At 58.2% G+C, this 62,974-nt stretch overlaps 4 protein-coding genes across 6 annotated transcripts in view; 3 read left to right on the forward strand and 1 right to left on the reverse strand.

Moving 5' to 3' along the window:
* Positions 1 to 7,905, forward strand: part of LOC119113948 (cysteine-rich motor neuron 1 protein) — a 10,147-nt gene extending 2,242 nt beyond the window's left edge. The window contains exons 2-4 of the mRNA XM_037238181.1: positions 3,930 to 4,033; positions 6,376 to 6,523; positions 7,006 to 7,905. Of these exons, the coding sequence (XP_037094076.1) occupies positions 3,930 to 4,033; positions 6,376 to 6,523; positions 7,006 to 7,037 (284 nt within the window). The 3' untranslated portion in view covers positions 7,038 to 7,905. The remainder of the gene's footprint in view (positions 1 to 3,929; positions 4,034 to 6,375; positions 6,524 to 7,005) is intronic.
* Positions 7,906 to 17,989: 10,084 nt separating this feature from the next.
* LOC119113864 (uridine 5'-monophosphate synthase) lies at positions 17,990 to 29,745 on the forward strand. Of its 3 annotated transcripts, none has more exons than XM_037238095.1 (10): positions 17,990 to 18,125; positions 18,331 to 18,486; positions 19,967 to 20,080; positions 23,861 to 24,004; positions 24,630 to 24,752; positions 25,867 to 25,975; positions 27,111 to 27,283; positions 27,685 to 27,806; positions 28,662 to 28,876; positions 29,437 to 29,745. In XM_037238095.1, the coding sequence occupies exons 2-10, from the start codon at positions 18,337 to 18,339 to the stop codon at positions 29,721 to 29,723; spliced, it is 1,437 nt and encodes a 478-aa protein (XP_037093990.1). In that variant the 5' UTR covers positions 17,990 to 18,125; positions 18,331 to 18,336; the 3' UTR covers positions 29,724 to 29,745. The 3 variants fall into 3 exon arrangements, with proteins under 3 accessions (XP_037093990.1, XP_037093991.1, XP_037093992.1); XM_037238096.1 differs by having other exon boundaries at positions 17,993 to 18,071; XM_037238097.1 differs by having other exon boundaries at positions 18,004 to 18,024.
* Positions 29,746 to 33,868: 4,123 nt separating this feature from the next.
* Positions 33,869 to 53,872, reverse strand: LOC119114100 (uncharacterized). The gene is made up of 10 exons (XM_037238319.1): positions 53,852 to 53,872; positions 53,342 to 53,457; positions 40,018 to 40,117; positions 39,454 to 39,622; positions 38,021 to 38,179; positions 37,419 to 37,561; positions 36,316 to 36,363; positions 35,299 to 35,409; positions 34,709 to 34,834; positions 33,869 to 34,212 (listed from the first exon to the last, which is right to left on the reverse strand). The coding sequence occupies exons 1-10, from the start codon at positions 53,870 to 53,872 to the stop codon at positions 34,060 to 34,062; spliced, it is 1,146 nt and encodes a 381-aa protein (XP_037094214.1). The 3' UTR covers positions 33,869 to 34,059.
* LOC119114101 (centrosomal protein of 95 kDa-like) lies at positions 53,764 to 58,329 on the forward strand. Its single transcript, XM_037238320.1, has 5 exons — positions 53,764 to 53,810; positions 54,720 to 54,789; positions 55,154 to 55,285; positions 57,618 to 57,752; positions 58,151 to 58,329. The coding sequence occupies exons 2-5, from the start codon at positions 54,762 to 54,764 to the stop codon at positions 58,327 to 58,329; spliced, it is 474 nt and encodes a 157-aa protein (XP_037094215.1). The 5' UTR covers positions 53,764 to 53,810; positions 54,720 to 54,761.
* The last annotated feature ends 4,645 nt before the right edge of the window (positions 58,330 to 62,974 follow it).

The following is a 62,974-nucleotide window of genomic DNA, read 5'->3' on the forward strand; positions in this document are numbered from 1 at the left end:
CCCCCCTCCGAGTACTCCTCCGGGCCTGCGATGTCTCGGCTTGCCCCGCTTGCCCGGAAAACTCAGAGCATCAGCATACGGGAGAGCCGTTACCGGTGGCAGGTGGCTGAGTAACGTTAGGCAAGGCAGGGCAGCGGGTATGCTGTTCATACGGGATAAAGACATATTCCAACGCTGAATATCATTGGCATTGATGGTGTGATATTGCAATGAACAAAGAAACGCAGAATATATATATATATATATATATATATATATATATATATATATAGATATAGATATAGATATATATATATATATATATATATATATATATATATATATATATAATTGTAGGACAATACCGTCCGCGGAATTCCGAGATTTTGAATCTTCGTTTTGAAATAACTGTGGCAGCAATTGTCTCTCTCAATGTTGGCGCTACGACCCGTGTAGATGTTGTTTACCTTTGACCAAACTTTGTTCGTATGCAACCCACGAGTGCAAGTGCAGTGCAGTGCAGCAGTGCAACCCGAGAGAGCAAGCTAACTATAATGAACATTATCGTCATGCCGTGGGTTTCGCTTGCATTAAATGGGCAGGCCGAGCGCCCCCTCCCCCGAGTTCTCCGAACCTCATGGACCAGTTTGACGACTAGATTTTAAGCGAAAATTGGCGGCCCGACTTAGTTTTTCTTGTTGCAATTCATATGGCAGCTTTTGTCCTCCCCATCCCATGATGGATTTTTTTTCTAGAAATACTCCAACTCACTGGCAAATGTAGGGAGCAAGAAGCTGGTTAAGAAATTATGTCTTCACCATAGCATTGAAATATGTATAAACCATAACAACTGCCCCTCTTGCCTTTTATCCCTGCAACCGACGTCGGCTATGTGACTTATGCATCCGCCTCTGCGGCATTCGAACCCTGCTGGAGCTTCGTTACCACTTGGTTATCAATTAATGACACGTTTGAAATAGTCCAGGTTAATATTTAAACATCGCCTGCTTAGCAGTACTCAGTTCCGTCTTTCTAACCCCTATCTGTGTCTTTAATATTTCTGCTTGTGTTTCTGCAAAAAGCAACGGCAGTTTAAGCAGTCTTCAGACCCTTCAAATCTAGAACATTTCAAATATTGCCGTTTTGCGCTTTGTCTTCGGCCGCAACATTGTGGACTAAAACAATGCCACAATTCAAGTACTAGCACGTGCTACTCGTCCCTTCCCAGGCATTGTGTCTAAGTGAAGGCAAAAGCTTTCCACAATTATTATCATGTAAAGAGTAACGCCAAAAGAAGTCCTGCAGAAAAAACAACAATAACACGGTAACGCATATGTAATTTGTCTGGCGATTTCCTGATCAGCCCGATGTCTCCAGATTAAAAGCCGGTTTGCTTCCACTTTTGCCATATGCCGGCGCCCCGACACCGGGCCGTGCCAGGAAGAGCGCGTCCCGTGGCCTGTGCCTCCCCTCCCGACGGCCCGCTGCTGGCGCGCGTTACCCACGCTAAGGCACGACAGTCACCTGAACGACCTGTAACCTCTGACCCGCGCACGTGTTGTGGCGACCCGTGACCGAGCCCGTAACCGCGAGCGTGCTTGAGGTCAGCGTTCCTTTTGCATTTTCCGGATTCCACCGGCACTTTATTCGTCTTCACTTTTTATAGGACACAACATTCACTTGGAAGTGAAATACCACTCATTTCTTCACACGCATGGCGCGGCCGGCGGTGCATTTACATACAATACATGGGTAGATCTGGCAGATAAACGCATTTGAACAGGCTAGTATCCTTTGACAACTTGTTACGCATTATACGTATTCAAGGGGTGTAAATGCACCATGAAACACAGTGAGCACAATCTTCCCCAATCGGGTCCAAAAATGGTTTGTATGCGCATCATACCAACGAAGATGCGCTTGTATCGTCCCGCGAAAAGCTGAGCTACCTACCGCCATCCTTGCACGCGACTTGTGCACACCGTTCAACAGTATCAGGTCCTGCGCAGATCGGTTATCTATGCGTGGCTGTAGATTAAACGTCAGCTTCGACGTTGGAGCTGACTAGTTGCCGCATTTGAACATTGTTCTTCCTCATCTGTCTGCTGGTCGAAAAGACAGTCAGGGGTATCTTAATATGTGGTGTGCCGCGAACCCATTTCACTCAACATTTAACTTCGCACGTGCACTCAACATTTTAAACATGCCGTCGGTATTTTTATACACTACTTGGGCCTACCCGCAATTTCCAGACGACACTTTTCGGCCAGCTCGGCAGCGCGGTCAATGAAGCGTCGGAGGCGTTCCAGGGTCTGGGTGTGCTCCACGTGTCTCTGACCTGATGGAGGGGTGGAGTGGAGAAAACGCGCCGCTTTTAACATCCGATAATCTGGAGCCGTAGTGTCCAGACCGGGCGAAGCGTATCAACTTTCCCTCAATACCCCATATTCCTGATTTCTACCTTTATCTTTTCCTCCTCCCCCCTTTATCTCGCGCCACTTTTCACTAACTGACCGGCTGGCTTCTCACTCGCCCATTTCCACCCTTACTCGCCCACTCCCACCTTTCTTCGCACTCACTGACTCACTCTCGCTCACTTCTGCCGTGCGAAGCTCACTTACTTGCTGTAGACCAAAGCAATGACGAATCAGCCACATGGCCAGCCTTCGGCGTGGGGGGGGGGATGAATGCCCTGATTCGACTCGAGGTCGGATCGAGGTCGCCGGCCCAGGACGACACCACCTACCAACACCCCTCCAGCCCCTTCCCCCCCGCACCCCCAGAACCCAGTCAACGCCTCATCACCTATCCACTTTTTTGTCTGCACTATAGCGAACTTTTCCTTGGGCGGTTTTTCGACAGATCGGGTGAAAACCGTACTGTATTGTATCACGTGCCGGTACATCCACCCAAACTGGTGGTTATCCACACGCCCGCCACAATGATATAAATTAGACTATGATTAGGAAGGGTAGGGAGAGGCAAGACCGGATGGTGGACGACGGGACGCGCTGCAGCACACGGTTTGAGCAGACGTGGACGGCAGCCAGACTACACCGATTACAAGACGCCGAGCAAATTGCATGTCGCCTTTGGTACGCTGTTTTATGGTCCCATCTCGGTGGCGTCATGCACGCACTGTACTCGGGCGTGATGTTTGATGACCTGTCTGACTTGGAGTCATGTATGGAACTGTTCCCGAGTCGCTGCGGCACTTTTCACCGAGTTCCTCTCGCTATTTGGGGATTTGGCGAACCATTTTGCCCAGGTGGGCTGCTAAAACCCACTGTCCATGTTGGAGGCCTGGTGTAGCTTACCTCAAAATGCGGCCACTGGTGAATCATTTGCTAGTAGGCTCATAACTTGTCCATCAAGCTGTACGGTAAGCTGCCCAGAAATGCTGCTAAGCTGTCTGGTAAGCACACCAGGAAGTTATACAGTGAACTGCACGGTTGACTGCCCAGCTCGCCGACCTGTCCAGTGTGTTTTCCGTCAACTGTGCACCGACTGTTCTTACGCCCTCGGGTCAACTGTCCGGTCACCTCCCCAGTGAAGCGTGTGGTTGTATCACCGGTGAACTGAACACTTGCCCTCCCGGTGAACTATCTGGTCATCACCTGTTGAACCGTCCGTCTTACCGTGGACGTTCTGTTCATCTCCCGGCAAATCTCTTCGATGAGCTTTCCGTTAATCTTTCCGGTGAATTATCACCTGCCCTGTCTGTCTGGTGATATCCCCAGTGAACTGTCTGGTTGCCGTCCGACAAGCCTGCCACCGCTCTCGCTGCTCTGTCTCGTGACGGCCCGCTGCCGGCGCCCCCGCGTGGCGGCGGTGTGCCGGCCGTTCGGACCACGCGCTCGGCCGGGCGCCGCGCAGCCGGCCACCGCCCGGCCGGAACCACCACATGGTGGAGGCGGCGGCAGTCACTGACCGCGGCCCGCTGTCCGCAGACGGTGCTGCCGCCGGGCGTCGCCTCCAGCGCTCGCCGGAGGCTCCGGCTCAGGTCCCGCCCACCTGCCAGCTGAGCCGCATCAGCTACAACTCCGGCGAGATGGTGAGCCGGTTACCATGGCGACGACAGACGCGGGCAGTGCTCTGGTGGAAGGCTTACGAGATCATGGTGGGGGTGGAAAACTCAGCCGTGAATACTGCTATTGTTTAGTGCAGGTTGACATCGCTGGAGATTACAAGGGTGTGTGCATGCTTCATAATGCTTCCAGTACGGAGAATGCATACCGAGCTGAGAATTCAGAAATATTATTGCTTTCGAGCCGGTGTGCATTACTTACTAGACAACTGTCACATCCATGCCATTACCATTATACCATACCATACCATTGTACCATTATTGGAAATTCCTTTAGACGACACTAATGTTCCACAGTTACCAGCGTTAAAAGCTGAAGCCCCTACGGCCCGCCCACTTCATGCTGCACTTAAAGTGCACTATAGCCAGCTGTTAATTCGTGAAGACAGTGCGAAAATGAACAGCCTAAAAATCTTGCACATAAACAATAAACAAATGACGAGGCACAATCAACGGTCACCAGCGTCGCTAGCTCTACGTACGATACCGCGCTGTGCCAGTACCTCGCACCATGAAGAATGCTGATGATTCTGCAGCGCGAATGATGCCCCCCCCCCCCCCCTGAGCTATGCCACTCCGTGCTGTTCCCGTGGGACGGCTGGTGGAAAGCCGCGTGCCCTGGGCGCCACTTGGGACGGCGAACTCAGTGCAATCCGAGAAATTACCGGACGCGGTCGCGGATTGTGGCAACAGCCCACGTGCAGAATTTCGCACGTCCTCGGTCCGAAAGTCGGCATGCCTCCCACGAATTCCACAGTGGGTGGTCTTTCCACGCTTTTCCACACTTTCGGCGCCTCGCGTGGAGGCATCCGCCTTTGTCCCACGTGGTCGCGGTTTCCGTTTACCAGGCTGACCGAGCTGGAGCGGATGTGGTCCGAACCATAAATCTCGCCGCTTTGTTTCCATCGCCTCTTTTTACTTCCCGTGTCAGGTCAACCACCTGGCGCCTGCTGCCTTCGTGGCCGCCGATTTTATAATTAGGCACGGACCCAGCCAGGTCCCGCAAATTGCTCGCGTCCCGGGCGAAACAGGAAATCTCAGAGCAGTGGGCACTTGGGCGAGAAATCTACAGCCCCTCTCTGCCAACCTGGCCATGTGGACAGGCATCGATTTTGGAGAGGAATCTGTTGCCCCTTCCTGCTGACCTGGCCATGTGGACAGGGGCAGGCATCGATTTTGGAGAGGAATCTACTGTCCCTTCCTGCTGACCTGGCCTCGTGGACATGGGGCAGGCATCGACACTATTTTTTATACAAACCGATGCCGACAACAGACGATTGGCCGGGCAGCGGACGCCCCCTTGTACGGTACCGCCCCCCCCCCCCCTCCCCTGTGCGACAACAGACGTCCTCCCCGCCGCGCGGCAGCAAACGGCGGGATGGGCTGGCGGTCAAGCGCTTTGCGTTGCGCATTGCAGCCTGACAGCAGCAATGTAATCGCCGCAGTCAGGTGGTAAATTAATTGCTAAATGCTTGCAGCTCGTAAACTCAGCTTAGCTTCTCTTACGATTGTCAGGTAATGGTTATCCCACGTTATGCCTGGGTGTCCTGTAATGAGCTGCCTCAGCTTCTGTCTCACCGCCAAAGACGACTCAGCCCTCGTAATGCAAGCTCATCAAACTGATGCTTCCTATTTACCATCATGACTTGTTATCGCTTATGGTTTCGAGCTGTTATTTTTGGTATATCGCTTCTGGTATATCTTCCCTATTCGGCATAGATCATGACGATGCCCCTTTGGTCAAAAATATTGAGCGTTACCGACCGTTAATTCAATTTTATCTTGATGGTCGAAACCTAATTGGGTCACGTCCAATCTAAAGTCCGACTTGCCACTGCCTGACCTTCGCGACCGCCGCTCAACGCTGTCCCACTGCGCTCTTCTGGATGACAAACCTCAGTAACCCCTGTATGGCCCGAACCAGCCCCGTGTGACCCGCGTGACCTCTAGGTGACCTTGTCCCAGGCACATGTCGAGAGCACGGATCCCTGTTCCTTAACTCTGGTGGCTCCTGCCCGACCACTGTAACCTGCCTGACCGTTACGACATTTGTTTAGCCGTTTTAACAGCTGACTACTCCACGTGACCTCTGTCTGACCTGTATGATCCCTCATCGACCCATGTGATCTCTTACCGACCCATGCGAGCCCTTCCGATCCGTGCCTTTGCATGACCCGCGTGACCACTGGTTGAGTCGTTTGACCTCGGGTTGACATGCTTGACCCTTGGTTGACTTGCTTGGCCTTTGCTCGACCCCTTTGACCTGTCCGATTCGTGTGAAGCCTAGCTGATCTCGCTCCCCGGCACAGATCGAGCGGAAGAACCCGTGCGACTTCTGCTTCTGCTACAAGGGCGAGGTGCTGTGCTGGAAGAAGCAGTGCCCGCCGCCGCCCCAGAAGGGCGACAAGTGCTCGCCCAAATACGTGGAGCGCGAGTGTTGCCCGCGCTACATGTGCGGTGAGTCCTCGTCCCAGAGTCACGTCATAGCTGCTGCAGCAGAGCTGCTCTGTGAGAGGGGAACCGGGGCGCCTGGTGGGTCGAGTTTGTTTATATGAGTGCACCTTGAAGCGCCGAGTTCTGTCAAAATAACGTTTACTTTCTGCTAACGTCGTTTAAGCAGTATATCCTGTTATACTTACCTTGTTAATTGAAAGTCGACTTGTGATAATTAGCACTCACGACTCACGTGCTAACAATCAGGAGGGCAAGGACTTTCTTGCTGATATCAAGGCGTTTGTTGTCTGGATCCATGATCATTTCTTAGAAGACATTGCTAAGACTGCAGCCCATCGTGAGTGCAATTTGGAAGCAGAAATTTCAACTGATTGGATATTATTTTTCTTTGGAATGTTTTGCACCCATCAGTAAACACCTCAGATCTGTGACACCGCGAAAAGGTGGCGGCATTCCGTGACACTGACGTCATTTCTGTGTTCCAGAGGGCATGGGTGAGAGGTTCAACCTCATTTAGTTGGCGAGCCTTCGTGACGCCCAAAGGGCCGCCAGCTGTAACAACAGTTGGCTGCACCGTGGCGCGGCGGCGTTATTATTGTTATTATTATTTCCGTTTTTTTTTTTGCTTCTTGCTTGAAGGTTGTGAGAGTGACCGAAAGCGATGCCGCTGTGACGAACAACGGCGACGGCACGTGATACGATGAGGTCCCGTGACCTTGGTGATCTGAGATTTGGTCTCTGTGGAGATCGGACTAGCAGGAGTGTGACGTGGGGGTGCGAGTTGACCCTGGCGGCCGCGCGGACGGCGGCCAGCCCGGGGCGGAGGAGCGACATTCCGTAGCGAGCGGTGTCATAGCGGCGCGCGGTGTCATGGCGCGCGTGGTGTCATGCGGTGTGTGGCTTTACAGGGCGGTCGACGTCGAAATCGTCATGCAGCCTGTGATAAAAATTGAGCAATGCAAGGCGGAAGGTTGGGCTAGATTGCTCTCACAAGTTTGCAGTTCTGTCTCGGGTAATGGCGTCCCACACATCTCAACGTTAACCGATCGAAGTTATTCAGTTTTTTTGTGAGGAGAGTCACGCACGACAGAGTCGAGCACCTATCCGAAGCAGCGTGCACCCCTCCTTTGGCATCTCTGTGGCCGCAGATTTGGTAGCGGAAAGCGGTTGCCAGGTGCTAAAACAAGCCTTCCGCCAATTGTGTGCTGCAAGTTGGGTATGCTTCGTAGTATTTAATCAAACAGAATCATTGAACGTGGCGCAGGCATACACTGATGTCAAAAATGGATGCGCATTCCGTTTTAGACGAATACGTGTTTTGAACCTACTGGCTGCATGTCGTGTAAGATGCTGGGCAATTTTCAAAATAAATGCGGATGACAGTGTGATTTCTATGCCCAGCGCACAGACCGCGCTCCAACTGGGACAATGCAGAGAAGAAAGCTGCGTGGCTGGCGAAACGTCTGAACAAGTCAACCGAGTCAACGCAGTCTTCGGCGTCGTCGCAGGGTCATCTCCAAACATCATCAACGAGTCAACGCAGCTGATGGTCACGAAACATCCACCGTTTGGTTCAGCAAACCAATACCCGCCTCACGCGACGCGGCGGGGACACGAAGCCACCAAGAAGGGTAGATGGTCGGCAGAACAGCCCAAGCCGTAGCGGCAGGTATACGGACGGGTCCTTGATCTGCGCAGATGGCATGGGTCGTTCCGAAACGAGGGCATCGTCCCGAAACCAAAACAAACATTGGAGGTATCATCGATAGTTCACTCACGCGAGTGCACGTATGTCTAGGCTTCTCTGAGGCCCCGCAGATGATAAGTATATCCACATCATTACAAGTAACGTCAAACCTCCAGACTCATAGAACGGTAAAGACACAAAGACGCCGGCAACTACATGTCCTAACGGGTGAGACTTAGATGTGACTTTCACCTAATTCAGAGCCGGTCCTGTCTGCACTCGCCGAGTGTCGTTGGTGCCGATTGTCCAGAGTCCAGCGGCCGGCGCCGGACCAGGCCCTGGGGTCTGGGGCGGAGTGGCTAGGAGGGGTCCATGCGTGCAGACCAGGCGTTAAACATTGACATCAAGTGAGGACCACGGCCGGTAGTTAAGGTTGGAAGAGTAAGCGGCAGTGGATAAAGATGAGAATATCGACAGTCTCCTCGCCACTCGCATTACATTTGCTTGTGCAGAGCCGAGCTCCGAATGTTTACCGTCAGTAAACTAAACTGAACTGAGTTGAGCTAATAAGCACACAACTCGCAAACTGGTCTGTCGTTTGCCGGAGCCGGGGTAGGTTTCATCGTCATCCAAAGTTGGTCCTGATTGGCCATTCAAAGGCGACGCGGATGCACCAAGTCACCGCGCAACGCCCGGAGAAATTTGGATAACGGGCGAAATCAGCTAACCGGCTCCTCAGCGTGAGTCTTGAGCTGTCAGAACAAGAGGCTGACAGGATGTCACGAGCGCCATGGTCAGAGGCATACTTTCTATTCAGTTCTGGGACTAAAGCCTCCTAAAGCCTCATTCGAACTTAGTCCTGATGACCTGATCGGCCCTAGGCCTCCAGAGCACAACTCGAGTCTGACGCATAGGTCACAGACTGCTCCCCCCCCCCCCCCACAGTGACAGCTTGCTGGTGCTGAATGTGCGACCTGCGGCCAAGGGTAGGCGACTATTACAAACCATTGGAGCGGTCTCACATGGACGTCATCATGTTAGCGAACAAGGCCCGTGCTCAGAATGAAAGCCATTTTGGGAGAGCATCTACCCTTCATCGTGGCGGTGAGGGCTAAACCCATGCCGCGACCTGACCCATACTCGAGTGGTGACCTGACCTACAGTGACCTCGTGACCCGACCGATCCGGCCAGTCGGACGGCATGGGCCAGCCGGCGCCCCGCTGATCCTCGCGCGAAGCGGGGCCCAGCGACGCGAAGCCCGGCTGCTCCGGCACGCCCGGTCGCCGAGCTAGGCCGGGTCTGGCGGCCCATGTCCCAGATCACGCCGGAGCCGGCGATCCGCGCTCCTGCCGAGGACCAGAGCCGGGCTGGCAGCCGGCGCCGGCCCCGGGAAAGTCCGCACTCGCATGTAGGGCGCCGCCGCACCACCGAGCGAGAGCAGATCGTTCTGCGCGAGGCGCTGCACCGGATCGGGGCCAGCAAGGCGCGGAGACAATACGGAGGCCGGCGCCGACGGCCGGCGCGCGCGGCCGGTGGCCGCAGATGAGGCCGTGATAGCCCTGCCGTCGGAGCGATCCATCACGCCTGGATGGATCACAACACCCGGCGCTATTGTGGGCCTCACCCGACTGGCCGTGTCGGACATCGGTCACGCCTGATTGGTGGGTCCGGCGAGCGGCGCGTGCTCGATGTTGCCGCTCCAGCGAACGGGTCATTATGCGACGGTGCTCAGTCGGAAGCTCGCGCGCGCCGGCCGAAGCGCGTCCGATGCCAACCGTTCCCCGAACGCAGCCGCCGGCCGTCCCGTTACTGCGACCAGTTGTGCGGCGAGCATCGGGCGCTTTCGGCTGGGCGAGCCGCTGGAGCGCTGTCGCTTGGTCGTGACGTAAGCCTCCGGCGCGGATGCCGGCCGCGCAGCGTCCCGACCCGCCGCCGGTAAAAGCGGCTTGCAAGTACCGTTGTTCGTAAGTGAGCCCATTCTCGTCTACGCTCGCGTGCTGGCTCGCTCATTTGGGTGCACACAAATCAGTTACACGCTGGTGGGCCCGACAGCTGTGCACGTCATGATCGCGCTCGGCCACGCTCCACGAGCCGAGCGCCGGACTTGGCGCGGGGCTCGAGATGGCCGGCGCGCCCGCAAGCAGCTGTCTATGTAAGACCCGCTGCCGCAGTGCAGGAATCGTGCCGTAAGAGGACGAGTAATTCTGAGGCACCGCGCGTGCTTTTAATGACGGCCGCTTCGAGTCCCGTACCCCGGTTTCATCCTCGAAATGCATCCACTTATCGCTGCCGTGCTTGATGTGGAGCCACAAGCTGCCACCCTGCCCGCTCCCACGGCGCGAGCGAACGGCGTGTACACCTGCCGGCGAATCTGGCACTCGGTCCGTCGGCCCCCGCCGCGGGCGCTCCGAGGGGTCAGAGGTCAGGCGAGCAGCAGAAGTAGACCGCGCGGCGCCGCCGCCCGCCGCCGGCGACCTCTCTCATCTCGGCCGGCGGCAGGCGCGCGTCGAGCGGACCGCCGGGTGAGGATTGCGCGTGCGGGACGGTGCGGTGTCAGGAAGCAGTGTCAAGCGGTGTCAAGAAGTGGGAAAGTGTCAGTCACGACTGCGTGACATCCCTTGTGACGTGGAACTGCAGTACTGAATTTTCCAGCAATGCATCTTTTCACCGCCGAGGGGCAATTGTGCTCTGGTTTCATGCGGCGTCTCCGCGCCAGACAGAACTCTGGGCTCGCCATTGACGCGAGTCCGTGAACGCAGCGGTCAGGGCTGTACCTCGGGCGCATGTGCCGCCTGCTGGTGGGAGGGCGCCGCAGGAAGACCGGACGTTTGCCGCCTCGGTGCGCGCTGATTTGGCCGCGTCGGCTAAGGCTGCTGCCCGGCGGCGCCACATCACAAGAACGCGTCGTGCACGTGACGTGACGTCAGTAACGTGCACCGCTAAATATAGCCGGCTGCGTTTGCTATTCAGTTCGAGGGACGGCAATGGGCGCAGCCAGACCCATGGCAAAGGGAGGGGGGGGGGGGGGCACAGTTAGCAAAAGACCTTGACAGTGAGACTGCTCCCCCAGGAAGAAGAAAAAGACATCGCCGGATATGTCTCATTCATTGATGAGACCATGTTTTCTTCCGTTACTTCTATTTTTTGTTTTTATAGCATGGACAGCAGCCAGAAGCGGCCGCGAGATCAATTTTGTCTGAAATTCGAAGTTAATGCACTGAAGAAGTCAAGCGTCAAACGACGGTATAAAATGGATCACCGGCGCTCTTCATTTTATAGTGGCCCAGTCGGCTCTTCCCGAACCGATAAAACTCGAAGCCTTGCCGGAATCTAATCTAGGTTCTACAGACGTTCGAACCCCGGGAATGTTGATCGCGTATCGAGATAGGTTGGCAATTTGCATCAACATGGGCAAGCCGAGTTTGCCTGGAATTGATCAACATTCAGTCAGAGTCGATAAGTGTTACAAATTATGTAACGTAGCTTTCAACAAGCGCGCATGCAGATATTTGCAACAAAACCTCGACACCAGGCGTTGCAGTCTCCGTAGGCCGCACAGCGCGGGCCCCGCAGCTAGCTCTTGGTTGTGGCCAATGGGTGAACGAAAATGACAACGTATCTAAAAAAGTACATTTGAAAGCGTTAGAACATCAGATCGTACATTTAGGAGGTAGTGCGGACGTATATTTCACATGTGCGATTTTTAGATTGATGATAGGAGCGAATTGGCCTTCACAACAAAGAGCCCCACCATTGTTTCAGGGGCCCAGCCCAATACAAATCGTGGCCACGGCTTTGGGAAACGGCTGCTTGGGAAGTCCCCCCCCCCCGGGGGTTCAGATTGAGGGGGAGCCAACCGCTCGGTGTTGGTGGTCTATGGCCGACTGAGGGCACCCGCGTTGACTTAAGGGGGTCCTCAAGAGTTCAGGAGTCCTGAGGTATCAGGCGGAGGGCCTCTTCCAAAGGCCCTCTGGCTGATATTACAGGTCACGACCCTACGGACCGCAAATATTCATGTGGCCTGAAGCTAGACCTTCGGGCTCTTATGCCCTCCAACCGGGCTTTTGATTGTCGTTTCCGGTGGGCCGCCCGGACCTTCTTCGGGCCTCATCAAATGTTGCCCGTTGTCGGCTTCGGGCTCCTTGCGAAACCGGAACCCCTTGCTAGGCGATATGGGCCCCTGACAGATACAGGGGCCTTACCAGTGTGAATCGCTAGCCCCGGCCCTGCATCTGATTGGGAAGTGGGCCCTCAGGACCATACCGACACGGAGCCGACTGAGCGGTAATGGTGGTGCTTGACCGACGTATAGGCCCATATCGACTCAGGGCTCCGCGATCGGCCTAAAAGGCCCTCTTACTGTGATTTGAGGGCTCGTTCCCGCAGGCCGGGACCCCTGAATAAGACTACGACCAGCCCTTCGTGGCCTTAGGCCATCCCATCGGGTCCTGGATCGTCGGTCGCGGTGGGCCCTCTAGGCTCTTCGGGCCTCCTCGATTTCTGCCCCTGGTTGACTCTGGGTCCCTTGCCAGCACAGAGCCCTCTGTTAGGTGCTATGGGGGTCTGACAGACGCTGGATCCGCGACCAGTCTAAACCGTTGACTCCGGCTTCCTGTGAAATGAGCCATCAGGGCTCAGGCCCATGCTAACGCGGAGTTGGCTGTGCGTTACTGGTCGTGTCTGACCGACATATAGGCCCTTATCGACTCACGGGGCCGCCGATCAGTGCGCAGGGCCCTCTGGCTGGCATTGGAGTGCCCGACCCTGCGGGCCGGGTCCCCGAATACGACCTCCAACCGGCCCTTCGGGCCCTTCGTGTCATTAAATCGGGCCCTTAGTCGCAGGTTCCGAGAGGCCCTTTGGGTCCCTCGGAACCTAGGTGGAGGGGGGGGGGGTTGGCATGGCCCCCCTGTGCCCCCTGACTGTGCCACTGTGGAAGGGGAGGGCTAGCCCCCCCCCACTTTGAGAAGAAAGCGGGCCAGATCCGTGGAGAAAACAGTTTGCTGACATATTTTGAGACAAGTTTCGTCATTTCTTACTGCTCAGCCCCCAACTCATTTTGCGAAACTACGACCATGAATGTAGCAAAGCATAGCAATTATTTTAAAGTCTGACTTAGCCAGGCTCGTTACCAGCCTGGAACACGGGGTACTAGTGGTGGTCTTTGGTGGTCAGTGTGAACTGGTGGCCGATATGAACTGGTGGCCGGTGGTGACCGTTCTGGTGATCAGTGTGAACTGGTGGCCGGTGTGAACTGGTGACCGGTATGAAGTGGTGGCCGGTGGTGACCCTCCTGGTGGCGGGTGTGACCTGGTGGCCGGTGCGAACTAGTGACCGGTGGTGGTCGTCCTGGTAGCCGGTGTGAACTGGTGGCCGGTGTGAACTGGTGGCCGGCGTGAACTGGTGGCCGGCGTGAACTGGTGGCCGGCGTGAGCTGGTGGCCGGCGGTGAACCACACGTCCTGGTGGCCGGTGTGAATTGGTGACCGGTGATGACCCCCCTGGTGGCCGGTGTGAGCGGACAAGTGTCCGGGGATGGACGGGCGGCGATGCGTCACTTGTGCCCGCCATCGGTGCCCGTCCCTGAATCATGGGCTGAAGGCCCCTCCGCCAGGGCAGACAGCCGTGCACGCGGCTCAATGCGCTGAAAATGGCTCCGTCGTGATGGGACCATTTCAACACTGAGTCACTGCAAATAAAGCGGACTCGTAAAAGGAGATGTTCCAGAACCATTTCAACAGTGAATCACTGCAAACAGAGCGAACTCGTGAAAGGAGATGTTCCTTTCTCGTGTCAAGTTGGACGAAGCCATGAGTGCCAAACCCAGCCAGCAAGTAAAGAACGGTGGGTTTGACCATATGAGCCAATCACTACCAACATTGTTCTCAAACGTTCTCAGTGACGGACATATTCAGCCAAACAAGCAAAGCCATTATCATTCATACTGGAGAACGCTGCCACTCATCCGAGACATCGAGAGTTGACCAGAGCTGCGGAGCCCGGCCTGCGCTGCGGGACGGGCGCGGGAGGGGCGGCGGTGGCTGTGGTCTGGGCGCCGCCGACGGAGCCCGGCCTGCGCTGCGAGTCGCGCGGGGAAGTGGAAGACGCCCCTGGTGTGGGCGCCATCGGCGGGGCTCGCTGCAGCGGGCCGGCTACGGCGGCCGGCGCTGACCCACGGCATATTGCGTCCAGACATGCCCGTCCCACGACCACCGTCGGCTGGCCCCAATCTTGCACGTTCCGGGCACCGACAACCAGACAACACGCTGTTATAAGCTGCAAGAAAACGGTGCTCGGTGGTCCCGCTCGTTATTTAGGGTCTGCAAATGGTAAAGCTGTCAGAGGTGGCTTCACCCTGGCTGAGACCTGTCCGGCTGATTAGGCTAAGCCAGAGGTCAAGAAACGCGCAACAGGCCGGCTGGTGGCGAGCTTCCTGTTGAGATCTCCATTTAGAAGAGTCGGAATGGCAAGGGTGGATCCGGGGGAGAGACCCAGGAGGGCCATGGCTTCTCCCATGGGAGGACCTACTAATAGACTGCGTGCGTGAAGGTCCCCCCTTAGAAGACACGGGCCTGGTGCGCAAAATTGCTGGAGTTGGTTCTTGACTCTGGGAACAGAAAGAACACTGTGACTACTTTGAAATGAAGGCAGAGGTCCAGCAAACAGAGGGATCCAAGAGGAAGACCCATCTCGGGGCTGTGCCGGGACTCTACAAGAACTAACATTCGGTGTCAAGTACAGGGAACCAGCGAGGACCAGGCGATGCTTGGCATTCCTAGCAGGGACCAGTGCGCATGTAAAAAATGTCAATACATATGCACATACATATGTGTATATACAACACGTTTAACTGTAAGCACTGACAAATGTAGCCCGACCTGACGTTCATAAATGAACCAATGTGAGCCAGAAACTGGTCTTCAATAGGAGACAAAAACCAAACCTTGTTTCTACATAACAACTAATGGGAACCAGGAACCTGGATTTAGTTTATGTCAAAATACCATAAAGTATCTGGCCAGATGCCAGAGTCTAACGCTGGTAAAACTTGGAAAGAACCCGTGTTAACCAAAATGCGATAGAAGCATTGGGCAGCTACTTTTGCACGTGCGCAAATGCCGACCGTTTCCACGTGCCCTGCGCATAATAACTATATTACCGAGCCTTTTATGTGTTGTTTCGTAGCCTTGCCAAGTCTAAGGTCTCCATAATGCCTTATCTTCCTTGGATTATAAATTTCGGCGGATTATTTGCGCTGTAACGTTGCAGTTGATGCTTGGTTTGACCAATCCTGTCGCAACTCAACTACGTACTTTTCTATACGATCCCATTCCTTCCATTCGTTGGCCGCACTCAATCTTAGTGCGATTGATGAATATTTATAAACATCTGTTAAAAGCGCCCTGTTGTTGTATTAAACTTCTCATTTTACAGCCCAAAATGTCATTATCCAATTCAATCATTTCTCCATAGACTGTTTTCTTCGGAATATCTTTATCTTGCACGTTTTTTTAACCTGTACGTTTAACCTCCATCCAACGCGACATTCGTGCTGTTTTATCACTATCCCGCACGGTCTCAATCTGGCGCTTTATCTCCCCAGCGCGAACTTTGTCTCACAGGTTCTTCATCAGCTTGGTATAAGTAACTTGAACTGTTTGTATCGTTTTCTCTCTATTCTATCGGCTCTTTACATGGTTTATGTTGTACCATGTTACATTTAGTATTTGTCTCGCGTGATCTTTATGCGTGCGATCTTTACCTTGGGTGATGTTAAATCCGCTTTGCCATGCGGTTTTTACGGTGCCTTTATCTTTGCAGCACAACTCGTTTTAGAACTAATGCAATCTTTAACCCAAGTCATCTACTGGAAAGTCGCAATCAGGGTGGCCAAAACTGACTTTCCTTGCTAGAGGAAAGCCTTACAGCGCTCATGGGAAATACCAAAGGCCAAATTTTGCACAAATGCATGAAAGTGTGCTGTTTATTTTCACCATGTAACCCTCTTTTGGTGATTTGCTATGTACGTTGTAGAGGGAGAGCAGGCGTAGTATAACCGTACCGAAGTTACGAATTTCAGTTCGTTATGCTCAGACTTGTGCGTGACTCTGGGGGAAGTTGTGCAGACCCCTGGAATCAACCACATATTTGTGAATTCAGGAAGGAATCGTGGCTTTGAAAAAATTGCATGAGTCGGATGTCGAAGATGACTTAACCGTTTCTCCTGTAATTTTGGATGACGTTTCACACACATAGAAATGTGGGTAGGTCAACAGCTCATTGTTGTTCAGCTGGCAACTCGTAGACATACGAACAGACGTGATGCATGGCCACTAGATGTTCCGCAGTTTCACAAAAGCACACATGAACAGCAGGCTTTTGTGTCCCAAAGAACGGTATGGCTTCTGAACTGTAATGATCTGAATCGACTTCATCGGTCAAGGAACTATTCACCGGAGTCAGATTACGGGTGATGCCGCCGGGCAGGCGAAGAAAGGCCGCTGTGGACCTCGCAGTCGACCGTGCTGCCGTCGGGCAGGGCGGGCGAACGCGTCTGCTTGCCCACCATTCAGGTTCGCGAGGTCTCCCGAAAGCCGTATAGCTCTAGCATAGACTCATATTCAGCAGCCCGAGCCCAAAGGTCGTAACCTAGGAACATCAAAAGTTTGACGCATGTCAGTCCAGTCAGTCCAGGCCAACATACTCCGTGAATTCGGTGTCTCTAGCTTTCATAACTTTCTGAGATCTCAGGGGGTCAAGCTGACCTTACCCGAGCGAGAGGCATTCGCCGGCTACCACGGTGTGGTGTTAAAAAGTAACATTCGGCGTAAAAAACTCTATAACTAAATCACATAGCGCCCAGAAAGGCTCGTACAGAAGGGTTCGTACAAACGCAGGCGTACACCTATCCACATTTGCATGCTCATTTTCGCTCAGCACAACTTAAATCATACCCTTAAAAAGTCACCGACCTCATGTTTAAAGCGCCTATGTGGCGCCACTCCGGTGGCGGCGGGTGTAAAGCTACGCGGCTCTGTATAGGGGGCGCCGCTTACCGGCATGAACTGTCGGAGATCCAGATCAATGTCCTTGTGATTATTTCAAGAGCGGAGATCGTAGAAGTCGAGGGCAAAGCGAGAGCCTGTGCTTCTCCAGCACTGCAAATGTAAAGGCCTGTACAACTGGTGGGCAGCGTACCAGCCCTGTTTATGTCACTGGCGGCGTCACGTCCGATCCCGCTGGTGTCAATGTCCGTCCTGTCCTGTTAGATCTTATCCGGTCACCTCCGGTCCTGATCTAGCTGATATGTCCTGTCCAATGGCGTACCTAAGGGGAAAGCTTATCGGACCTTGGGCCCCTCTGTAGGTGGTGGGGCCTCCGAGGCCAAGGGTTCCAATGCCCTTAAGCTGTTTAAGACGCCTGTAGATATTGTTCAACACAAAGCAGTGTCACGGAGGAAAAAATAGGTTGCCGAGCCTGAACAGGTCCCCTTAATCCAAAAAGAGGGTTCCTTTGACGACGAAGTGTGGGCTCCTTAGCTGAATGGGTACCTTTTCACCCGCTTAACACCCCCCTTCTCCTGAAGGAAAAAATGACTGCGCCAGTTGCCACAGACTCTGCCTCAAAGCTCCTTTTGATAATCATTCTTTCGACATAACCGCCAGTGACGTAAAGCAGTTGTCGCTGGGTGGGAGTAACCTTGAACCCTATCGGCTGTCAATCTGGCAGCCTTGAATCGACCAATGAGATCACATCACTCGCCGGGAGAGAGCGGAGGACACGTGGGTCCGGACGTGGTGCCGGGCGTCAGGCAGCTGTGAGAGTCCACGGGCTGAGGAGCGCGCGGCGTGCTGTCTGAAAGAGGTTGTTGTGGAGTGCGGAGTTCACGTCGAAACCATACGTCACAACAACATTGGGGTGGGAAGATGAGCATGTTCTTGTTTCGAGGATGCTTGTTTTTGGTGTCTAATGCGCGAGGTGAATGTTTGTTTTTGAGGTTGCCGCGTCAGGGTCTCACAGTATTGATGCTTAGGACCTGGTGAGACGTCTATACTTTAAAGCCTATGACCTGTGTATCGCCAGAAATGACTGGCGTTCACTACAAATGAGATGTTTGTTGCAGGCTGACATGATGTCATTTGAGGAGAGGGTTGAAGATGTGGTACTGCGCCTCTTTGCTGTGGAGGGAGTCAAGTTTGGCCAGTTCACACTAAAGAGTGGACTTCTGTCTCCAATTTATTTTGACCTAAGGGTAGTTGTCAGCTACCCTGAACTTATGGTAAGCATGCAGAGTATAAATGGGAGTTTGATGCAATTTTGTCACTGTCATATCTGTCATGGTGGCTCATTCTGCAGGTGTTTTGGTGATGTGACTTAAAGACAGTTGTCCTGGTACTTTGTGGTGTACATCAAACACTTGTCCTGTATGAATGGAGTTGACTGTGCCATGGTGTGATACATTTGCAAGTTCTCTGTATTTGACATACATAAATTTTATCATTTTTAGGTTAGCACCTTCCCGAGCTATAAATGTCGTGTACTCCTACTGGCTTCAACCTTAAGGCAGCCCTACTGCCTATAGACCAATTTTTGAATGGTTAAAATAAATTGATTTATATTTTGAACATAAACTAGCTTTCAACTTACTCCTGGTCTGTTCATTCTTTTTGAACTGCACAATATTAAGGGATTAGTTCCCCTATTCAGCCTATAAAGCCTCCATGCTGCTTCTGCTGGCAGCAGCCCCATGCTGATTACCATCCCCTGCATTGAATGGCACCCCTGCGTTGTTCCTGACAGTAACACTGTGCAGAGCAGTCCTCTGGTGAATGGTGTCCTCGGTGTTGTCTCCAAGCACTAGCTTGTGTTTAAACCTGATCAGTGAAGCACTAGCTTATGTTTAAACCCTGCAGATGACTTTTTCCTCAGCTGGAGTGCATGCTAGCCTGGCCATGACAGTGTGCTGACAGGAGTGATGACCTGACCTGACCTGACCCTGCCTCCAAACTAGGACTCTGGCTGACCTAACTAAAATCTTGATCATTCATAGCACCCTGTTCTGTCTTGATCCTCAAATTGTCCCCCTCAGGATTCTGTGACTAAGCTGGCTTCAGCAGTGTCCTGCCATGGATGGTCTTCCCAGACCTGACCTCACCTCCCTAGCAAACATCTTGGACTGAGCACACCATGCAATCATTCCCAGCAACATGCCCTGACTTGGTGTCATCATGTGGGTACTGCAGGAGTCAGCAGCAGACCTGTGGCAGAGGTGGTGGTGCAGGCATGGTGGCCCCATCTTCCCATCACATCCTGGCTGAACCATATTCTCTCACATCAACCAACTGACCTGACCCTATGCCCCCAAGAGGGTCTGAAGCTGACCTGTTGTGGGAGTGCTAGGGCAAGGCTGTGACCCCTATGCAGTACCCATGCTAATCTAACCTCATAACCCCCATAGTACCCTGACCTGACCTGACACCATGTCACTAACAGATATCAGTGGTGTATTCCACCATGGGAGCACCAGCCTGACCCTGCACAGCTCCCCAGCCTGACCTGACCCCGTGCCCGCCGGCAGGAGTCGGTGGCTGACCTGCTGTGGGAGCACTGACCTGGGTTCTGACCTCACACAGCTCTCCAGCCTGACCTGACCCTGTGCCCGCCGGCAGGAGTCGGTGGCCGACCTGGTGTAGGAGTGCCAGCCTGAGTTCTGACTCCACACAGCTCCCAGTCTGACCTGACTCCGTGCCCGCCGGCAGGAGTCGGTGGCCGACCTGCTGTGGGAGCGCCGGCCCGAGGGCGTGCAGTTCGCCTCCGTCTGTGGCGTGCCGTACACCGCCCTGCCCATGGCCACCATCATCGCCACCAAGCAGGTGGGTGATGACGGCTGCTGCTCGGGACCGGGTCGCGGCGCTGACGAACGCGGCAGGCCGCCGCTGCTGCCTCTGACGCAACGGACATGACTGGAAATGGGATCAGCAGTCCGCGGAGATCAGTCCCGGACCCCGAGCTTGATGGTGGTGATGATTCGGACTCACGTACGCATCTTCTGCTCAGTCATATTCCGCCAATTCTGACTCAAAGCAACGCTCAGTTTTCAGCAAACGTCTCCTGTGTTCTCGATACTTTTGGCCGAGGGTCCGAGGGCATTGGGCCGCACCAGGGTACGGCCCAGTTCCTTGGTCCATTGCATTAGGCCTGCTTTATTTACAGCGGGGTGGAATGTAACCATGTATGCTGACTACGTGCAAGCAGCCCCATACAAGGCCTATGTGCGGTAATTTCAACCTCTCGATAACTTGCCCATTTGCCGCGTGTGTGGTCGGACAGAACAGAGCTGGGGTCGTGATCCGTGGACGCGGGTGCAGGCGTGCCGGCCGGTTGTCTTCGGACCGGCCTCTGGACAGCGCTGCCGACACAGGCCGCGTCAGCTGTCTCGGTCCGCCCGGCCTCGGTGGCCGATGTTGGGTGCGCGGTGGGCGGTGCGCCGGGGCCGTGGCGCGGTCTCCCGCGCCGGCGTCTGGCGCTGCCGTCAGGCCCGGCCGCGTGTGACGGGAGCAGCGGACGCCACAGCGGCCCGCGCCGGGCTCGGCGCCAGCGGCGGCGACTCCGGCCGACTCCTGGATTACCGGGGGCTGACTATGTCCCACGGCCAGAGACAGCGCGAGCCTTGGGCAGGCGCGTCGGTTCGGAGTCGACTCTGATTCTGACTCCGGAGATGCTGACCAGGCCGTGATTCATTTACGGCGAAGTCGGGTCCATAGTACTGCAGCGCGGCTCGTGATGCACTGCGGTGCAATGGTCCATGCGGGGCAGTTGTTTATACTTTCAGACGGGATCTCACAACTCCGCTCCGTCAAGCACGAGTCTGGAAGCCGGGCGTCGGGCTGTTGAGTGTGCTGGTTTGTCGTCCCCGGTGCCCGGGGGGTCGGGGTATGCAAATGCCGTGATCGGCGCCGTCACCCGACACTGACCGGCCTGCCGGCCGTCAACCCAGCTGCTGATGCGGCGTCTGGAGAGGCCGGACGTGTCCACCATATCTGTTGGGATGTGGGGGGCACGACAGGCAAGCCGGTGATGGGGTGTGGGGGACACGACGGGCAGGCCGGTGATGGGGGGGGGGGGGGGAGGGGGACACGACAGGCAGGCTCGGTGATGAAGTGTAGTGGCACCACAGGCAGACCCAGTGATGGGGTGTGGGGGACACGACAGGCAGGCTCGGTGGTGGGGTGCGGGGGACACCACAAGCAAGCCGGTGATGGGGTGTGGGGGACACGACAGGCAGACCCAGTGATGGGGGTGTGGGGGACACGACAGGCAGGCTCGGTGATGAGGTGTGGGGGCACCACAGGCAGGCCGGTGGTGGAGTGTGGGGGACACGACAGGCATGCTCGGTGATAAAGTGTGGGGGACACTACAGGCCGACCCGGAGACGCTGCGCGCCGACCCGACCTGGCCTCGTGCCGTCCTGTGGTACGGCAGAACAGCCTGCTTTGGGTCCCTCCCTACACAGAATGGAGCGATACGCTGTTTCGCAGTACCGCGGGACCCTGGACCTCTCCCATACCTGGTCCATGCCTCGCGGTCGCAATCCCTGGCCAGCAGGCTCACGTTCACGTTACGCTCAGGGGGTGCGTGGTGATATGGACATCTCCCCCAATCATAAGATGGTATCTATCTATATCATCTCCCCCAATCATAAGACGCTCTCGGCAGCGTTTGAATACCCTGGTGCCTTTGAATACCCTGGTTTGAATGCATTTAGCGGTAGGCATGGGGTACATTTGCGGTGGTCTCCTGCTGCCGGAAAATCCTGTTAACTCCGGTTGGAACAGCGGGAGGTTCGCTGATTGTGACTTAGTTCATTGATGGGATGTTTCCGGATGATTGGCACGACATAAACTGACCACTTCCTTCATTCATAACTCCGGATAGCCAACAGTACTGCTACGTCACCTGTTAACGCTTCGGAGCTTAACCCGCCCTATCTGACTCTCTTCCTTTTCTATCTCTTCCTTTCCCTCACTCCTTGTACATCTCCCTCCCTCCCAGCACATCCCCCTCTCCCTCCCTGTATACCTCCCTCTTCCTTCCTGTACATATCTCTGTCGTTCCCTGTACATCTCTCCCTCCTCTCCCTCTCTCTCTCTTTATCTCTTTATCTCTTTCACTTTCCCTCCCTCTCTTTTTCTTTCTTTTGGTCCTCGTGTCCGGTTTTGCAGACGTACACAGTGCGCACGCAGCCAACGCGTCGCGTGCCCTTGACGGAGGTCATTGCATACTGCGTCTCCTCGGTGTTACACGCTAGCGTTACTGGGCTCTGTAGTGGTCTGCAGCTGGCAACGCGATGCACCTCACCCCGTAGTGAGGGCTGAAATCTGGCTAGAGCTGTTTTTATTCATCATATTTTTGCCAGTCTTTTTGTGTAAGCGCAGGACAATTGCGCTCGATTTGACCCCATCTGTGACGTGATTGACGTTGCGCAAATCATTAGTCTCGGAGTCAACCATGATCATTAGATAAACGCGCATGCGTAGAGGCGTCAGCGCTCTTAAACAGAGCGACAGCCACGTGCCGATCCTTGCAGGAAAATCATTGACTCGCAGTCGTTGAAAATCGCATGTATTGATGATTGCAAATCGGAAAACGGAAAATCGTGGAAAACCGCAATATACTGATGACTTATATCGAAATGCTCGTAGTCAGCCCATCTTTTTGCATGCAACATTCGCGACAATGGGTGAACGGAACAAGGGTCACATCAGGCCGGTACAACTGCCAGATTTCCGTGATCGCAAGGCATTGAATTTGCGTAAGCCGCGGGAGGAATTTGACCTTGCGCTGCCTATTCTAACAGATCGCACACGCCGTGCACAGTTCGTGAGGGGCTTACTGCTACCAAATGTCACCAAAACTGAGATCTTGCGCCAGAGGTCACGTGTCCGTGGCTGAAAGGGCTCACTCAGCGTAAGCTGCACGGCGTCCTACCAAAGACGGAGCATTGTTAATCTCTTACGAGCCCATTAATCTCCTACCTGTATCTGGCCAATCGCATGCAGTTTCCTGTTCACGTGTTAGGGTCCCAGGCTGTCAGGCTCCCTAGGGTGTGTGGAAGCGGGGGGGGGGGGGGGGGGCACGAGATTGTTAAGGTTGGCTCAGCAGCCCGTGACAAACAGAGGTCGGATTAATGCGGCCGGCACCGGTGCCGCCGTGCCGTCCGGACCGGAGGTCGTCGACCCGGCGTCCGGCTGTTCCAGCTGCAGACCAAGGTGACCTTGGGGACGGGTTCGCTGGGAGCGGGCGGGCCGGCGACTGGGGTGGGTCAGTTCCGTTGCTGCGGACTCCACGGGAGGGGGGGGGGGGTGAGTAGGTCAGTTCTGTGGCCGCCTCCTCTCCTCCCCTCCTGGCGGGGTCAAGGTCGAATTTGCTGCGGACAGGAAATCGCATGATTTTATGAGTTTGCATGGCAAAATACCTCGGCGGCAGACCGTGCCTCGCGGTGCGCCCCGTGACGTCGCGACAGAGACGCCCACCGCCACACGGCGCCACTGAGGCCTCCACCCCCGCCTACAGAAGCTGCCGATGCTAATACGGCGGGAGAAGAAGTCGTACGCCACCAAACGGCTCACTAACGGCTCCACTCCCGCCTGCAGAAGCTGCCGATGCTGATCCGGCGGAAGGAGGAGAAGTCGTACGGCACCAAGCGGCTCATCGAAGGCCACTTCAAGCCGGGCGACAACTGCTTCATCATCGAGGACGTCATCGTCAGCGGCTCCAGCGTCTATGAGACGGCCGTGGTGAGCGCCCCGTCCAGAGCATGGCTGTTGCGGACGTTGGAGCGTGTTCGGAGCAGCGATAATCTTCTGCTGGGCGTGGCACGGAGTCCGAAACGCGGATAAGTGTACTGTCGAGATATGTGTAACACTCGGGTTGCGTCTCACTGCTGTGCTAGCTTTCGGTGTGTGATGTTGGGGTGTGGTTCACACCGAGCGTCGGGAGGTGCGTGAATTCCGCGTGGCCCATCCGATTGACCCCTGGAATTAGATCGGAGTGGAATTAACTAATCTCCGTCATTGTAATCCTTGACTTTGTCAATGCAGCTCAATCCTAGTTACGAAAAACGTCGTTCCGACTCAATATCCCCATATGAGCGTTCACCAGCTGATTGAATGGCGTGCTTTCAGCTCGCCCGTTCGTGCTTCCGTTTTTTGAGTTATTTCCGTTATAACCTGAGGATGTCACCGGAACAACAGAATCTCTCATGGGCAGATTTCAGACGAATCTCGTGCTCGGATACCGTGTTCGGCATCAGTTCGCGTCTATAACTCACCTGTGTATCCAGTGCGTCTCCGCGCGCGCCTGTTCCGTCCACCCCGACCGGCTGACGTGTTGACCCCGGCTGACGGGCGGCGCCGCCGGCAGTCGCTGCGCTCCTGCGGCTTGGAGGTGACGGACGCCGTGGTGTTCGTGGACCGGCAGCAGGGCGCGACGGCCAACCTGCGCAAGCTCGGCGTCGCCATCCGCTCCGTGTGCGACATGCAGCAGGTGGGGCGTGCCCGAGGCCGCGCCAGGGTGCCAGGCCGGGTATGAGGGGCGTGTACACGGTAGGAGCGGGGCAGCGTCCAGCCCCGGGGGGTCACGGTCTCTTGGGCGTGCCCGGGGCCGCGCCGGGGCGCCCGGCCGGATATGAGTGGCGTGTTCACGGTAGGAGCGGGGCAGCGTCCAGCCCCGGGGGGTCGTGGTCTCTGGGACGCGCCCGGGGCCGCGCCAGGGTGCCAGGCCAGGTATGAGGGGCTTGTTCACGGTAGGAGCGGGGCAGCGTCCAGTCCCGCGGGTCATGGGCTCGGGGAAGGGTCGCCGCCGGCCGGCCGGTCCTCGCCGGTCGTTCCTGGCCGGGCCTGCGTGTTCCGGGGTCGCTCCCTGTCGTTGTCTACGGTAACGAGACACGTAACCAACATTTGCTTCAGTGGGGTAGGGCGGGCGTATGCCAAAGTTTCTCCAAAATCGTGCGAATTTGGACCAAAGTCCTGCAAAATTACCCAGATATCATGTAAACTGCTTGCTTAGGATGGGAGGGGCCAAGGAACATGCTCCCTTGGTCCTCCCCTTACCCACGTCCCTGGTTATGACACATGAAGGGTGCCGCCAGTCAGTGCGCGCAGTTAACAGCTGGCTGCTGGACATGTTTAAATGGACTCAGCTGGTCATAAGTAACCGATCAGGTGTTGTTCCGCCGCTGTGGTGACGCTAGGTGCGCTCGATCCTGTGAGCGAGACATCAGCTGACCTGTCGGTACCGGCCACGCTTGTCTATTATCATCGCTCCGCGGCGCGGTAGCAGTGGAGGCCCCTGTGTCCTGATCCAGGCCGCGGTGGAGACCCTGTGCGCTGGTCCAGGCCGCGGTGGAGACCCTGTGCGCTGGTCCAGGCCGCGGTGGAGGCCCCCCGTGTCCTGGTCCTGACCGCAGTGGGCCCGTTTTCTGTGCCAGGCCGGGTTGAAGGCCCCAGTGTCCTGGACCATGCTGCAGTGCAGGCCCCCTCGTCCCGGTCCGAGCGCAAGGTGGAGGCCCCGTGTCCTGGTCCCGGTGCACGGTGGAGGCCCGTGTCCTGGTCCCGGCGCGTGGTCAGCGTGGTGACGCCTGGTCCGTTATGCCGGCCAGATGCTCGCCATCCTGCTGCGACACGGCAAAATCGATGACAAGCAGGTGGGGGCGGTCAACGCGTTCCTGAAGGACAGCCAGGAGACCATCATCCGACGGGAACCGAACGGTGCGCGCACCACGCCGCTGTGCCTGTGACCCATGTGCCCCCGGCACGGACCTCTGTGATCCCTGTGTGACCCCTGTGACCCCTGGTGCGACCTCCCGGGCCCACCGCGCACGCTGGGGTCGCCGGCCAGTGTTAAGGTCAATTTCAGTAGGCAGAGGAATATGGAAAGCGTGATCACTGTTGTCATCACCGCGTGTATGTGCCTACGCGGAGGGGGAGATGTGGTTTTGAATGGCACATTCCAGTGTGGCAGGGTGTAGGTCGTGACTTGGTGTGCCATGACGCTTGTTGTGCTGTGATGTGTGTTTTACTGTGACGCGTGTTGTGATGTGACTTGTTTTGTGCTGTGACGTGTGTTGTAATGTGACGTGTGTTGTGCCGTTGCTGTGACGTGTGTTGTTCCGTGACGTGTTGTGCTGTGACGTGTGCTGTGATGTGACTTGTTTTGTGCTGTGACGTGTGCTGTTGCTGTGACGTGTGTTGTTCCGTGACGTGTTGTGCTGTGACGTGTGTTGTGATATAACTTGTTTTGTGCTGTGACGTGTGCTGTGATGCGACTTGTTTTGTGCTGTGACGTGTGTTGTAATGTGACGCGTGGTGCTGTGACGCGTGATGTGCTGTGACCTGTGTTTAATGTGACGTGATCCATGCCTCGATGCGAAGTGATGGGGTCTTGTGCCGATGCGATGCGGGATGCACCGCCGTCTTGCAGTGTTTCAAGACGCAACGCCTGCGCTAATCGCTTCGGCACCCCCGCCAAATGAAGGATTTTAGCGCGAGTGCCTGTTCTGCGAGGCTGTAGAAGCATGAAGTGTATAGGCAATGTGAAAAGGCCATATTTCCGTTTGTCTCACAAGACTTATACAGTCCTACGTATGGTGGGAGGAGCCTTGGTTGCACGCGCTTAGCAGATAAGAGTGAACAAATACGAACTGCGGAGAGACGCATAAAAACAGCTGCGTGTCATGCTGCACCTGAATCGGAAATCAATGACATGCCATGTGCCTGACCTGACCTTGGCCTGAGCTGACCTGGGGTGGCGTGCGATGCGCCGCGGCGGGGCGGCGATGACATGCTGTGTGCCTGACCTGACCCCGACCTGAGCTGACCTGGGGTGACGTGCGACGCGCCGCAGACGGAGTGGCCGAGTCGGCCGGCCGCCTGCGGATGTCGTTCGGCGCGCGCGCGGCCACCACCTCCCAGGCGCTGGTGCGCCGCCTGCTGCGCCTCATGGAGGAGAAGCGCACCAACCTTTGCGTGGCGGCCGACCTCGGCACCAGCCAGGCGGCGCTGCAGCTGGCCGATCAGGTGGGTCCTGCGGCGACACGGGCGCCGGGCCCGGCCGTCGCGGCCCGGCCCGGCCGTCGCGGCCCGGCCCGGCCCGCTCGGCGCGCTGTCAGTAGCAGGAGGTGGACCGCGCTGGGCTCACCGGCACGGACGGTCGCCCCGGGAGCGCCGTACCGGCTCTGCTGCGGTGCTCGGCAGTGACCGCGTCCTGGTCCGTGTTGAGTGCGCTGTGCGCTGTCGTTGGTGCGTTGCTGGCCACACGCCGGTTTCGTCCGCCCCCGGCCGTGGGCGGGGGGTGGGGGCGGGGGGCGTGTCGCAGCTCGAGACGACTGAGCTGGTGCCCCCCCCCCCCCTCCCCGGCCGTGGTCGGGCGGTCGTGTCGCAGCTCGAGGCGGCTGAGCCCGTGCCCCGCTTCCCGCCAGGTGGGGCCGCACATCTGCATGCTGAAGACGCACGTCGACATCATGACGGACTTCAGCGAGGCGTTCCCGCGGCAGCTGCGCGAGCTGGCGCTCAAGCACAACTTCCTCATCTGCGAGGACAGGTGGGCTGCGGCGCCGCCCCGCCCCTGCCGCCCTGTCACGTAACGGTGGCGTCGTCGACCCGCCCCTGCGGTCCTGTCAGCTGAAAGCGGGGGTCTGTGGCCATGGACGATCACTGGCTGCTGCTCCCGCACACCTTATGCTGGCATCAAAAGCCAGACTTCTCGTGCAGCACACTCACATTGGTGTGAGGAGAGCTACGGAATTTTCTTAGAACCGTAGGGGCTGGAACTAGTGTCTTGCAACATGCCAATTGTGCTGTTTTGGCAAATGTGTGATATCCAGTGCAACAAGTAACGGATGTTTTTGGAACGACTAGGGTACTTTCGGTCTCATGTCAAATCCATTTCGTGACAATTGCTGTGGAGACTTATCGTCTCCACGCATCCGTATTTCTAACCTTCGCCGATTGGTAGAAGGTTGGTAACGCTCTGATGGTCCATACGACTCTTCCAACCTTCACAATCGTGCTGACATCCCGTGATCCCGGCTGACCTCCCGGTGACCCCGTCTGACCTCTCATAATCCTGGCTGACCTTCCGTGACACCAGCTGACCTCGTATGCATGTATGACACCAGCTGACACCATGACACCACGTATGCCACTAGCTGACCTCGTATGTTCTCTCGTGACCCAGGCTGACCTCCCGTGATGCCAGCTCGCCTGATGATCTCGTCTGACCTCTCGTGACCCCGGCCGAACTCCGCTGACCCCGGCCGACTTCCGCTGACCCCGTCTGACCTCCCGGCGACCCCGGCTGGCCTCTCGTGACCCCGTCTAAACGTTCGTGGCACCGGCATACCTCTCGTGACCCCAGCCGACCTCCGCTGACCCCGGCTGACCGCCCTCCCCGCAGGAAGTTCGCCGACATCGGCAGCATGTCGGCGGCGCAGTTCGCCGACGGCCCGTTCGCCATCTGCGACTGGGCCGACCTGGTGACGATGCACCCGCTGCCGGGCGAGGGTCTGCTGACGGCGCTGTCGGCGCGCGCCGAGGGCCGCCAGCGCGGCGCCCTGCTCGTGGCGCAGATGTCAAGCCGCGGCTGTCTCGCCACCGCCCAGTACACGGCCGGTCAGTGGGCGCCGGCTGGGGGGCGGGAGGCGGCGCGAGCGGGCGGAGGAGGGGCTTGCACCGGATGGTGCTCGGCTGGCGGAGGTCCCTCGTCTGGCGACGCCGGTGCCGGTGCCGCCCATCAGGGCGGGGACGGGGCGGGGGAGGGGGGGGGGGGAGGGGTGAACAGGACAGGACTGTTGGTCGAGCACGCGTTACCAAGGCGCTGTCGGCTGCCGGCGGTCCCGGGGCAGCCCGACCATGCACCGGATCGTGGCGTGGCGCTCGTCCGCCGCGGATGCTGCGCACTTGGACAGGCCTGTGTGCCCCGGTGTCATTGTCTGTGAAGGGGGCCTGTGCACGTGCGTGCGCGGGTTGCCCAATCCGCTCGTTGGAGGCGCCGCGCTAGCCCTATCATGACTGCTGCCGCTCTGAGGTCTGCGTTCGTCACCATCACCGTGCTGTGCAATATCATCACAGCGTTGTGTGACGTGTGGTTCGCCTCCCTGACTGCCTGCGTCCCCCTGCCCATCCCACAGCCGTCCCCGCTTCTGACGCCCCCTCCTCTCGCCTCTCCGCAGCGGCGGTCAAGATGGCCGAGGCGCACCCGTACTTCGCGTGCGGGTTCGTGGCGCAGTCGTCGGTGACGTCGGACCCACGCTTCCTCGTGCTCACGCCGGGCGTCAGCGTCAGCGCCGCCGCCGACGCGCACGGCCAGCAGTACAGCTCGCCGGAGCGGGCCGTCGGCGAGTGCGGCGCCGACGTGGTCATCGTCGGCCGTGGCGTGACGCGCGCCGAGAGCCCCGCGGAGGCGGCCGGCGAGTACGCCCGCCGCGCGTACGCCGCCTACCTGCAGAGGATCGGCTGACCGGGCCGGGGAGGGGCGAGGCGGAGGGGCGGAGGGGCGGAGGGCGGAGGTCGCGGCGGGGCGTGGAGAGCGGAGCGGTGACGTCGGAGGGGATGGGTTGGCGGTCTGTTACCGGGCGTATACGCAGCGCAGCGGGCCCGCCTTGATGGAGGCGATGGTAGGTCGTGCGTCGGCTTGCGTAACTGGAGGTCGGAGGCAGCGGCGGGGGAAGGCTGGCGGCATGGCGGGTTGCACCCCGCAGCCGTCGAATAGTACTGACCACCCCGCTCCCACTGGCGGGATGTGGAGTAGCTTAGATAACGGTGGCGGGTTCGACGTTTTATACGCCACGTCACGCCTAGACAATATTAGCATCAAATTATCCATGGTGTATCCGATGTATGCACAAACTAGCGCTCCCATACACGGCGCCGTGTGCCGTGTCATTGATGCCGTGGCTGTCATGGTAGCATTGCCATTCTGTGGCCTGTGCGAACAGGCGGTGGACGTTGGAACTCGGCAAGGAGACGGCGAAGGTCACGAAATGCATTCCAGTCAACGTAGACGGCCCACATTCCATGCGTGTGTGAAGCTGCTGCGGCAATTTATGCAGGCGACGCGTAGGGGCCACCGCTGCCGAACGGTAGCCACAAACTTGTTGTTTTCGCGATGGCGCGTGTGAGGCATTCCACATATGGCTTGCGCATTCCGCGTGCAATGTATACCCCAGTCCCTGGAGAGGACCCGCTCAACCCAGTGCCATGTTATCAGTGCAACCAGAGCAATACAGATCTGATCATTTTGTTGTTGTTGTCGCGGACTTTTGGTGGGCAGTGCTCGTTGAGGCTTGCTCGCTGCGTTTTCGTACCCGACGAGTATAGGCAGGAGTATACAGACAATACAGCCGCGCCATTGGTTAGCGTTTCGAAAGGGATACCAGTCCACCAAAGAATGAATCGCCTTTGGCCTACGCCCACCAACGTACAGGCGTCATCGTCTGCACGTGTATAAGTATATACGCCTTATGTATGCAGCTTATATGTGCAGCATATATATATTTATGTATGCAGCTTATCTATGGATGCATGTCGATACGTTATATGTATATGGCGTCGTCTAAGGGTGTAATTACCAGTCAGTTCCCCCTTAGCAACACCAGTTCTAAGCCGCCAGAGTGGACCACCCGGACGCCGGGGATGCGATCTGCCACGTCACGTGACCACGCGATCACACAGGCGGACCGCGGCAACGGCCAGGGTGCCGCAGTCTGTCAGACCACGTGACCACGCGATCACGCAGGCGGACCACGGCAGCGGCGATGGGTTGGTGCTTCTGCTTGGCCCGTAAGGGGCGACAGCGCGGTGCCGTGCGTGTCTACCGTGTGAACACAGGCAGGGAATACCTCCTCTTTCCGGACCCTTGCGAAAGGACCCCATTAGGCAAGCTTATGCTTGCTTTTAGATTCAATCCTTGTTTTGACTGTCATTCCTACATTGACTGCCGCCCTGCATGCTTGTGATGCTTGTAGCCCCAACCATGCCAGTTGCAGGGACATCCTCACGATGGTGTGTATCTGTAGCGCTGTTGCGTTCGCAGCGCCACTGTCGATTCTTTCCGGTAATCTCGGTGCGGCTCGGCATGCACACAACGGTCACCACTTCCCGTTGGTAGACAGCACAAGGCGTTGTCGGTTGAGCACGGCGGTTGTTCCCCTGGAGTGGGCCTTAGAACTAGTGGACCAAACCCATCGAGCCGATAAACTAGGCATCAGTGCGTAAGTAACGTCTTCGAACTGCCGCCGTCAAATGACCACTCCATTTGAGAACCACTGATCTCTGCTCCGCGCACTGTAGCTCTACTGGACGAGGCGACCGCCTCAAAGGTTTGAAAGACATGTCGGACATGCGCATTGCTTGAAAGACCACATTAGGCATGCGTTCCAAAACCAGGCGAGAACCAACCACCGCTCAGAAGAGGGACCAGGACGGAAACCCAAGTTTCTTAAAGCGATCGTGATGAGCTTCGTCATGCGCACGTCTGTGAGGCGCCGGCGACTGCAGCAGCCATATTTGTGTACTCAGAGAGTACGGTGCAACCAGGATTCGAGCGCTCCCTTTCACCCACGTGATGGTGGATGGTATTTTTCAAACATTTTTTATCACCATTGTTAATGTCATACTTGTCGATAGCGTAACCAATTTGGGACGGGAAATGCTCGACAGAACAGCTTCATTGTCTTATCACGGCGATACGCCGTCCAATAAGGCAGTAAAATGCGTTTTACGGCGCATGGCGAGCGGGTGATCACAGACTTGAGGGATATGACCATGTAAACGACACACAAATAGAAACGATTCCAGTCCGCCGCCTTCGAGAGCCCGCACAAAGGCACGGTGTTAATGTACGGCATCACTTCAGGGCAAGTATTGCTGGAACCTTGGCTGGGTTTGCGCATCGCAACCAGCAAGCCTTGGCACCTCTACCAGACGGATCGACGAATTCGGGGCAGCTTACGTTTTTGGTACATGTGACAGAATTAGTGAAAAACGCATATATTCTGGACAGATATTGGTCGCACAACAGCGAGCCTCGGTCCACGCAGTTTCGTTGGCAGTCTCCCTTGATTTAAGCCACAGCGTGCTGTACTCGGGGCCGGTTTCGAGAAGTTCAAATCGACGGCCCAATTTGCAACTGACGCACTTTTTGGTCGGACCTGGGTCGGACGGTGCTGGCATCGTTCACCATTTGTAGGCGGTGCACGCGCCTGTAACTGGCGTCACGTGCACTGGAGTCGGTTTTACGCCTTTTCTCGCTCTGGCTGCCGAGGTGACTATCGCAAAAAAAAACATTCCGAAGCGACGGATCCATGCTTTCCATCATCAGTGCTTCACTGCAAACATAGGCCCACATTTTTGTCATATAGATTACCTATTTTCTCTCCCGTTAAGCCGCGTTGGTCTTTCGTTGCTACTGCGCCTGACCGTTGGCGTATCGATCAAGTTTCCATTAGTGTTTTCAGCTTCTTCGCAATTTCAAGATTTTCCCACCCAACCAACCGAACCATGGGACGTAGACATAATTAGTGATATCGGATTATGGAAAAGAATCTCACGCGATCATACAGCGTGCATACTAATGGCTTAAAAACGCTACAATGCAGGCTTCAAAGCACTGCGCCGCTTATTGCCGGTGCCTTTCCAACAGGGCCGGTGAGTGCAGTGGTTGAACGACGTAAGCTCGCCAAAAATCTGGCAGGATGGTCCAAGCCATTGAGGCCACACAATTTCGGCCATTCCATATAGATCATTTACAGCCCGCTGGCACGCCTATCTTTCCGTTCACGGTAATAATGATCTTACAACGGCGCTGGCAAAACAGCTGCTAGAGGTATTACTGCCCATCGTGGATGAGACCAAGGAGCTCTGTATGTCAAGACACCAGCCAACGACTTTCCTGGCGGTCTGAAGGAACACTACAGGGCACGCTATAGCCATAAATACGAATTCAACTTACTGAAAGAAAAACTGAACCGAACGGACACAAACCACCCGTTTAGCTGGCATTAGTCTACGGGTTAGTGCAGTTCACGTTGCCGCAATAGCTTACGCTTAGCAGCTACTGATCTCGAAGGAGCTCATCCCTACAAAGGAATCGGTCAAATTGATGAAGAGCATAATGACACAGCTAAGCGCATATCCCACGCGGGTGCACTCCACACTGAGTGCGGAACAGAGGCATAGACTACAAAGCCCCAGATTGTTAAATTTGGCTGCACTCCAGCCTCGTGCGAGCGTACGCGCTGGAAACGAGTTAGGCGCGTGAAAAGCAAATCAATCGGCTAGCAATGAAAAGGAGCTAACGACGCATTTGACATTTTCTCGCCGTGGAGCTGAAGTTCGTGTACGGATAGCGCAGGCACGGGCAGCTGTCAGGCTCACACCGAACACAGGGCAGCGTGCCGTCTCCACCCGCGTCTTACTCCGCAGCTTCCCGGCCGCTGAACCTGACCGGACGGCCGCAGTCGACGGGCGCACCTCCAGCACCGCCGCGTCCACCACCGCTCTCCGGCGACACCGCCACTCCTCTCTCCCCAGAAAACAGGCGGCTCATCGTCTGAATGTATTGTGTGCGGATGAGGGGCGGCGCGACCGCCGCTGCGCGCCGCCACGGCCGCGCCGCCGGCCAACACTGGAATGGAAACGGCCCGCCAGCCCGCGAACGCCCGTCCCGCCGCAGAGGTATGTCTATAAAAATAGTCGCGCCGGCGTCCGACGGCCCAGGCGACGCGTCCCTGGCATAATGTGTACTATGTGTGTGGTGTAGTGTCGCCGGCGTACGCGCGTCCGCCGGCCGCCGCTTACTCGGCGCCCGGCCCATCCGGCTTGGCGCGCTTGGCCGCCGGCTCGTCCTCGCTCTGGCGCTCGTCCGCGCTCCGCTTCGGCTCGTCGGCCGGCTCGTCGGCGGCGGGCGCGGCCGGCGGCGGCATCGAGACCGAGTCGTCGGCGGCCGACTGCCGGCGGCCGGAGCGCGGGTTAGCCGCGGAGGGGGTCGGCGAAGCACACGGGTCAGAGGGAGCGGGGCCGAGCACGCCCACCCGGGGAACAGGGCAGCGACGGGACAACGGACACATGTACAGTGGTGGGCACACGGCAAAATCGAGCGCATAAGATGCTTGCACACTTGTGGAATAGCACAAACAACTCAGCACGCAGCAGCCAGAGACCACGTACTGCCTACATCGCGTGTCGAACAAGATCTTTAAATAAACATGACATGACGCCATCTCATTTTGGCCATCCTACATTCAGCGTCTAGAACCACAAACATTGATTGTAAGCGTCGTCATGACCGGACCTTTCTAAATGCCACAGCAAACTGCACTAAAGCTGCTCACACACCAAATGACAACATTTCAGCTGCTGACAAACAATGCACGTGCTCGGCGGCCTCTGCCGTCCTGCGCTGAGCAGGCCCAGCCGCCAGCCGCACCCTCGACGACCGCTCACCAGAATGCCGTCCTCCGCCGTGTTTGATTCATCGCCGGTGTTTGAGATGTCTTCAAAGTTCGACTCGTCGCCCATGTTGGAGTCTTCGAACGGGGCGATGCCCGAAGAGGCCTCTGTTGACGGAATCTGCAAGCAGAGGTTCGTCACGGCTCCGTCGCACCGCCGCCGGCGTACCGGGGCGAGCTTGGCGGCATCGGCGCCGTCAATGGACCGACTGACGAGTGAGGGGGACGGATACGGGCGCTGGTGCAGCCGCACAACTCCGGGGATCATAGCGCACATCGGACGGGTGGCATCGCGGTGGAGGAGGGGGTCTCATAGCGTACCAAACCAATAGACGGTCTGTGCACCGCGCAAGCAAAGCACGACGCAAGCTTGTGCACAATGTATGCAACATGAACAGATGACGTAGCAGAATTCACGATGACACATTCCGTACACGCCAGCCGCTGCTACGCTGACACACAAACAACCCAATCTTTGACAAACGTTTGCAGTCGTCCAACAGCTCAGAAGAAGACGGGACAGGGACCGTGGATGGCCGGCAGAAAGCGAGCGAAGCTGGGCGACAGAGGCCGGCGGACACGCACCGAGTCGTTGGTGCAGTCGTCCAATTCGGCGGCCGAGGTGGAGGCGGCGCCATCGCAGCTGTTTTCCGTCGAGCCGCCCGGCTCGCCCGGTAGGCTCTGGTCGCCGTTGGCCTGCCGCCGCACGTGACCGCCCATCAGACCGAGCCCAGCTCATCACGGGGGACGCCGAAGAGAGGCAGACGCCGCCACACGTGACCGCCCATCAGACTGAGGTCACAGCCCAGCACCAGGGGGACGCCGGCACGGAGAGAGGCAGACGCCGCCACACGTGACCACCCATCAGACCGAGGCCAGCTCAACACGGGGGACGCCGGGGAGAGGCAGACGGCGGCGGTCACGCAAGACTGCGGTACGTCCCAGAGTGCACGGACGCCCACCGGGCCAACGCTGCCACAGCAGACAGGAGGCGGGAAGAGACAGCCACAGCAACACACACACACGGAGTCCGGCATGCGCTCCAACACCCGATCACAGCCCACAGCGACCTCTCACGGGACAGAACACAAACGGGAGCACCGACGAATGGTGCGGAGACGACTCTGGGCTGGGCCGGACTGGGCTGGGCAGCAGTACTGATTCACTGGCTTCACGGAGCGCCTATTGTTTCATCCAAAGTGGATCAAATACGTCATACGCACGACTGTCGATCAAATACGTCATACGCACGACTGTCGATCAAATACGTCAAGCGCACGACTGTCGACCAAATACGTCATACGCACGACTGTCGATCAAATACGTCATACGCACGACTGTCGATCAAATACGCTGTACGCACGTCTGTCGATCAAATACGCCATACGCACGACTGTCGATCAAATATGTCAAGCGCACGACCGGCGATCAAACACGCCATACGCACGACTGTCGATCAAATATGTCAAGCGCACGACCGTCGATCAGACACGCCATACGCACGACTGCCGATCAAATACGTCCAGCGCACGATCCCAGTCCGTGTATCGGACCATCTGAACCGCCGCCACTCGTCCCGGCCTGCACGGGGCGCCAGCTCACCTTGGCCTCCGTGTCCACCTGCTTCAGCTCTTCCACGGCGGCGCCGTTCTGTGGTGCGAGAGGACAGCACCATCAGACCGGGGTGCCCGTGCCCAGAAACAGGCAGTGGCCTTCACAGAGGATGACACAGAGGGACCCGCCCGCACGTGCCGGCTGGCTCACACGGAACTGTGTGGCAAAGCACTCGCCCTACGCGTCCGAGCGAACACGACACACTGAACACGCCGCAGTAGCTTCAGGGGCAAATGCCACTAGTCGCAGTTCCGCGGCCGTGTAGAAGCAACATTCCGGGCCTCCGTCGGCGGCTATCCCAACGGGAACACAGTACGGACGACGGGACGCACCCATCCCGCGCCAACATCGTCACTAGTCCTGCACTGGCTCACAGACGAGTTCTCCAGCTATACCAGGAGCCGCTAATGGCACACACGCGTCGCTACGGCGTCAGGCCTCCCCTGGAACGATGACCCCCAGGCAACCGCCTCCAAGCTTTGCGCAATGGCCCATCCCGCCACCGCCGGTGTTCAGGGGCACGTGAAACCGCCAATGGCAATAGGGTGCCCAACTGTGGTGCCAGTGCGGACCAGTGAAAGTTTCCTCAAGCCGGCATTGAACCCACTTGCATCCCCTGGTCCAAAAACATAGGCCTTTTTAAGGGAACGCAACGGACGTCGTCATCCTCTTTTCAGAAGCAACAGCAAGCTGTATTGACCATGTAGCACTCAGGGGCCGTGGTCCTACCAGGATTCGAGCCCGGATCCCCCTCCCCCACGTGGAATTCCAGGTACTGACCATCCGGCCCTTACTCCCTCCCCCCCCCCCCCCGACACACCAGCCCCTCACTACCGTCGCCACGGCGGCTGGCTCACCTCGCTCTTACTCCCCTCCACGACACATACCACCTCCTCGCTACCGTCGCCACGGCGGCTGGCTCACCTCGCTCTCACTCCCTCCACGACACATACCACCTCCTCGCTACCGTCGCCACGGCGGCTGACTCACCTCACTCTTATTCCTCTCCACAACGCGCACCACCCCCTCAGCTACCGTCGCCACGACACACACCCACCCGCTCAGCCACCGTCGCCACAGCAGAAGCTCACCTCGCTGCTGTCGCCCCCGCCGTTGGCGTCTCCGTTAGATGTGAAGCCCGGCATGCCGTCCAGCAGCTCCGGCTTGTTGTTGGCAATCACGTGGTGCGCGAACACCACCTGCTCGATCTTGTGGGGCGTCCACTCACTGTTACCTGCGCGGCGCGACGACAGATGGCAGTGCGTTAGCGGAGCCGAGTCCAGCGCACGGCTGCGCCCGCGACGGGCAGCGGACACCGCGCTAGACAAGATAAGCTGTGATCAACATCCCAAGCGCCAGAAGATGTCCACTCCTGGCGTACCTCACAACCCAACACAACACTGAAATCCTAGCAACAGGCAGCAGACGTGAGTCACCGCGCTCTCCAACATCGGTGACGCCCAACAACGATCCGGACAATCAAATCCCGGCGCAATACCCAGTCATTGCCCAGTCACTGCATCCACACCGGAGGGCCGCATCCCTCGTCATGCGCGCGCCGCAGATGGTCAGCAGCCAGCCTGCCGCGTTTGCTCCTACAGTCCTCCAGCCAGCCGGCCCGCTGGCGATTGCGGTCCTGCCGCCAGACGGCGGGCGCCTGCAAACGCGCGGCCTCGCCGCGGCCGCCGCTCACCGTTCTGCGACAGCCGCTGGCAGGCGGTCTGCACGTGCGCCACCATGCGAAGGTACTCCTTGTTGGTGTAGTCGATGGAGCCCTCGACGTCCGGTATGGCCAGCATGCACTCGTCGGACATGAACGGGATCTTGTCCGGCTGCGCCACCGACAGCACGGCTGCGGCGCACAGGGCGACGGCGGTCAGCGGGGCGGCGGCGCGGGCCGCGGCGCAGACACAGCGGTCACCGTGTGAACGGGTGGGAGTGCGGCGTAGCGGCCGGTGCCGAGAGAGGCCGGTCCGAGGGGCCGAGAGACCCGGGAGGGCGGGGGGGGGGGGGGGGGGCGACGCAGCACGGCTCGGCCTCTGGCATCGACAGAGGCCGGTGCGAAGAGGCCAGGAGCCCCGGGAGGGAGAGGGGGGGGGGGCGACGCAGCACGGCTCGGCCTCTGGCATCGACAGAGGCCGGTGCGAAGAGGCCAGGAGCCCCGGGGGGGCTGGGGATATGACTCGGTCTTCAGCACCGACTCTGACTCTGACTCGATCTTCAGCACCGACTCTGACTCTGACTCGGTCTTCAGCACCGACAGAGGTCGTCCGGCGGGGCCGAAAGCCCCAGGGGGCGGGGGAGGGGTGGGACAGGGACGGGGAACGGCACGGCACGGTTCGGTCTTCGGCGCCTGCTCCGGAGACCAGGGAACACGCCTATGAACGGAAACACGAACCGCTCCATTTCGGATTTGTGGTCATCGGATTGTGTGGTCGGATCAACCTGGAGTTCGTGCCAAACACCCGCTGTTTGCCCGTCTGCAGTCGCACTTATGAAGTTGTCCGAGTCTGCCCCGCCGCCAGCCTATCCACGCGGTCCAGACACCAGGCAGCCAGGCATCCGCGTGGTCCAGACACCAAGCAGCCAGGCATCCGCGTGGTCCAGACACCAGGCAGCCTATCCACGCGGTCCAGACACCATTCAGCCAGGCATCCGCGTGGTCCAGACACCATTCAGCCACGCATCCGCGTGGTCCAGACACCAGGCAGCCTATCCACGCGGTCCAGACACCATTCAGCCAGGCATCCGCGTGGTCCAGACACCATTCAGCCACGCATCCACGTGGCCTAGACACCAGACAGCCTATCCATGCGGCCAAACACCATTCACCCACGCATCCACGTGGTCCAGACACCAGGCAGCCTGTCCATGCGGTCCAGACACCATTCAGCCACGCATCCACGTGATCCAGACACCAGGCAGCCTGTCCATGCGGTTCAGACACCACGCAGCCTATCGGCGCGGTCCAGACGCCCCACACTAAATTGTCAGTCAGACCAAAGCCTGTACGGGGACTCACACTCCAACAGAACACATTGGGCCGCTTATCACTATTGCTCGCAACCCGGTCGAACAAATCGGCCAACAATGGCTGGGACAGGCGGGCGGGACGTCGCGGCTCACCTGACGCCATGGCCGGCCCGACACCCTTCAGGTTGCACATGGCCTGGATGGCGGCGTTGAGGTCGTCCTTCTTCAGCAGCTGGCGGATCGCCTTCTTGGTCTCTAGCTGGACCAGCCGCGGCGTGTTCATCGTCACCAGCTCCCGCAGTCTCGGACGCCATTTGCCGCGCTGCGGGGGTCAGGCGAGGTCAGGTCAGGGCGCAGGACAGACAGACGAGAGCGGCGCGTCGGATACGGGAATCCAACGGCGACACAGCTGGTGCGAGGCAAAGGTGAGGTCAACACACCCCCGAGACCAACACGCCTTCGCCTAGACAACGAAACCAAACTATCTCCAAACTGGGCGCAAGCTGATACGACTCCGATCTCGACCACGCTGCCAATCTGCCGTCTGTTAGCCATTTGGCAGCGGTGCCGCTCGCCGCTATTTCACGACAAACGAGCCTGCTGTCAGCACCACCCCGGCTGCAAACGCCGGCATCACAAGCTTTTAGTGCTAATTCAGCTAACGGTCCGTTTTGCTGACACTGGCCGCTGAGAGACGGCCGGGCGCGGGCTACTCACGGCCAGTTTCCATTTGATAGTCTGCACCAGCTCCTCGTGGGTCAGGTAGCCACCCTCTTTGGCGCGTGACAGGATCTTCTTTGGCAGCTCATCGTGGTACCTGCCGGGCGGAGGAGGCGTGGCGGTCACGTCTGTGGGGCGGGCGGCAGCCGGGCGGCGGGCGGCGGGGCGGCGGGGCAACGCGGTCTCTGCCCCACACCACCGCGGATGCGCCGCTGTCTGTCCGGCACAGCTGCCGTCGGGCCTGTACCTGTCCAATGCTGCCTCTGCTACGCATGCACGTGCTACCGTCGTACTACTGGACATATTGACGGCCACCCCACGACCGCTGGCGTGGTGCCCGACCAAGCGCAGCCGCACCCATCAGTCACATCACGGTTCTAGACGGCTATCAGCTCGACCGAGCGTCCTCAGCCGGGTAGGACCCGCTTGCCGGCAGCCCGGCTCCCATCAGATAACCAAGTACGGCGCCGCCCGTCCTCATCAGCATCCCATTACCGCCCGCCAGTTACGTGGCCGTTTCGGAGGTTTGGTCTTGGAGGATCCCGCTTGAATAGCGCCACGTGCTTTCCGGACCCACGCGAAATATCTCGCGAAAAGCGAACAAAACACAACCACTCCTGCAGCAGCACACGGATGTCCGAAGCTCGAAGACATGCTTTCCTGTCTCCAGCACGCCACGTCTTGCTCACGGCACGGCGGCACTGTTAAGCGTAGTACACATTCCTTCCGTTTAACAGGCGCAGGCAGCGCACTACGCCTCCATAAACCGGACAGGCACACCAAGCTGTGCCAAGCAACAAACCTGCTGTGGGGTGTTTCACTGCTGTGTTAACAAATAATGTAATAGTATTAATAAATATCTGTTATTATAACTGCAGATGAGCTTCGGCAATAGCAACACATGCACAGCGTAAGCCTAGCACGCAGGCGCCAGTTCGAAAAATCCTGACCATAATTCCTGCTGCTGCACACACTCTGGCACAGCCGTGTGTGTCGCGTAGCGTAATGGTTAACCAGCAATGTTTAGCCAAATGTTTAGCGTTTGACCAATAACCAGTGCCTTCCGGTATCGCGAAGACAGCTTATTTCTGGCATCCGTCCTCCCGACTTATAATGCCGCGAAACCAGCAGCTCAAGGGCGTCTTTCTTATACAAAGTGCGAAGTCTGGTCCGCATCTCCACTGACACCCCTGCGCGGAGCAAAGCTGCCGGAAGCGACGTCTGCAACTTGTCGGACCCACTCCGACACGAAATCACCGGCCGGCCGTGAAGGCAGGACACGCGCGGTAGTTCCGCGACGCTCCCGGCCGGCGCCGCCGATCGTCGGCGGGCAGATGGTTCGCCGCGCGGCCGACGGTGACGCCACCGTCGCCCCCCGGCGCCGTCGGTATCGACGCCCGCCCGCCGAGGCGACGGAGCACGCGGCCACTTCCGCCCAGCGACGCACGGCCGCCCCCGCCGCCGACCGCGGGCGACCGCGGGCGGCCGCAGGCGGTCGCGCTCTGGCCAACCGGACATCGGCTGATAGAATACACCGGACGGGGGGAGAACGCCGGACATGCGTTCAGCAGTCCTGACCCTGGACAGTGCAGGCTTATCTTATTGGGCTTACTTGAAAGTCTTCCCCAGAGCTTCAGTGTCATTGTGATTGGGTTAAGGGAGCGCCGAAATATGGGGCTACATTGAGCCCAAAAGGTCCGAGATAAAAGTGAACGTCAGCGCCATTTAAAGTCGTTCGTACAAATTGGCTGACGCCCATATGGTCGGTGTCGTAAGATTACTCTAACGGCCGCCGAAACGCCCTCACTCCTCGCCCTCAACACGGTGAAGTAGATTCAAGACCCAGACGCCCGCGGAAGGCACACTCACCGGCCTCCACAGAGAGGGGCAGCCCGCTGACGGACACGTGCTGATTGACTGGCACTGAAGCGGGGGTGGGGGACCGGTGAGCGATCTAACACTGGGCGCCGGCCTACCAGCACCGGACACTCGTAGGGCCTGGGCTGTGCGAATAAGTGCACAGTGCAGAGAGGAGGCGGGCCTGGCAAATCACGGCTGTGCAGCACACCCCGCGATGATCGCGCAAACCGCGTTGTGAATTTGGAGAGGACTAGCCACCATATCGCACTGCTGCATGCCGTACAGCTCATTCCGTGTGGATGGTTGTCCTCACCACATCATACATCATTACTATATGATGTGAACAGGACAACCATCATATTACACCCCATCACATATCATTACCGTTTCATCATCACTATATTCGGTACCCCAGTCACTGCCGCTTCCGGTGCCGGACCCGACCCGACCCGTCTGCCTCTGGACGTCACGTCACGGACGTGACGACGCTCGAGGGCGCGGCAGACCCGCCGCAGGGGGGCCATCAGAGGCGGATGGCCACCGAGGCTCGGACAGCGTGACTGCACGTGACGCCGTCACGCCACCGCAGCAAGACAGAGCACGCGGCCGCCGCACACGCACACCTGGCTGCGCGGAGTTGAAAACGGCGACAGTGTATGCCGGCCGAGGTCCGAAGTTCAAGTCTACGTACGAAACGGCGAAACTCTGTTGGATCTACCATGTTTTCTGAAGCATAAAATACGTTTTCCAAGAATCAGAAACCCGTGGCTGGCCACGCCTCGCTCGCCAATCCATACCAGCACGAACACAACAATTCCCCGAGTAGCGAGGGACGCTGATCAAAGGCAGCGCGTCCGCCCGCCAGGGGACCGGCGCCGGCGCGCCGCCGTGACGTCACAACGCGCGCGCCGGGCGGCCGCACCTGGCCCGCCAGCTGCCGGCCGGCGCGGCGCGGCGGCCGGGCGCGCGCGCCGTGACGTCACGCCGCCGGCCGGCCGCCATTGGTCGGCGGCCGCGATCGGGGGCGCGCGTCACGCTCGCCGGCGGCCGGAGCGCGGCCCGGGCGGCGCGGCGGCGGCCGCGCGGCCTAGCCGGGGCCGTTTCCAAAATCGGTGAGCTGGAGGGGGCACGTCATGGCTACAGCCGTGTTTTCACAACGCTTCACGGGCTCCGTGCCAAACACGGGCCCAATGAGCCGACAACGCTCATACGCCTCATATCGTAGCCTGGAAATATCGACAGGAGGCTCGAGCCAGTAAATCGGAGGGAGGTTCTACCAGAGCCTCGCAGCCTCCGCCAACATAGCATGGGGGTATTCATTTGCAAGGTGCTAAGGCGAAGCAACCACGACCGCACGTGCTGAGAACGGGCAATATGCAGCCTCGGCCGTCTTTGGCAAGCACGTCCTTGCAAAAATAACGGGTAGAGCCGAGACGGTGACCTGATGCGGACATGTCCAACTGCGGAGCCTCCTCGGCTCCGGCGGTGCGCATGAGTCGACAGTGACCCGTTCCGCACCAGTTAGCAGACATGGCTTCTGCATCTCAGGCTCGATCGGCTTCCGCCAGACAGTACCGCATATCGCCAGACGGCGGGCGTGGCAGGACCGACGGAGCCAGCGACGTACCGCCCCCCTGGGTCACTAGCCGCCGCCGGGCTGAGACCGCGCGGCTCAGCCTCTCCCCGCCCGCCAGGCTCGGCCGGCGTCCGACGCGTGCCCATGGACCGACGTCTAAGCCTCTCCCCACTCTCCCCCCCTCCCCCTCCGGGTCGGCCGGCGTCCGACGTGTACACATGGACCGGCGGCTCAACCTCTGCCCGTCTTCCTCCCCCCCCCTCCCCTGCCGGGTCGGCCGGCGTCCGACGTGTACCCATGGACCCGGCGGCTCAACCTCTACCCGTCTTCCTCCCCCCCCTCCCCTGCCGGGTCGGCTGACGTCCGACGTGTACCCATGGACCGGCGGCTCAACCTCTGCCCGTCTTCCTCCCCCCCTCCCCTGTCGGGTCGGCTGACGTCCGATGTGTACCCATGGACCGGCGGCTCAACCTCTGCCCGTCCTCCTCCCCCCCTCCCCTGCCGGGTCGGCTGACGTCCGATGTGTACCCATGGACCGGCGGCTCAACCTCTGCCCGTCCTCCTCCCCCCTCCCCTGCCGGGTCGGCTGACGTCCGATGTGTACCATGGACCGGCGGCCAGGCCGTGACCACACATAATCGGCCGGGATGACACAGCGGCCGCAGGCACGTCTGCGTCAGGAGGTCGTGCATGTACTGGTGTTACCAAAGGCAGTTTGACACTCGTATTACTTCTAGGAATGCACGCGCAAAGACAAAAGGGACATATATATATATATATATATATATACATACAATGACTTGAGACTATATACCAATTGGCGGGGATTGTGCCAACACAAGAACGCACAATTCCCAACACATGGAGCCTTCTTTTTATTTCCTACAGGTGTTTGGATCGAAATTGAGCGGGCAGACAAACTGCGGTGGTGGCCGGGGCCCCTACAAGGAGCTACAAAGCTTCCCCGCCGGCAGCGCGCGCCCTCGTGAGTCAGACGGCCGGACACGCTCGCCGAAGCTGGTGCTGCGTAGCTGCGTGAGCGGGTACGGGCGTAGGACCGCCCGGTCAGTCAGCCTGCTACGATCGGCGCTGGCGCCGAAGACACCGGCCTGACTCTGGTTTGTTCACTGGCGCGCCCCACCGACAACAATGCATACATAGGAGAGCTTTACTGCGTGACCTGTGGAACCGGAGCGGCATGAAAACCAGTCCCGGCCACCCCAACCATGACCAAGACTGTGGACCACTGTCTGGCGGCGTGTCTCAAGTCCCGACGGACTACAAGACCCGGTGCCGGGATCTTCTGTTGGCTGTCGGGATCTACTGTTGGTGCCGGGATCTACTGTCGGGCGCGTACCTGGAGGACCGTTCGCGGCGCCGACGCCCAGCGACGCGCGCTGCTGCGCCGCCTGCCGCGGCCACCGGCACCGGCACCGGCCGTCAGTCGCTGGGTCGGACCGGTCAGCCGGACCGGGTCAGCCGGGCCGGGCCGTCCGCCCCCCCCCCCGCCCCCGGGCCTCCTCATCTTCAGGGTTCTGACAGGTAGCGCGTGACATCCACGGAGGCACCCGCGCTCTGCGGCGACGTAGATCACTGGCGTCCGCGGGGACGACTCCGTGGACCTCCGGGGTGCACACGCAGCAGCGTTTAATACGCTCTGGCTGTCCGCAGAGTGCGCACGGATGTCCGACATCAGATCGGCGATATGGCGCGGGCTGGGACATTGATCCCAGACAGGTATTTAACTAAGACATGATCAGTAGGAGTGAACACCCACTACCGACTCCAAACACTCGGCAGCGGCTGTGAAAGTCGAGTGCACGACAGGCCCATCACCAACACAGCGCCACGATACGTGGCTCCGTTCTCTGACTTGCATCTCGCAGTACTGCGGCCGCGCCGGCGGCGGCCGCCGTGTGCGGACAAGCCCGCACGTCAAACAAAGCCGCCGCGGGAGCCGCCGAGACGCCCACGTGCGCAGCTGGCCTGACCCGGCCCCGCGGTCGACGGCGGCCGGCCGCGCTGACGTCACAGAGCGTGACGTCAGGCGGACGGCCACGGCGGCCGGCCGGTGGTTCCCCGCCGCCGGCGCCGATCAGCTGATCCGACCTGTCGCGGCGGCGCGGGCGCCGCTCAGCTGACCGGCGGCCGCCGGCGGCGCTGCCGGCCGCCGCCGTCTGCTGCTGCAGAGTAAACAACGGCGCGGCGCGGCGTGGCCGGCTGGCGGCCGCCGTGCAGCGCCGCGCTCTGCGCGTGCAGGGCAGTCCGAGCCGCGCCCCCGCAGGCCTCGCCAGCATGCGCCGATCTCACCTGTCCGGTGCTTTAAATGGCTCCCATGGCTGGCGTAAAGCCCAGGTAAGCAAAACAAAATAATGCCGGCGTCCGGTTCCGGGTTCTCCCTCATGCTTCTGACGCATGGCAGCGCTCACCGATTGTGCGACAGGCCGCAGTTCTTCCAGCCCACTGGCGCGGAGGTCGCCGTACAGCGGGCTTTTCTGGCGGTTTCAGTGCGGAGCCCGCGGTCCGAGTGTCCCGCTCGCCGGCCGAGGCCGGGCGCCGGGCCAACACTGCCCTCGAGAGCGCCAACACGGCGACAGCGATCTACGCCGGCCAGACGGCTGCCTGCCGCCCAGACAGATCCCAGCCGGGCCCGGCGAGCGCGCGCAAAACATGGCCACCGCCGCCGGCGCCGCCCGCCCGCCGAGCCGGCGTCGTTCCCGGAGCGCCACGCTCTCTTTTCCTACCGGGAACGTGACGCACGGCGCCGCGTCTTCCACGGACCGTCAGCGAGCGCGGTGGCCGAGGTCAGCACAGCGCTCAGGCGTCACGACGCGACCGGGATTCGAACTCGGACCGGCCACCAGCGGGCTGAATTCCCGGGCCGCCCGGCCGGGGTCCGTCCCGCCGCGCCGCGGGCCCGGCGGCGGCGGCGGCGGCGGCGGCGCGTGGAATCCCGGCCGGCGGCGCTGTGACGTCACGCCGGCTGACTCAGGCCGGCCCGAGAGGCCGGCGCGCCAGACGTCCGCCGGCCGACGCTTCGGCGCCGGCGGAGGCCGAACGTCTTCTAAATCGCCCGGGGACACAGCTGGATCTCAAGTCAATCTGCTCCCAAAAACACCAATGGGCCCAATGTTAACCGTGCGGAAACAGAAGATTGGGGGAATTCGAGCACAACATACTGCATGGAATTTTCCACGCACCAGCGAAGGACAGACAGCGAATAAGTGGGCGCAGCGACTTAACTCCACGAATTCCCGCCGAATAGGGACTCAGGCTCCATAAGGCTAGGATCAGCGATATATCATATATATATATATATATATATATATATATATATATATATATATATATATATATATCTCTCTCTCTCTCTCTCTCTCTCTCTCTCTCTCTCTCTCTCTCTCTCTCTATCTATCTATCTATCTATTTATGTATCCTATCTATCTATCTATTCATGTATCTCTTTATATATATCTATATCTATATATCTATATATCTATACATACATCTATATATATACATATATATATATATATATATATATATATATATATATATATATATACAGGGCTACTTGCATATAGGGCTCAGGTTTATTGTACGAAAATCACGAACCCATTTTACGACTCCCTAGAATCTCCATACACCAGTCCCACTTCCGTGCACCAGCCGTCCACATGACTTGCATCTCACAGCCAGATGCTGCAAAGCCGGGCATTCCCTCGACTGGGCAGCGGAACAGAGCCGGTTCACGGCCTCCCCAGAACTGAGGATGACCCGGCCGACGCCGCCGCTACACGCCACGGGGGCTGCCGGGCACCGACGGGGCCGAGCACAGTCTCGGTCCTCCGTTCGCTGCGTTCCCCGCGCCCCTGATGAGCGAGCGTCCCCCCCTACTGACCCACACAGCGGCCGGCGTCAGATTCCGCGCCGCTGCAGCGGCGTGACTCAGCACGCGGCACGGGGACGGTACCTGGAACCGCCGCGGTGACGCCGGCGCCGCTCCGCCACGGGCTTCGGCACCGGGCCGGCCGGCAGTGGCACCGCCTCTCGCCGCCACCAGCGGCGCCGGCCGGCGGTGGGGCCTGCTCACCGGCGCTGCCGGCACCGGCATCGAGTCTCCCCGCCGCCAGCGGCGCCGGCCTGCGGTGGCGCCGTGCTCAGCGGCGCCGCGCGCGAAAGCGACTGGCGGCGCGGGCGCCAGTCTGCCGGAACCGGCCGGCGCCGCGGCGCCGCCACGCAGGACGGCCACCCGCGGCGAGGAGCGCCGCCGGCTTTCCGTCGAAAGCGCCGGCCGACATGCACGCCGAACTCATCGCAACTCTGTGACGTCAGCCGAGCTCGGCTCCCGGCGATCGTCGCGTGCAGCCTCTGGCCAACGGAGCCGGCTGCCGCCCCGCCCCGGCGGCTCCTCGGAAATGGCGGGGACTCGGAACAGGGCGGACGTCAGCGCCATCTCGCCTTCGCTCCCTTCCATACAACGGCGTGAGTTTACATACGACGGCGTGAGTTTAACGCTGATTTTTGTTTCTGGAGTCGGGCTGGCATCCTATCATCCCCCTCTTCGCACCGTCAGTTTTCTTTTCCTAAAGAAGACTGTAAGAATCACTGATACAAAGTATCTGCACCTCCGATTGTCGGGCATGAACATCATTTCCCTGCCATCCCATTAACTTCGCAAGATAATGGATTGGGCCTGTCATATTGCAACGTAATGGTTAGCTCAAAGCGATCCTGTCGGTGGGGGCTAACGGGTGCCGCTGGTGACACATGAGGCCTAACGGGTGCCGCTGGTGGCACACACATGATGCACATGGGCCGCACAGCATTAACGCTACATGACGTCACAAACTGAATCATAATGCACTCCGCTCCAGACGATACGAGCAGAAACAGTCGAAACGTTCGCGTGTTTGTAAATAGCGTTGCTAAGAGTAACATCCAGCACCTCTGGTTCTTTTTACGAATAAGTATTGATTTCGGTAGCACGAATAGAATGGACGGCCTCTTTTTCTTCACACATTTTGGTGAACCCAAGCTATGGTCAGTCTGTCGGAGTGGTACAACGACCTAGCGCCCAACTTCGTCCTATTTGCAGCCTAAGAACGCGCGAAGTATATACTGTGCAGTGCTAATGAGCAGAGTGAGTACAGCGTTTGTCCTAACAAAATATTGGCTTCCCTGGTGGTGCCCAGCGAACTCTATTTTCTTTCCAACAATATTAACTATGTAACAGGTTACCGACACTGGGAGCTTTAACTGCAACGTAACACTGTTTTTATTCGCAACAGCTGTCGGGCTCACTTACATAACTGGTTTGCAACTGTCAATTTATGCAACCATCACTGGAGCGACTGTTTACACCTCCCCCAGCGCAAGCCGTCAACTGACATCAGAATACATGTCAGAATTGGTCGGAAGTTGGTGCCGTATAACCAGGTAACACCCCAACCAAGTCTCAAACGGACTAACCGCATAACCATGTAACACCCCAAACCAGAATCAAACGGACTAGCAGTGTGGCCAGGTAACACCCCAAACCAGCAGCAAACGGACTCGCCGTGTAGCCAGGTAACACCCCAAACCAGCATCAAACGGACCAATCGCGAGATTAACACTGACGTCTCGAGCGGTTCGCCAGCAGGGCCTGCTGACAGCCGGCCTGCACGCCCCAACACCGGCGACGTGGGTAACACGACGCTCCAAGCATCATCGCCACGTGTTCTCGGGCCCGGTGTCGGGTCGACACGGCTGGCCGGCGGACGGCGCGGGTCCGGCTGCAGGCCTCAGCCGACCGTTTGCTATGCAGACACTTGCGCCGGCATGTCGCCGTTCTCAGTCCGCGCCGGTAACGGCCGTGAAACGCTGACGTTATCTGGGAGGCCACAGAGGCAAGGGGGCATACGTCCATGATGCGTGTACAAATGGTGGAGTGGGATGGAGGAGGTGGGATGATGATGATGATTTGGGGTTTTAGGGCGCATCAACTGCTGAAGGTCATGCAGCGCCCATATGAAGGAGTGGGAGGAGTGGGATGGAGGGAAGGGGTAGTGATGACTGCATCACGCGGCTTGATTCACGTTACACAGCAGGAACGCTACAAGTCATGGCGCCAGTGTGACGCCTGGTCTATGGGGATCCAGCTGCTGTTATGGAGCCAGCAAACAGATATTGCGGGATGATAAAATCACTGAAGCAGTGGCATCGGTGTTGGTTCCAGGGAGTCACACAAGACCTCCCTTCCCTCCCCACTGACAACGTCCATGGACACAACGCTTGCAGGCTGCAGGATCAGAAGACAACGACAATGCACTCAAGCTCATTGCAACGCGACAGAACACAACAACGTGGACTCCCACCAGAATCACTCCTTTTCGTTACCGTTCCCATACTTCCCGCCACCTATAATCCAAGCGACCCACTTTGATGCACGAGCCCTCCATCTCGGCGAGCTCGGGACGCACCGCCATGAAGTCCGCCAGCACTGGCAGCGCGCAACGCCCGGACCGCGCGGGACGCTCCCACACTCCGCAGCGAGCATCGGCTGCAGGTGCCGCCGATAATATCACCGAACGCGGAGAGCGTCCGCCAACTCAGCCGACAGCAACTGGCCGGCCGCGGCCGCGAAAACGCGCCGGCGCCGCGCCGTGGGCGATCCTCCGCGGCCCCCCTGCGTTCAGTTGACGTCCTCGTTCGTTGCAAAGCAGGCAGAAAAGGCCTCTGGCGGACTGGACAGTGTGCAGGAAAACATGGAGCCGACTTCCCGCAGCGGGGGTGCACCGCACGGCGGCGTCATCCACCTGCCGTTGTCCAGTTACCGGCGGCAGTGTCACACCCGCATGATGGCGTGATGATGATTTGAGTAATGATGATATGAATGATATGATGATGATGAATAGGGTTTAAGGGCACGCCGATTTGTGAGGTCATTTTGCGCCCACTGCATGGTGGTGTCCGCGACGCTAGGGGACGCACAGGTTACTGCCGCTGCCCGGGCGTCTTCCTGGCCACAGATCGCCAGCAATCGGCCAGTTACTGCCGCTGCCGGGGCGTCTTCCCGGCCACGGATCGCCAGTAATCGCCCAGTTACTGGCGGCCGTTGCGAGACGGGTTCAGGGTACCGAAACAGCTGCGTCAGGAGAATTGTCAACGGAAAGTTTTCCCGCAGAACACAAGTGCCCCGCAGTCCAGCCAGCACAACGTAACCGGCGGGGGGGGGAGGGGGAGGGGGAGAAGGAAGTCCGCCAAAAATGCCCAGATCCCCGTGGCTCCGCGGAGGCCTTGGGCGAGCAGCGGCCAGCCCATTGTTCCGACCGTCCGTCCCGCTGCAGCGCACGCGTTTGTGCCACCCGCTCCATCCAGAGCAACCGTCTTGGACCGCGGTCATCGGTTACTCCCCCCCCCCCCCTCCCTTCCTCCAAGCGCCATGCCGGCCCGGTGACGTCCCTGCCCAGCGGTCTTACTGAGCGCCGCAGAGCACCGTCTCTGGACAATCCCGCCAAGCGGAACGTCAGGTCACCAGAATGTTGCCACCAGACGTTGATCAGTATAGCCAGATCGTCACGCTTGGTCTCGTCTTATTCGCTTCGCGAACATCTCTTCATCACAGAGAGAGGCAGTTTGGAAAACGAATAAATAAGAACGTCATTCCAGGCCTTTAAAAGAAAGCGTGCGTGACATGGTGACCGAAACACGTTTGATATAACGACGGATGTCAACATAATAACTGGATGATGTGCGGGAAACGCCAAAACACTGCCAAAAATACGTGGACAAATGTAGCATGCAGCACAAGTGGGAAGGCACAAAATGAAGGCAGAGGCGTCAATGTTACGGCTTTGTTCGGCTTATCCACCGGCGTTTTTCAGCAAATGACGCATGCACACAGGTAGTTCCCCAAACAACCCCAATAAGCACTCGCTACAATGAGTGCATGGCACTAGAACATACGAAATGTAGAATAAAAGGAGCTGGCACTGCAGAGAAAACTTGACTTGGCGCAGCGGCCACACTACTACACCAGTGGCTCAGTGGCGCACGACCGGGTCACTGGCAATAGCGGCACCACGACATCCACACAAAACCCGACTCGACGACAGCTCAGACCGCCCGCACGTCCCGCTCGTCGCGACCATCCCTGAAAAACGGCGGACAGCCGGCCGGTGGCTCAGCCAATCACAATAATCTCCACGCGCGGGCGAGCGCGCGCCAGTGTCGCCAACACGGTGGCAGCAGCGCGAATTCCACCAAAAATGTTAAACAGGGAAAGGCCGGGCGGCGCTCAACAGCTGCCACTTGTCCCGACCATACCGACCGGCCGGTCTGGGACGGAAGCGTGCCCCAGCCGACTGATCGTCGCCTGCCGGGTCGGGGTCGGGCGCAGGCGGGGTGTCTTCCGACCCACCACACGAAACGACGCTCAGAGGGAGGCGCTGTACAACTGGCCGCTGTGAGAGCGCCGTTTTCGACCGGTGCGAGTTTCAAAAAATTGGGGGCGTGCCCCACCAATCCGATACCTTCCAGCCTGTCCACATCCAGCACCCAGGGGGCACGGATTGGGCAGGGGTCAAAATAATTGGCAACCGGAGTTCAAACGATTTCCTGGAGGGGAATACGCAGGTTCTATGAGGGGGGGGGGGAAGGGGGGTACACCGATTACTAACAACACGGTCGAAACAAAAGAGTCACCACTGCCTCCCGAGGAGAGGCACAGACGTTCACATTCCAGCCCCCCCCCCCCCCGACCGCATTGGAGAAAACCCTGCCTGCAACCCAAATCGTCTCCTGTAATGTGTTTGAATCGCCTGCCATTCTGCGCGAAGACAGCGCCCTACAGCGTCATCAGTTATCCAGATAGCTATGGCGACTGTCGGCACAGGCACGAGCCTCCGTCCGATAGCATTCCAGCCGCCGGGGTGACACCCCGCGTGACGAGAAGGGCGAAAATTAAGACGAGTGTGCTGCCTGAGAAATTTATCTAGGTTCGCGTTGTTTCCTTTCCGTTCCGTCGCGTTCTCCCGTTCTGTTTTTCCCCCAAAATATTCAACTTGCGAAAAAGTCTGACGTAAAAGGCATGCACCGTATGTCTCAGCCAGAACCCGAGCCGCCGAGCAAACATGTGCAGGGACCTGAACAGAACACCTACTCAGACATCAGTTGTCTTAACTCGCTATTTCTGCCCCGCACCTGCGGCTGCGTGAACGCGTGGTCCGAAATGAAGAAATCGCGTATGGCACAAATACGAACAATATATGAGGGGCACACGCACTAATCTTGAAGAAATAGGTCCTGCACAGGTCCCTGTTCATATGTCAAAGCTATATTCCTACAAACGCGGTAAATTTCCAGATAGAAATGCTTGCCAATGGCCATCCCACCCACAGGGCTGCGCTCAAAATCACCAAAAGAGCGCGCGAGCTACGGCCCAAGAACCGAGGTTCTTTGTCTCCATTTTGTTTCACAACCACGCCGACCAACTCCATGTCGGATATCACGATCCTGAGTATCACATCCACAGACAACCGAAGTATGGAAAAGTAAAGCAAAGAGCACATCAAACATGCTCACTGGCGACCATGTTCATGCCCCGGCAACGGGCCACAGTCCTACAATTTGATTCCGCGATCTCGTCCAAGGCCGCCGCTGCCGGACACGCAGGCGGACAGCGGCAGTCCCACCGTGCTCGCGAATCGACGGTCGACCCCTCTCTCGGATGACCAACATACTGGCGGCACGCCGGTTGAGCTGCCGCCAGACGTGCGCCCCCGTGGCGCTGCGATCAAAAGGGGCGCAACCCGACACACAATCATTCCTCACAGTCTCGCGGGCCGCACACAAAGCAGGTTCATTGACTCGGCCCTCGCCAGGTTAGCAACGATTTCTTACCATTGGTCGAGCTTCTTCAGTTCATCTGGCTTCTTATTCTTTGTCTGTGACTTCAGAGCTAATGCTTGAGGGTATAATTTGAACACAAACTGAAACTGAGCACTGTTTTCCTTTCGCTAAAAGGACAGACGTATTTCTCAGTTCGGTCTCCATCACGACGCGTTTTCCCGGCCGCCAACGAACGCCGCCTGGCAGAGATTACAGACATGCCGCACCGCGGCGCTGTCGTCGAGGTTTTCCGTTCTCGCCGTGGGCGTCTACCGCTCTACCGACTCTACTGTGCAGATAATTGGTCGAATACCACGTGGTATCGCTTGGTCGTTGTCTTGGAACGACACCCAAGCATTCCGATCATGTTGTTTACGTCCAAAGTGACATGGGAAGGGGGGCATTGGGGGCGGGTGGGGGAGAAATTGTCCATTGTTTTCGTTGGGGGAAGGGAGGGTCTGGTGGGGAGTGCGATTAGAAGGTACGTGGAACATAAAAAGTTGTGTTGATCGCGTGCGGGACGATCGTGATCTTTTTAACCATGACAGGGGCGTGTGACATGTCAAGGTGTCTAGGTATCTAGTCGTAAAACTCGGAAGCTGTCAGGCACTATCCTCTCACTTAATTGGGTAATAAAGTTAGGCTTTATCATGAGCAAGAGGTTGTTGACATATTTATGAGTGTTCCTGCCTGGCATAAATAATTTGACTCAACAGTGTTGGTGCTCTCATGTAGTTTCAGTGCATCAAAACCATTTGGGTGTCACCCAGGTCTCAACCTTCCACAGTGGATCAAGTGTGGGAGGCCAAGGTCCCAAAACACCATGTCACAGTGAGATACTGTGTATTTTGGTGCATTAAGCCAGCACATGTTGCCCAAATGTATTGGTTTCTATCCCAAATAGGGCAAGGTTCAGTCTGTTCCAGATGTTTTTTGCCATCCTTGCCATGGTTTGCCTTTTGGGACCCTGGTCTGGTCTGCAAAAATTTTTGCCTTCTGTGCCAGGATGCCTATCCAACAACAATGTGGTGAACCGTGTGTTTGCTTGTGCCATACTCAGGCCAGACTAATTGCAATTGGTTTTTAACTTATTTTTATATGAAAAATCAAGGTACTTATGCTTAAAAATGCCTTTTCAATCCCTGAATTATTTGAAGCACTGGTGCTAAACATGAGCACTGTCAATGAAAATAATGAAACTATTTCACCCTACCTCCACTGCAGGTGTAACAATATGTATTTGTGTGGTTTGGGCCCGGTCATCAAGAACTGTGGTTAGTGATATGCATACACCCTTAGGCATTTAAGTGTTAGATCATAGATGCCAGGCAATATGTTTCAAGCTTATGACCTACCATGTCTTGCAGTTTTGTTTTGCTCTTTGTTCCAGGGATTTTCTAATTTTCTGGCATTCTAAAATTTGGCACTCAAGATGGGAGACAGAAAAATCAGGAAAAAAGGTATGGTGCAATCTGCATGTTTTATCATTCCTTTGCTAAGCATAGCTGCCCTGTGAGTTTAAAAAAGGGGCAAATGTGTGATGCCAACATTGTTTTTGCAAAGGCTCTTTTTGTGGGTATCTGCTGCATCAAATAACAAAAGAGTGCATGTCAACATAGAGGGCAAGTATTTTTTAACGGCTGATGGCCAGATACTGTTTGCTCGTTGCTAAAATTGGTTACAGTTGCTTTCACACATATTTAGGTGATTGACAATTATGAGAGACTAAATAATTTAAGTATTGACATAACAGTGAACATAGGAATGAGTTGAGCAAATGAGGGCCCAATGAGACATGTGATGTTTGATAACCTTGGCTTACAGACTGTGTGAGGCTGTCAAACAAGATCATCGAAAGATGCCAGCTGTCAGTTCCACCTGTCACCAACATTAGTGACATCCGGTCCAACCTGTTCACCAGCCTGCTGGAAGTCCTGTGTGGTCAGCTTCCAGAAGGTAGGACTGCAGCTTCATCATGAGCTGCAAAGCAATGGCCGTTGTTGTGTTTTGAAGGATGAGACTATGCTGATTAATCCTGCTGTTGGCAGTTTTAATAGTATGGTGGTGTAACCCTACCTGCCACTGCATAGTTAAGCTTAGGTGCAGCAAAGTCAAAAGCAGTTTGGTTTAGGAAGAAGTTAGCATGTGTAAGGGCTTGTCAATGAAACCCGTTGTCTTTTAAGGTCATGCAAATATGCTGTTAGTTTGGGAGACAGCACAATGGTTGCGTAAGTCAAAGCATGTGGATAGAAAGGGAATTTCACGAAAATTGTATCCACACTGTTTCACAAAATCCGCCATAGCTGGGAGGAAAAGAGAACGTGGACATCAGCTTGATACGAATTGTACCTGCGCACATATACACGTGGAACGAAGTTCGAGAGCATCATGAAATTTCGGTCAGTTTGATGCACACGGGTTTTTGTTTGGATAATTTCTTTTTGGTGGGGACGGCTAACTTTATTTGTTCTCGGCTTGCCGCGAAATCATTGTAGCAGCGCGAGCATGCGAGGTTGTAGCGCAAGTTACCATGGCGACGGCATGCGATGCGTAACAACTTCGGCGGGCACGCTATGTCCGCGGAGGTCAGCCGCGTCGTGCGACAGTGTAGGGACGCACGCTGGCCGCCATGCCCAGATGTGTCCCGGGGTCGTGACCGTCGCGCACCGGCGCGATAGCATGTGCGAACATCAAACGCAGGCATGCTGTTAAACGTTGCCACCATTCACCGGCTTCACATTGGACCACAATCCACCGATATAATATTGGGCGTGAATAACACGCGTCCATCGAATTATTAGTGGCCGCGTCGTAACCGGTACAGTACCACATGGGGCAATCATAGGCCGGTGTGTGATGTCACACGCGACGGCCTCGCACCAGCTTGATAGCAACAGGTGCCACCGTACACCAGATAAGACAACACGTGACCCGCCTTACACCGGCACGTCCCGTGCGACACCTCGGCACCGTTGTCACGTTACCTGTGACTACCACACACCGGTGCGACATCACACGTGATGGCTATACACGTGTATAACGTCCCACGTGAGCACCGCACGCAGGTACACCATACACCGCGCCATACACCGGTATATGTCACACGTGACACACCATACACCGGTATATGTCACACGTGACCACCATACACAGGTATATGTCATACGTGACCACCGTACCCGGTATATGTCACACGTGACCACCACCACCGGTATATGTCATACGTGACCACCATACACCGGTATATGTCATACGTGAACCACCATACACGGGTATATGTCATACGTGACTACCATACACGGGTACATGTCATACGTGACCACCATACACCGGTATATGTCATATGTGACCACCGTACACCGGTGTACGTCGCACGTGACCGCCATACACCGGTATACCTGCCCATACCGTGACCACCCTTACACCGTGTATAATCAGACGTGACCACATACACCAGTGTTCGTCGCACGTGACCACCATACACCGGTGTACGTCATACGTGACCACCGTAACCCGGTACATGTCATACGTGACCACCATACACGGGTATAGTCATTACATGACCACCATACACGGGTATATGTCATACGTGACACCATACACCGGTGCTACGTCATACGTGACCACCGTGCACCGGTACATGTCATACGTGACGCCACCATACACGGTATATGTCATACGTGGCCACCCGCACACCGGTGAACATCCACACGCCTTTTAGCTGTTTCTCCAAAGATGCCAGCGCCGCTGGGAAAGGCTGCATTTTAGCACGAACGGTGGTGGCTGGCTTTGCAGTGATGTATCGCCGTATGTTGTTAACTGTCGAGCACGTACATCCATGATTAGTGGTTAACTCAACACTCATGCGCGGGTGTTAATTTTGCTGTAGCTGTGGGGGTCATCATGGAGCGTTTTTGTTTGGGCTCGGATATTTGGGACTAGCGCTGCTGAGCCGTTATCCAAGGCCACCACCAGAGACCGACGCCATGGCCACCCTTGTTGACCTGAAGTGTCGCGATAGTGGACTGGTGTTAGTGGCTGACACCACTGCGGCTTCACGCCGTGCTAGTCTGTCATTCTGTCATCGGCGGCTCCTCACCCTCGCGGCGACAGATGACTCTCGCTTTCACACCTTTCACACTTCGACCTTTCATTCCACGTCATGTGCTCCTCCACGAGCTCATCCACCGCGGCAGCTCCAGCACCCCTTTCCCCCTCCCCACCGCCGCGCCGTGAGAACGGGTCGGTGGATCCAGCAGGCCCTGACGACCGCGCCCCCTCCCCGTAGGCGTGCTCCGCGAGCCGGTCGGCGACGAAGAGGAGGCTGCCAACGTACAGGCCATCATCAACCACCTGGCGCTGGACCTGATTAACGTCGACCTCTCGCACATCTCGGGCGCCAACATCATCGCCGGCGATCCGCGCGCCTATCTACAACCTGCTGGAGATCTTCTGCGGCCTGCACAAGTACCTCAGCTCCACGTCCGTCGGTGGGTGCCGCGGCGGCTGGCGGTCAGACCTGATAAGGGGGCGGACACACTGGCTGCGGTCCGGAATTGTATTTATGTTATGCTGAGTGCCGCGGACTATAAGCCACCCGGCTGGTGTACCGGCTGGTCTGATTCTCGACGGCGTTAAAAAAGCAGGCTTGTAATCTCAGGACGCCTTGTTGCCGCCCACGTGGTTACAATCGTGCGGTGAAATCTACGCGGGTTTAACACTGCATTTGTAAGATGATGCCCGCGGGCCATCCACCGGTGGCGGCAAATATGATGCCTGCCTTAACGCACTGGGTGTCGGCTGGCGCCTGCCGTCCGGCAGACAAGTGGAACCTGGAGGAGAGTCTGACGGAAACGGAGGAGGAGCTGAGCAGCGCGGGCTCCTCCTCGGAGGAGCCGCCCCCGGACGGGCAGGACGCGGTGCCAGCCGACGACGCCGCCCCGGTGAGCCCGCCCGCCGCCGGGAGCTGGGCGATGAGGGGCCCAGCGACGGGAACCTAGAGTGGGACGGGGTGGTGTTCCCGTTTTGGGGAGGGGTGAATGGAGGCAAGGTGTGTTTTTTGCTCTTTGTATGGACGACCTAGTGGATTTGAGCCCTCATTTTAAAGCCTTCCGTGTGAATCAACGCCTGGTAGCATGTTGGCTACGACTGGCAGCGGATGTCCTGTGCGCTGTCGGGTGCCCACACCCTGCTGTCTATGTACGGGACGGCCGGCCGTGTCGCCGCAGGAGGCCGGCGCCGACGCGGCGCCAGCGGCCGCAGAGGGCGACGCCGCCGCCGCCGCCGCCGAGGCCGCTCCGTCCACGCCCGAGGCCGACCAGCCGGCCAAAACGCCGTGAGTAACGCGATGTCCACAGCCCGCGCCGGCCGGGCGGGTCGGCGGCGGCCGCCACTGAGTGGCGACCGTCTCGCGGTGGGCTCTCGGGACTCGGGCGCGTCGGGGAGGCGCGATTTCCCGAGGGGTCGTGGGTCGGTTCGTGATCTGACCGACGTGATTTCCCGGGGGTATTCGGAGTCGTTCCGCAGCGGTGCTCGTGCTTTGACTGTGTCCTGTGACTGGTGGTGTTTATCGTTGTGGCACCAGATTTCATCGGACTACGCGTCCCCTCGTTCCCTTCTCATATCCCACGGAGTCTTACGCATTTTCCGGAGGTGCCATTGGATCTTACACCTGCAGGCGTCAACGCACGTCCCATCAGACCTCCCATCTGGTCTGTAGGTCTTCTGCAGGTGCCATTACGTCCCACATCCCTTCCATAGGTCGAGCAAAGCATCCGTTTCGGTGCGCTCCTCGTCCACCGTCGGGGCTCGTGCCACCGGTAGCAGCTCGTCCGCTGGCGGGGCTCGTGCCACTGGCAGCGGCTCGTCCACTGGCGGGGCTCGTGCCACCGGCAGCGGCTCGTCCACCGGCGTGGCTCGTCCCACCGGCAGCGGCTCGTCCACTGGCGGGGCACGTCCCACCGGCAGCGGCTCGTCCACTGGTGGGGCTCGTCCCACCGGCAGCGCCTCGTCCACTGGCGGGGCTCGTCCCAGCGGCAGCGCCTCGTCCACCAGCGGGGCTCGTCCCACCGGCAGTGGCTCGTCCGCCGGTGGAGCTCCTCCCACCGGCAGCGGCTCGTCCACTGGCGGGGCTCGTCCCACCGGCAGCGGCTCGTCCACTGGCGGGGCTCGTCCCACCGGCAGCGGCTCGTCGGCTCGCCGGTCGGTCTCGAGCGCGGCCGGCACGCCGCCGCGCTCGGCCAGTCGGTCCGGGTCGGGCGCGCTGCCGCCGTCTGGCTCCCCCAGCTCCCGCGGCTCCCGCGGCTCGGTGGCCGGCCCGGCCGCGGGCTCCCGCGGCTCGGCGACGGGCAGCCCGACGCGCGGCCGCTCGGGCGAGCTGGCGCCGACCTCGTCCGCCTCCGTGGCGGCCCGCCTCGTCGGCGTCCGGCTCGGGCGGCATGCCCGGCACGTGCACGGCGAGCCTGGCCAGCGCCAGCGCCACCACCAGCGCCAGCGCCACCACCAGCGGCAGTGCCGGGGTCAGCTGTGAGTGTCGACTGATACTGCCTGCTGTGGATCCCAGGTGTCAGCGGCGCGCGGTGTGCGGCGGCGGCGGAGGGAGAGGGAGAGGGGTGGGGGTGGAAGAGGGTTGTGTGCGTCGGTTGCGGTCCGTTAAGGTTAGTGGCTGTCGGCTGGGCGACGGCGCCCACAATGATACGACCAAGGTTCAGCGCGGCTGCTGGGGAAGCGCTCACCACCCCACACTACACCGTACTCACCTTAGACCTCACCACTGCGTGCCCGCACCACCGCCATCCAACACCCTGCGCTTCGGCATTGTACGTCCCTCTCGTGCCGCCATGCGCCCCTTACACCGTCTGAACATGCGCCCCTACACCATCTGTCCCTACACCGTGGCTCACCTGTGCCGTCTTCTAGCGCTCTATGCCATACCGTGCCGTGCCGTGCCGTGTCTCCGCTGGTCGGCTGACACCGTGCCATCGGCTGTCCCACCGCAGTCCCGGAGTCCGACTTCTCGCTGGAGCAGGAGCTGCCTCTGTCGCCGCCCCGCTCCGGCGTGGTGGCCGCCGCCGGTACCGCCTGGGGCGAGAAGGCGGCCCCGGCCAGCAAGACGGCCGCGGCGGCGCCGGTCAAGGAGGAGCCGGACCCGGTGGATCAGGAGTCTGCCCTGGTGGACCCGGGAATGTCTCCAGAAGACCAGGAGAGCTCACTGACGGAAGTGGAGGGACAGGAGGAGACGGAGCAGGAAGAGACGGAGCGGGGGGAGACGGAGCAGGAGGAGACGGAGCAGGAGGAGGCGGAGCAGGAGTCAGGAGAGCAGGTCTCGGGAGAGCAGGAGTCGGCAGAGCAGGCTTCAGGAGAGCAGAGTCAGGAGACCAGGAGTCGGGGGAGCAGGAGTCCGGCGCCGCTGACGACGAGACGACGGAGGGCGGCCCGTCCTCGGGGTCGACCAGCCAGGAGTCGCCGGCCGTCGAGGACGACGAGCCGAGGATGCCTCGCGGCTCGTTCGTGCCGCGACACTTCGATTTCGTCGAGGACACGGAGGTGAGATGCCGCGGGCGGCGGCGGTACGCGCGGGGAGGCGGGGCCGACTCAGACCGAGACCGGGAGTTGCGAGAAATGCAGCTTCCCGACACTTTGTGGCTACGGACCCGCCCAGGGGTTCATGGGTTTCAAGCCCTACGTATTGGGTTTTGTTGGGGTCGCTGTGCGACGTGGATGCTGTTTTAGTTGTTTGCGGAAAACAAACAGTGTCCTGGGAATTGCGTCCGAGTTAGGATCGGTGGCGCGGAAGGCCGCGACGCCCTGCGTTCTGTATGCTTTTGGGCTTTGTGTACAGGCGAACTGGAGTGTCTGTGCAGTCTTATATGTTTGATATTTGAAGGTCGAATAAGCGTCGATGACTATCAAGATTGGTTACAAGAAATCTTGGTGTCGCAGCTTGCGTGTTCACATCGTTCGTTTTCACTCCTTGTTATCGGACAAGTAGCACCAAGCACGGACACCGCTTTTGAAGCACCGATGTGTCGCCAACCACACCTGTGGATCTTTCTCCTTGTAAAATCCGCTTATGTCGTACCGGGCTCTCGGGGTCGATGGCTCTGACGTAATGGTGACGTCATTGTGACGTCAGGCGCGGCCGGCGGCGGACGATCGGGCGGGGCGGTGACGAGTACCAAAACGTGGCCTTTGACGCCGACGATGACTCGCTGTGAGGTGGGTCCCTCTGCCGTCCTCGCAGCGCAGCAGCACTCTCGGTCATCGCCATCACTCATAAACCCTTCGTCGTCCGCCCCCGCGCCCGCCGCACGGGCTGTTTGGGAGGTGGGTCGGTCCGGGGGCCAGCGATGAATCAGCCAAACAACGCGGCCGGTTTACTTTGCTGGGGTGATTCAGGTGGCCGCCGTCGAATTGTGTAGCGCGGCAATCGGTCTGCCGCGTCTGGGACGTGTGAGGGGTGAATGGCGTAGCGTATGGGCGTGAGACTGGCGGCGCCGTGGCGTATGAGCGTGAGACTGGCGGCGCTGTGGCGTGTGAGCGTGAGACTGGCGGCGCCGTGGCGTGCCGGCGTCCGATGACGCGTGTGCCGGCCGGCCCGCCAGACGTCGGCGGACGAGGGCACCAGCAGCGTGGAGGCCACCGAGGCCGAGGAGCCGGCGCCGCCCGCCGGCGACATCAGCCGCAAGCTCAGCCAGGAGATGCAGCAGATGCGCGAGACCAAGCCTGAGCCCGAGGAGGTAGGCCCGCCACTCGGCCTGGTGTCGGCGGCCGCCCCACCCCGCCCCTCCCCCGGTTGTCGGATGGCCCGACCGACCGCCGCCGCTGCCGTCCGGCTGGTATCTGAGGTCGCTGGTGATTTTACAGTCGCATGCATGTGTAGATAACTCGTCGCCAGATTTAGTGTGTCGGTGGTGGGCTTAAAGTGTCGTCGAAGCAAGTATGGTTGTCTTAGGGAAGTCGAGAACTAGCATAAAGCATGGCTTTCATTTCGCCGACGACGTTAATTGTATTGTACGCCGCTGGTGCTCCGGTGTGTGAGGTATATCCGCTTCAGTTGTTAGAGAGCATGGTCCGTGACGAACTATGTTTTTCAGGCGAGCAAGCCTGTCGAGAAGCCCAAGCCACCACCGCCAGCCGCGGTAAGATCTCTCAGCACTGTTAGTTAGCTGTTAGTGTCGGCGCGATCGCCGCCGGTGGCGATGCTCTGGCGATCCGTAGACAAGTTACTGGGACCAGCGACCCATTCTAGACTTAACAGACAACTTATTTTGGTCCATATCAGTGGATGTTTAGCAGATAGATTCTTCGTCTCATACGTATATATCCTGATCACGTCAAGTTTGTCTTTTATTATCACTTTGTCTCTGTTCTCTCGATACAATCTTCTCTTCACTAGCTTAAGTTTTTTTTACAGCCCCTCGCCTCGTCATGTTGCTTGTACCGCCTCAGCCCGCAGCGTATCTGCTCGTCCGTTCCCTCGCCTAGCTGTGTGCCCACCATGTGGGAGAGAAAGCAGAAGGGGAGGCGATTCCATCATCGGTCGCATCACTGCCCCGTGTTTAGGCCCGCGCCTCCGTGGTCCTCCTTGCCGGCTCCCCGGCTGCCCGGTTCATACTGCCCGGCCGCTCCACCTCCCCGTGCCCC

Source organism: Pollicipes pollicipes, unplaced genomic scaffold (genome assembly GCF_011947565.3).
Source record: "Pollicipes pollicipes isolate AB1234 unplaced genomic scaffold, Ppol_2.1 Scaffold_7262;HRSCAF=8765_pilon_pilon_pilon, whole genome shotgun sequence".
Taxonomy (NCBI): domain Eukaryota; kingdom Metazoa; phylum Arthropoda; class Thecostraca; order Pollicipedomorpha; family Pollicipedidae; genus Pollicipes; species Pollicipes pollicipes.

Excerpts from the sequence above, each read along its gene's own strand:
- LOC119113864 (XM_037238095.1), top strand. The coding sequence starts at position 18,337 with ATGATGTCATTTGAGGAGAGGGTTGAAGATGTGGTACTGCGCCTCTTT. Across the intron at positions 27,807-28,661 it reads TTCCTCATCTGCGAGGACAG|GAAGTTCGCCGACATCGGCA; the intron begins GTGGGCTGCGGC and ends CCCTCCCCGCAG. Across the intron at positions 28,877-29,436 it reads CACCGCCCAGTACACGGCCG|CGGCGGTCAAGATGGCCGAG; the intron begins GTCAGTGGGCGC and ends GCCTCTCCGCAG.
- LOC119114101 (XM_037238320.1), top strand. The coding sequence starts at position 54,762 with ATGGGAGACAGAAAAATCAGGAAAAAAG. Across the intron at positions 54,790-55,153 it reads CAGAAAAATCAGGAAAAAAG|ACTGTGTGAGGCTGTCAAAC; the intron begins GTATGGTGCAAT and ends CTTGGCTTACAG. Across the intron at positions 55,286-57,617 it reads GTGTGGTCAGCTTCCAGAAG|GCGTGCTCCGCGAGCCGGTC; the intron begins GTAGGACTGCAG and ends CCCTCCCCGTAG.
- LOC119114100 (XM_037238319.1), bottom strand. The coding sequence starts at position 53,872 with ATGGTTAAAAAGATCACGATC. Across the intron at positions 40,118-53,341 it reads CTGAAGAAGCTCGACCAATG|GTACCACGATGAGCTGCCAA; the intron begins GTAAGAAATCGT and ends TCCGCCCGGCAG. Across the intron at positions 37,562-38,020 it reads CCAGCGGCTGTCGCAGAACG|GTAACAGTGAGTGGACGCCC; the intron begins GTGAGCGGCGGC and ends CGCGCCGCGCAG.